The sequence below is a fragment of the Cornus florida genome, unplaced genomic scaffold, assembly GCF_030987335.1.
Source record: "Cornus florida cultivar Cherokee Brave unplaced genomic scaffold, ASM3098733v1 CherokeeBrave_3.0.0_Hap2_Chr09, whole genome shotgun sequence".
In the NCBI taxonomy this organism is placed as follows: Eukaryota; Viridiplantae; Streptophyta; class Magnoliopsida; order Cornales; family Cornaceae; genus Cornus; species Cornus florida.
The window spans coordinates 78904230-78976318 of NW_026775579.1; the positions used below are offsets into that span (position 1 = coordinate 78904230).

At 33.7% G+C, this 72089-nt stretch overlaps 5 protein-coding genes across 11 annotated transcripts; 4 read left to right on the forward strand and 1 right to left on the reverse strand.

Annotated features, from left to right (window-relative positions):
- Positions 1–7773: 7773 nt before the first annotated feature.
- On the forward strand, positions 7774–15679 carry LOC132274514 (metal transporter Nramp7.2-like). Its single transcript, XM_059775805.1, has 13 exons — positions 7774–8332; positions 8447–8525; positions 8656–8696; positions 8844–8922; positions 9090–9194; positions 9330–9439; positions 12622–12803; positions 13144–13213; positions 14156–14329; positions 14420–14524; positions 14628–14759; positions 14922–15017; positions 15128–15679. Exons 1-13 carry the CDS (start codon positions 8240–8242, stop codon positions 15467–15469), a joined length of 1608 nt encoding a protein of 535 aa, XP_059631788.1. The 5' UTR covers positions 7774–8239; the 3' UTR covers positions 15470–15679.
- Positions 15680–16003: 324 nt separating this feature from the next.
- On the reverse strand, positions 16004–28147 carry LOC132274513 (SWI/SNF complex subunit SWI3C). 6 transcript variants are annotated; one of them, XR_009470457.1, is made up of 11 exons: positions 27959–28147; positions 27292–27846; positions 26427–26962; positions 20448–20811; positions 20281–20354; positions 18976–19115; positions 18642–18688; positions 18388–18572; positions 16882–17141; positions 16393–16523; positions 16004–16301 (listed from the first exon to the last, which is right to left on the reverse strand). XR_009470457.1 is itself a non-coding variant. In XM_059775804.1 (11 exons), the coding sequence occupies exons 1-10, from the start codon at positions 27972–27974 to the stop codon at positions 16463–16465; spliced, it is 2238 nt and encodes a 745-aa protein (XP_059631787.1). In that variant the 5' UTR covers positions 27975–28147; the 3' UTR covers positions 16004–16301; positions 16426–16462. The 6 variants fall into 6 exon arrangements, 4 of the variants coding, with proteins under 4 accessions (XP_059631787.1, XP_059631786.1, XP_059631785.1 ...); XM_059775804.1 differs by having other exon boundaries at positions 16426–16523; XR_009470456.1 differs by having other exon boundaries at positions 16426–17141.
- Positions 28148–35507: 7360 nt separating this feature from the next.
- Positions 35508–41532, forward strand: LOC132274515 (N-glycosylase/DNA lyase OGG1). 2 transcript variants are annotated; one of them, XM_059775806.1, is made up of 5 exons: positions 35509–36385; positions 38805–39015; positions 40114–40363; positions 40456–40573; positions 41203–41532. In XM_059775806.1, the coding sequence occupies exons 1-3, from the start codon at positions 35628–35630 to the stop codon at positions 40351–40353; spliced, it is 1209 nt and encodes a 402-aa protein (XP_059631789.1). In that variant the 5' UTR covers positions 35509–35627; the 3' UTR covers positions 40354–40363; positions 40456–40573; positions 41203–41532. The 2 variants fall into 2 exon arrangements, with proteins under 2 accessions (XP_059631790.1, XP_059631789.1); XM_059775807.1 differs by lacking the exons at positions 40114–40363; positions 40456–40573; positions 41203–41532 and adding an exon at positions 39757–40107 and having other exon boundaries at positions 35508–36385.
- A 3013-nt stretch (positions 41533–44545) lies between these two features.
- Positions 44546–53172, forward strand: LOC132274516 (proteasome subunit beta type-3-A). The gene is made up of 7 exons (XM_059775808.1): positions 44546–44691; positions 44821–45002; positions 45113–45220; positions 47262–47351; positions 51001–51085; positions 52152–52246; positions 52859–53172. Exons 1-7 carry the CDS (start codon positions 44686–44688, stop codon positions 52905–52907), a joined length of 615 nt encoding a protein of 204 aa, XP_059631791.1. The 5' UTR covers positions 44546–44685; the 3' UTR covers positions 52908–53172.
- Positions 53173–54625: 1453 nt separating this feature from the next.
- Positions 54626–57716, forward strand: LOC132273368 (protein HAPLESS 2). The gene is made up of 4 exons (XM_059774329.1): positions 54626–54724; positions 55287–55477; positions 55816–55916; positions 56943–57716. The coding sequence occupies exons 2-4, from the start codon at positions 55380–55382 to the stop codon at positions 57446–57448; spliced, it is 705 nt and encodes a 234-aa protein (XP_059630312.1). The 5' UTR covers positions 54626–54724; positions 55287–55379; the 3' UTR covers positions 57449–57716.
- Positions 57717–72089: the final 14373 nt, after the last annotated feature.

Sequence of the window (72089 nt, forward strand, 5' to 3'; positions counted from 1 at the left end):
GTCTACACTAGGTAATTTTAGAAAGGCTAAACATAATTGGGAATCATTTCATATAGATAGACAAGGCATTGTCTTAAAAGATATGGAGATGATGGGATTTGCCCGCCAATAGTAATAATGAACTTCGCCAACCGAATAAATTATTGGCGTATTGGTTATCCGATTTTTCATGCAGTGGTTAAGGGACCCACATATTATTATTTTAATGGAAGTGCTTACCTAATAGCAAATGAATCCCAACAATAGTAATAATGAACTCCTCCATCAGGATAAGTTATTGACGTATTGATTGGATGATTTATTATGCTACGAAGTTGAGGGACCCACATTAATTAAAATGGATTGTTTACCAATAATGATAATGATCTCTTATTCTATTTGAGATTTGTTATATTATGTGGTTAACAAACTCATTTTAATTTTAAATATGCATGATAGTATTAATAATTCACCTTGCATATTGTATGAATGCATTTATATTCAGATTAATTATGTATAATTCAGTTTATCTGCTTGCTTACATATTCAATGTATATGGATCTTTTCTATAATGACTGGAAAAGGAACTTAGATATTTTATTCACAACGTAAGTACAAAATGTATTTAATACTCCTATACCTAATTCCTTTATTTTAAGATACTTAAAGAGATGTTTTAGTGAGATTAGATAGGGCATATGCCTAAGTACTGTGTCAAATTTAAATACCATCAAAATAGCCTGAGGATCTCCAGTTTGATATCGGATTTTGAAAAATGATTGTTTATTATTTAAAAATTGAACTGGAGGTCAATAGGGCTGACTTGAATGGTAAGTTTCAAATTGACATGATTATTACCTTGTTACCAAATTCGTTCGGCTCTTTCAGAGTAGACTAAATAAGGAATCAGTTTGAGTTCACACTCGCTGATATTCCTATAGAATTGGTAACAGATAAAGGGATAATCAAAAGTATAGGTGTTCTTATTAATCTAACCTAGTCTATACCATCTTCTTCTAGGCCCAAGTGGAAGGGCAAAGTAAAGAAGAAGGATGATAATAGGACTAGGCTAGCACAAAACATTGGTATTCAAAAAAGGTTAAAAGGAATAAGGCAGTGTATGTTGAGGGCGAAGGAAATTGTTTCTTTTGCTGTTAACTAAGACACTCAAGAACGAACTGTCTAAGCAATGACGTGGCATAGGAGAATATATATTTAATCATTGAGCCATGTTATGTGGTTGCATCTATTAATTCCTGATGGATAGATTCTGAAGCCACTAAACATGTTTGCAATTCGTTGCAAGGATTTCAGGAATCCAGAAGTCTCGATGATGTGGATATATATTTGTCTTTTAACCTGATGCCAAGGTTGTAGCAAAGTCAGTGGGAGTATTACATCTGAAATAAGATAGTATGATGATATTAGTATTAGAGAACTATCTTTATGCACAGAAGTTAGACGCTATCTAATTCTTGTTTCATTTGTAGTTTATAAAAACTGGATTGTTATTTTGTAAAACTGGTTTTATAAGATTGAATAGATATGCGATTGCTTCTGGTGTATTGAAAGATGGTTAATATACTATAATCACAAGCTCTTATGATTTGCAGGATGTAGAAACTAATGTTGCATCTTCTAGATTAAATGTTAAGAGAAAATTTGTTATTCCTGACTCATTGTATTTTTTTGGTGTCTATTTTTGGGTTGTAATCAATCAAAATGAGATTCAAAGATTGGTCAAAGAAGGTTTATTACCTAGTGAGGCAGAGGAGCCTAAACCAAACTTGTGAATCCTGTTTTGAATAATAGATAACTCTAAGGGCTTAATCAGCCAAATGAAATAGACATAAAGAACAATTGGAGTCGGTACACACGGACACGTGTGGTCTTATGAACATCCAATCAAGATTACTCACGTTTTGGATAAATTTACCTGTTGCGACACAAGTCTTATACTTTTGGTATATTTCGAGAGGGTCAAGACTGATGTGGAACATAGATTAGGTAAACTTATCAAGACACTTCGATCTGATCGAGGATATGAGTATTTCTTGGGATAGTGCAAAGACTATATGGTCAATGAGGGTGTTGTGTACCAGTTTTGCGCAATTAACGCTAAATTAATTTAGGTGCCAAATTGGAATAACAGAATTCCACTTAACATGGTTAGATCTATGATCAGTTATGCCACATTATCTCTTTCATTTAAGAGTTTAGCGTTAATAACATCGATGCGCATTATGAACTGCATTCCATCTTAGTCTGTCTCAAGGATACCGTTGAGCTATGTTTTTGACTAAATCTTAGTTTGAATCACATGCACATATGGGGTAGTTTTGCATATGTGCGTTTGATATGGACAAGTAAGTTGGAAGCAAATCATAGGCATGCTAGATTTGATAGCTACTCTTAAGTCACTAGGATGGATTATTTTATGATCTCAATGATAAAAGTTGATTGTTTACACTCACTGTTTATCTATAGGAGGATCATATTATGAATTACATACCTAGTAGCATAATGTTAGAGAATATGGTATGAGTCTCAGATGTACCACATTTGAACACACTTATTATAGAGATTGAGAATAATAAATGAATTCTCTATTGATGCGTCAGCATCATCTTGTACACAGATTCCTGCATCGGTACATTAATGTAGTGGGAGAATTATCATCCAATCCGACAGAATCATGTTTTTAAGTGAGACCATTATGGATATCCCTGTTAAACATGAGTTGGACCCAGTAAGCTACACGGAAGCGTGAACCGATATGGATATAGATCGTTTTGGCGAGTTACTATGAAATCAGAGTTGGAATCTATGTATTCTAATAAATTCTAGGATCTTGTAGAACTTTCTAGTAGGGTGATTCCTATGGAAGGCAAGTTAATCTACAAAAAGATACCAGAAGATTTTTTTGTGAATAAATCATGAGTGTACAAGGGAATGTCATTATTTTTCTGATTCTATATTTATACATGACATCCTACTCATTTAGAATGATGTGGAAGTTTTGTCATCGATAAAGAGGTAGTTGTTCAATTACTTTTAAATGAAGAATTTTCAAGATGTGAGCTATATTCCTAGGATCAAGCTTTTGCAAGATCAGGTTAAAAGGAAAATAGGCTTATCTTAATAATCATACATTGGAAAAGTTTTTATCAGGTTTGGTGTGCATAACTCAAAGAATGAGTTATTGCTTTATTGATATGGATTGCTCTCTCTAGTAAGTAGTTTTTCAAAACTATCAAAGGAGATTGAGCAAATGAGACTGGAACAATATGCTTCGGCATATGAGAGTCTCATATATGCCATGGTCTATACCAAACAGGACATCCGCTACATAGTAGGGATAGTCAGTAAAGATCAGTCCAATACTGGACTTGACAACTAGTCTGTTGTGAAAAATATCATTAAGTACCTAAGGAGAATCAATGATATCATACTCATTTATGGATGTGATGGTATGGTCCTAGTCAGGTATGCTAGTTCTGATTTTCAATCAGAAGTAGATACTATGAGGTTCATGACTTAGTGTATGTTCACTTAATGGAAGGGAAATCAGTTGGTAGATTGTTAAGCAAATTTCAACTGCTGACTCAAACCTGCAGGTGGAATATATTGCAGCCTTAAAGGCGGCAAAAGAAGCCTATTGGTTTGATCTCACTGATTTAGAGGTTGTGGAGCATACTAGCCTTCCTATCAAGCTATATTGCGACAATAGTGCAGAAGTAGTCCAAACCAATGACCCAAGGTTCCATAGATGAACAAAATACACTGATAGGAAGTATCATGGTCTACATGATATTGTCCAGCAAAAAAAATGTACTTGTGGCTAGAACATTGCATTGGAACACAACTTTGTTGATCCATTAACAAAGGTGTCGTCGATCAATAGTTTTGATCAACACTTGGATAACATTGGAGTTAGATGCAATTTGAATTGGCTATGAGGAAAATGTACTTGTGGCTAGAACATTGCATTGGAACACAACTTTGTTGATCCATTATCAAAGGTGTTATTGATCAATAATTTTGATCATCATCTAGATAACATTGGAGTTAGGTGCAATTTGAATTGGCTATGAGGGCAAGTGGAAGCTGTTGGGATTTATATGCCCTGGCATAGCATCTTCCTGTTTGGATTAAAGTGACATATGTTCCTGACGTTTATGAAATATTTATATTTTATACAATTGGTGAATTCAATGTATTATATTTCGATTCATTATAGAATTGATAGTGTCCATTTGATTATAAGAGATATTTATATATATGTTTGTGATAGCAATCAATGCATGATATATAAATAGTAATCATAAATGGTTCATAGTCGGTAATTATGGATGGACTCATAATTAATTAAGATTTGAACTAGATCCGTGTTAGGTTAAGATATATTGCGAGAGCCGTCGTATGCAATTGCTCCCTATCACCGTCATGACATTTGATTCTTAAGTATGAGAAAATTATAGACTCTTTTATTAATTAATAATCACTTTGATTTGTTCGGCGGATTCTTCGGGATCCTTAGACCGACACTTTAGGTAGTTATGTAATTAATAGTTAAAGAGTTATATTTTCAATATTTCAATCATTGCTACTTGTATTTATTTTGTATTGATTATGGTTGATCACAAAGTAAATTCGAAGGCCTTCGTGTATTTTTAGATAAAATGATTTATTATATATTTATTTATTTAAATTATTATTTTTGTCAAACAAATGTTTTATTGTGATCGAGTCAGAAATAATCAAAGGTATCAAAATAAATATATTAATGAAGTAGTCGGATTGATGGCTTTATTTATCCGATAACTAATTATGCATAGAGGGGTCAAAGTGCAATATTGACTTAGAGGTTATTTATTATTTAATTGGAGTTCAATTAATTTCTTTTAGTGGAGTAGAAATTAATTTATGAATTAATTGAATTGGGTTCATGGACCGGGCCAATTATTAATTCATTGTAGCCAATAAAATAATAGGCCCAATTGATTCTCACTCATAGCCCAACTTGATATTGGAATCATATTAGATTTGAGACATGTGAATTAGAGATTGAGAAGGATTAGTTGTTTCCTTTTCTTTACCTTTATGTTGCCTATAAATATACATGGTCTATGTATATTTTAGGTGTGATTTTTAGTAGAAGGAAAAAGGAATATATTTTCTCTCTCTAGAAAATTAGGGTTTATGTTCTCATCTAATGGAGGCTCCCACAAGCCTAGTTTTCCAAGATCATTCATGGAGGCATATGAGTGATTCCTAAAGGCAAAACAATTACCAAGAATATGGAGATTCAAGAAGAATGCATCTTGTTAAGGAATCTAAAATAAGTGAGAACATTCACTTTAGAGGAGAGATCTAAGATTTACTCAAACCTTGATGTAAGTATTCAATCTTTTAATTAAATGATACATTATGTTTTATTTTTGCATAAAACTTATCTCTATATAATGAATCAAGATCTACGAATTTAAATCCCTCGAAAAGTTTTTAAAACTAGCACGTTTCCTAACATACACAACTCAACAAAGTCTCTTTTTTTAAAAAAATTTCCAAAAAAAAAACTCAACAAAGTCTTTAATTTTTTTTTTTAACTAAAAAAAAGTCTTTAATTTTTCTTACACAATTCATTGAGTACTGAATTATAAAACGTTTTGTTAATATAATTATTTATTTATTTTCATTTTCTTTTCTTTTCTGACAAAGAGAAATTCTTTATGTATATATATATATATATATATATATATTACAATCTTAAATAACCTGTGGTAAGCAGGATTAGAGTGCGATGGACAAAATAGAGACAGGTTATGGATATCTTTTGAGTGACAAAAGAATACCATATAAATTTAAAAAAAAAAAAAAAAAAATTCGGTAATTAAATTAAAAGAAAATTTCTAGAGAACAATTACTAGACCCGTAATGGTGTATGGAACAAAGAGACTTGGACGTCCATTAAAAGAGCAAAATAAGATTACTAATGAGTGTATGAGGGGCACATTAGGTGAGGGAAAAAAAGAAAAGGAAAATGAAAACATTAAGTGATAAAATTAGGGAAAGTAGAATTAGGTAGTACAGTCAAATTCAATATTAAAAAAGAAGAAGAAAACATTAGGTGATAAAATTAGGGAAGTAGAGGAAGGTAGTACGGTTAAATTCAACATAAACTTAATGATGCGAGTATTAAAACAGAAAAAAATTATTTGTCTAAAATGTAAATGACAAAAAAGTTTACCAAAATATTCACGGAATGATGAAGTAATTAAAAACGATTTTAAAAAATTTAAATTTAAAAATTGACAGTGGTGTATGATAAAAAAAAAATAATAATAATAATAATAATAAAATAAAATAAAAAGTATTTTTTCTATTTCATCTAATATGGAATAAAGACAAGAATAGTGACGGCAGCGATGACGTCAACTGAGATCTAGATATTTACAATATTCAAATTTAGGCACAGGTGAACTAGAAAAAGAGGGGCAGCCACAGAATGGGCCATCTTTTTCTTTTTATTCTTTTCATCAAATCAATGAATTCCTTGTTTGGGCAGCGCCAATAATTGAATAAAACAGTCTACTCTTACAAATGAAGATAACTTTTTTATTGGGTAAATTATACTGAATTTCTCTCAAATTTAGACAAATTATTTAACCTTTATTATTTTGACATCTCCTAAGATTTGGCGGTGCTCGTTAATGAAAATTCAAAAAAAAAATCTAAATTGTCATTTCCTTATGTTAAAAGATATCAATAGCCTTATATATTGTCATCATGAAATGACATTGAAATAATGCAAAACATTAATTTTCTTATTTATTTTCTGTTAATGACATTTGATTAAGTTTCTTTTTAAGGTTTGATTAGTTTCTTTTTTTTTTCAAATATATATATATGTATGTATATATAGGTATATTGTTATTAAATTAGATAAAGGTATAAAAGATATTTAACACTTTAAGAGTGGTCAAAGTAATAAAGGTCTATCTCATTTGTATCATCATTTGTCCATAAACTCAACTCTCTTGCTATTTTCATTTCAAGGATACAACAAGAGGCAAATTTCTCATATATAATTTCCATGCTCCTACAAACTTATGAAAAAATTTCTCAAAAGAAAGTAGTACTAAATAAGGGTAACATGTCAAAAAAAAAAAAAAAAAAAAAAAAACCTATTATATAAAAAATGTACAAAAAAATATACTTTTTATTTAGTATGTACATATAAATTCCTAACATTTAAAAATATATGCAAATTGTCTCCTAATATTTGTTGACCCTCAATTTTGATCATTATTTTTGGTTAAAACCCCAAAAATACGCTTAATAACTCTCTCCCCTCTCTCTCACCCTCAAATCAATGTTTTTTTTTTTTCTTTAGGGCATTTTAGTTATTTTAATCTTTAAAATGATAAAATATTCTCATTTGCTCAATTCAAAAAATGTAAAGTGTTTTTTTTTAACATTTGAGGAATATTTGCACATTTTGTATATAATAGAGTTTTTATTTGTACTTTACCTATTAAATAATTAATTGTGTAAAAAAAGTAATAAATAAATAAATGATGCCTAGCTTGTATAAACTCTTTTTCTTGGAAGGGAAAGTAAAATGAAAGTAAAGTGTGTGGGTATTTACCCGACAAAGGAAAAAAAAAAAAAAAAAAAGGTCAAAATTCAAAACGTACTACGAAATAGTAATTTATTGTCAATCAAAAAAATCTTTATGAATTATTAAAATTGATGCAACGTTTTATGTTTTTTTTTTCTTAATTAGTATTCATACATACGTCTCTTCTGAAACTTAAATATTTTATTTTTCTTTAAAAAATTAAGTGGCCAATACCGTCAGGGCACCTGTTGGTATGCAACGCTTTATGTTACTACATGATTACACGAAAATATGTCTTGTTTGGCGGTAGACCACGACTTGTCTTACTACTAACGTAAGCCATTTTGGTATAAGGGGGTTACAATCCTGAGCTGTCTTCATTCATTTTCATGACCAAACAATAAAAAACAAGTGTCTCTTCAATTTACAGAAAAAAGCGAAAAAAAAAAAAAAACATGTGTGTCTTCAAACACATTACACCTGCACACTGTCTATAAATACAAGACACAAGTGTGCTAAACACAACTCAATTGTGTAAACACACACACACACACACACACAGACGAGCAGTACACGGTGCAGTATCAAGAGCTAGCACCTTCTAGAGGAAGTACTAACCGCATCATAGCCGTTGATATGGATCAGAGTGAAACTCTTCCATCCATTACTGCTAGTGCCAACAACAACAAAGATCAGTACCATGGTCACGAGGATCAAAAGTACCAGCAGGTGTCCCTATCTCTCTCATGTCATCCATAATTTCATATTCTAAACACACACATATGTGTGTGTGTGTGTGTATATATGTTCAACATCTGAAAATCTTCATGCATGCATGATCAGAAACCTGGATGGAGACAATTCCTATCATATGTAGGCCCTGGTTTCCTTGTTTCATTGGCTTATCTTGATCCAGGGAACTGTAAGTACTCTCTCTCTCTCTACATATATATATACATATATGTATATATCTATTCTTTTTTTCAATTTAATTTCTTGGGTAACTTCTATCTGTTCTTAATTATTAATATTTGATAACGACTACCTTACAGTGGAAACTGATTTGCAAGCAGGAGCTAACCATGGATTTGAGGTATATAATATATATATAGATATAGATTATGGTCATAAATTTTTTTTTAAAAGAAAAATGTTGTAATATTAATTTGTCAAAAAAACAAAAAAATTGCATGCAAGAGATGAGAAACTAATCAATGCCCATTTCATTTTATAAAATCAGCTACTATGGGTAATCCTTATTGGATTGATCTTTGCTCTCATTATTCAGTCACTCGCAGCAAATCTTGGTGTGAGCACTGGTAAGATACAGACAATCTCTAGCTAAATCAAACAAAAATCATAAACTTCATTTGTCTCCATATATATGTATGGATATATATATTTGTCAGCCTTTGTAGGTAGTTATATACATATTTATGATTTTTGTTAAAATTTGTTTTTTTTTTTTTTGTTACTTGATTTGCAGGGAAACACCTATCAGAGTTATGCAAGGCGGAGTACCCAAAATATGTAAAGTATTGCCTATGGTTGCTGGCAGAGCTCGCCGTCATAGCGGCCGATATACCTGAAGGCATGGCCGCCTCTAAACTATATATTCAAACTACTATTATTTTCCGTCTGATATAACTATGTGTGTGTGTGTATATATATTAGAAAACCTTCATAAGAATCATAACATTTGTAATTATGTATATATATGTTGCAGTGATTGGGACAGCTTTTGCACTGAATATACTGTTCCATGTCCCAGTTTGGGCTGGAGTTCTCTCTACTGGTTTCAGCACTCTTGTACTTCTTGGCCTGCAGAAATATGGGGTAATTTTAATATTTATATATACATATTTTATATATATATATATATATAAGCCTGCTTTTTCAATAATATTATAATGCCACCTTTCAAACTTTTTGGGAAATTTCTTACTTTATATCTTTTTAAATCCTAAAATATATACTTACATGCATACAAATTAATCTAATAGGCAAGAATGAAAAGTGAAAACAAAATAATATTTTCTCAATCCCGATTAAGAGAAAAAATATTATTTGGTTCGAAGTGCATGTATGATCAATCACAATTCTTCGTTAGGCATGTAAAAAAAAAAAGTTAATTATACTCGCACTTCCTAAAATTTATCCTATTAACAATTAGATGAAAGTTAACTCCTTTTTAATCATTAACACCCCTTTAAATTTGTTCCATTTGGCAAAAACATACACACTCATAAGCACTCTAACACATGATAAAATGACTAGAATGTCCTTTGACTTGTCAATTGACCAATTAAAATATTAAAATTACTAATTTATCCTTTTAACTAATTTTAATTAACTAAACTAACCTTTTTATCATTATCATCTCTTCCACTTATACTTGCATATATATTATAGATATATACACAGAGAATGGGGGAGAGGAGGGGGGAGACGAAGAGGGTGGTTGCTACCTCCACTGGAGGCACACCACCACAACCACCATCACCATACTGCCACCACCCAGTATTGCCACATCCACCAATGCCCCTCTCTCTACCCACTTAACTTCATACAAATTAATCTAATAGGCAAGAATGAAAAGTGAAAACAAAATAATATTTTCTCAATCCTAATTAAAAGAAATTGTTATATGGTCCAAATTGTATGTATGATCAATCACAATTAATCGTCACGTATATTAAAAATAAAAATAAAAACAAAACAAACACAATTACTTACATGACGAGTTGTGCAAAACAATCCACATGACCCCATGTACCTTAATACATTAAGCAGTGTTGGACAAGAATAATTGGTAGAGTGATGCAGGCAATGATAGTATATGAATGACACATTAATAATTAAATATGAAAGTAGGAACTATAATATTGGAATTAAAGATTAGTAGATTTCGATTTTAAAAGTGATATTTTCTACTTAGAAAGATTTGCTTTCTTTGATTCTATTCCTCGATATTTACCTTTTATTGGACTAATTTTACTTTATTTCATAAAAAAATAATAATAATGATTGATATGTTATCATCCTCAGTCCATTTTTTAACAATTTTTTTTAGAACTACATGGTGTCGTTGCTTTTGTTTTTTTTTTTTTTTTTTTTGGTTAAAAGTCGTAGCTTTTGTTGTTAATATTAAATTTACATATTTGTTGCTGTACATAGTGCTTATCATTTTTCATTACTCTCTTGTTGACAGATTTCTGATACATGGGTCAATTGGTCATTTGTCATCTTGTGCATGTCTCTTCTTAGACAACAACCTTTTTTTATCTGAACCCACCAAATTCTTTTAAAATGCACGGATAGAGGTGTGAACGGGCATGTTTGGTACAAAGCTATCATTTCTTATCTACATCTCTTTTTAGGGGCTAGTCTCGTAACATCACATCTCATGCCACGTTCACATTATAAGTGTCGTGTTATCCTAATAATTGGATCGCTTTTCGTACCTCAGGTATGACATTTTTATCTTGAAAAAAAAAAAAAAGAAAAGAAAAGAAAAAAAAAGAACTGACCCGTTCGCATTATAAGTGTCGTGTTATCCTAATAATTGGATTGCTTTTCGTATCTCAGATACGACAATTTTACCTTTAAAAAAAAAAAAAAAAAAAAAAAAGAAAAGAAGAAGAAGAAGAAAGAAAGAAAGAAAGAAAGAAGAAGAAGAAGAAGAAGAAGAAGAAGAAGAAGAAGAAGAAGAAGAAGTGAACTTTTCTAATAGTAGCAACATTTGTGACATTGACAAAATAATCAAAACTATGCAGTAATTAGAGTCTTAACATTATTTGCATGGCCTGTCTTTATTGATGGAAAGGATTGACCACTTAAGAAATCAATTTCCTTTCCTTTGTCTCCTATATTCAGTGATTAAGTGTCCCCCAAACAGTTTACTAGCTCAATCCGGCACTATTGGAGCCGGTCAATCACAATTCTCAAAGTACTCAATTATGGTGGAATAGAGGGAATATAATTAGTTAAAAATTAGGAAAGTATTTCGTAGGAATTTAAACATTTGATCTTCTATTTTGAAAAATAAAAAATATATATATAGACTACAATTATTGATGCAACTTGAGTTGGTCAAATTGAATTTAACCAAAGTTTTGGATGACATTGAACAACTATAAGTTGAACTTGTATTTAATTTTCTCAACTCGATTTCATTTCATTGTTGGTCGTGGCACAGGCACGGACCTAATAAGGGTTCAATGGGGGCAACCGCTCCCACTTAAATTTTATTTTATATTAAAAAATTATCTATAAAATTTGTAAAATATTTAGAAATATCCCTATTTTTTTTTTTTGTAAAATTTTTAAAATTACCCCCACTCAATTTTTAATTATATCCCACTATATATATTATTGTTTAAAGTCACCCTTCTCATACAATTCTCTATGTTTATCATTTGTCCTGGCTAAAGTTTTTGACAACTCAAGTCCAACTCAAATGGATCTTTATTATACTTCGTATGTAATAGCAATATTATTAAAACCTAAGCAAATTAAATATATATATATATATATATATATATAGATATATATATAAGTTTAACCCGGTTCAATTCCGAGTATAACCCTTGATCCGACCAATTTGACCCTAACTTAAGCTTAGCCCGAGCATAAAAAAATAAAAAAAAAAAAAAAAATTTGGTCAATTTGGATACTTCAAGTTTGGGTTCGTCTGAGACTTGAATTAAAATTTAGAAGTCCATGTCTCATATGGCCCTTAAAATTTGAAGTGGTCCTGTAGTTGTTACCTACACTAAATTTTTATTCTAAGGCTGCATCCATCCCATTCTTGTTTGGTCCTTGGGAAAACATGAGAAAATGAAGAAAATCTGGAATTAGTGTGAACATGCATATATATACTAACCAAAAGCTTGCTAGCTAGATAAAGACACTTTTGACCCTTTTCACTTTGATTAACAAGTTTACAAATTATTGTGCATTATTTCCACATTTTATGCTACAATTATATATATGCTGAGAATTGATTATGAAAATAGGTAAGGAAGCTAGAAATGTTGATCGCGGTGCTGGTTTTCGTCATGGCGGGATGTTTTTTTGGAGAAATGAGCTATGTGAAGCCTCCTGCAGCTGATGTGCTCAAGGGAATGTTTGTGCCTAAACTTTCCGGTCAAGGCGCAACCGGGGATGCCATTGCTCTACTTGGTGCCCTTGTCATGCCGTATGATCTCATCTTTTATCTCTTTTATACGACTTTTTATTTCATGAATACGAATTCGGATCCCCTCCTATTTAGCAGATTCTGTCACAAAATGTAGTATTCATATAACATATTATATTATGATGCAACGTTTTAACACCATTAAATTGATAATTCAACATATTTATGCAATTGTTGTATTCGATACAAAACTCGCACAAGAAAAGATCCTAGTTCCATAAACACGTGACACGCTGGTCAATATCATTTTTGATAGTTTTTATATACATTATGTGTTTAATTGTTACTAACAATTTTTTATTATTATTATTATTTTTTTTTTTTTTTTGGGATTAAACAGGCATAACCTTTTTCTCCACTCAGCTCTTGTACTCTCTAGGAAGATACCCAACTCTGTCAGGGGCATCAATGTAAGCCAAACTATAGGAAATATTTCTACATTACATATACGCCACACATTTATATACATAGGTATATATGTTTATATATATACATGCTACAATTTATTTATTTATTTATTTATTTTTAATAAATTTCATAAATGCTACTACATGCATTATTGCAAACATAAAGGTTATGGGTACAGAGAGATTCAGACACGTGCCCACACACATTCATGCAAATGTGTGTGTGTAATTTACTCATGTTAATAAATACTTGATTCAAGAGTTCTACCTGTACCTACCTCTTATCCGCTACTTTGCATCCCAAGAAGCCATTGATGAATAGCATTGACTTTATAGTGACAGACCGTAAAGGCATTCAAAGATCAAAGCTAGGGTTGATCATATATATATATATATACACACACACATATATATATAAGTACAACAAAACTGAACAATCAATCATTTGTGATATCAAAATTGAAACTGCCATACATGTAAATTAAACAAAGTTGTTGATCTCATAATTTTAAACCCTTTTTTTTTTTTTTTTTTTTTTTTTTTCGGGTAACTTTGGCTTTTTGCTAATGCCAAATGTTAAAGCAATAACTAATGTATCATGCAATTCTCTTTTGACATTAAAAAAAAAAAAAAAATTATTATTATCTTTTGATATTATCACTAATACAGAAAATTATAGAACCTCACTAAATATTTCTTTTTATATTTAAATTCAAAACTTTTTATCTAGAATGTTATAGTTAAATAGGTAAACAAAGGCATTAAAGTGTATAAAATGTTTGGGAGGAAGAGACAATTTTAAAAACTTAACAATGATTATTACAGAAATATTTAATACTAGTACTTAAAAAATATCACATCCTATAATTGTATGCTTTTATATATGTATACAATATACATGTTGGCAAAATTTACTCATGTATCTATCACTTCAATATTTTGCAGGATGCATGTCGATACTTCTTGATAGAGAGTGGATTCGCACTCTTCGTAGCATTTTTAATCAATGTCTCAGTGATTTCGGTATCCGGCTCAGTTTGCTCGGCTAAGAACATCGCAGAGGACAACTTCAACCGGTGCAACGACCTCACCCTTAACTCTGCTGCTTTCCTTCTCAAGGTATAAACCACTCTAAAACCCTAATTAAAAATCTAAGTATGTAATTAAACTCGGAATAATAATTTAACTAGATTTTTCATTCATCTGCAGAATGTGCTCGGAAAATCAAGCTCAACTGTATATTCCATAGCATTATTAGCCTCGGGCCAAAGTTCCACAATTACAGGAACTTATGCTGGACAATATATCATGCAGGTTATAATTCTATATAGATATAGATGTGTGTGTGTGTGTGTGTGTGTGTATATGCATGAAAATATTGTAATTATGTTATATTAAATTGGGGTGCAATTTTTAGGGTTTTTTGGACCTCAAGATGAGAAAATGGAAGAGGAACCTTCTGACTAGGTGCATTGCCATTACACCTAGTCTCATTGTGTCAATTATAGGTGGGCCCCAGGGTGCTGGACGGCTAATCATAATTGCTTCGGTTAGTAATTCATGGACTACATTTTTTATTAATATTTTTTTATCATTAGTAATACAGTTTGAGTGAATTATTTTTGGAATACATTTTTATTAATATATATGTCTATCTTATAATTATTAATACAAATTGAGAAAATTATTTTTGTGGTCTTTGATTTTGCAGATGATACTTTCATTTGAACTTCCATTTGCTCTCATTCCTCTCCTTAAATTCAGTAGTAGTGCCACCAAGATGGGACCACACAAGAACTCAATATACGTAAGATATATATATATATATATATATATATATATATATATATATAATTAAAAAATAAATAAAACCAATTTAACCTCATGTACTAACCAATTTCAAGCTCATGAATGCAGATCATTGTGTTCTCATGGATACTAGGGTTGGGAATCATTGGCATAAACATATATTACCTGACCACAGGCTTCATCAGCTGGCTAATTCACAACAATTTACCAAAAGTTGCAAATGTGTTCGTCGGAATCGTAGTGTTCCCTCTAATGGCCATCTATATTTCTTCGGTTATATATCTGATGTTTCGCAGAGACAAGGTTGAGACATGGGTGGAGCCGACGAAGCTTGAGAACCCTAATGTCCAGACGATCATGGAGGACGGGCATGGAAACTCCGCTGTTTTGCCGGGGTCGGACCGTGTTCCTTTTAGGGAGGATTTGGCTGACATCCCACTGCCTAAATAGGGATGCTCAAATGAAGTGCACTCTATGAAAGTTTTGGTTCATGGCATGAAGCTCTATGTCCCTAACATGTCTGTAGGATATAAATGCATCAACATGTTGGCAAAAGAGCTTCATTTTTAGAATGTCACTTTTTTATGTACTATAATCTATTTGATTGTATAAATTAGTACCGTGCTTCAATTGTTATAGAAATGTTGGGACTCCGATTCATTCTGACCTCAGGCCATGATTCTACAGACCTAATTTATCAATACATTCCATTGACCTAAGCTTCAAACTGATGGGGGGCCAATCTTAGCCATTGATTGGCCTCTTATAACACTCCATAATCCATCACCGAACATACAATAATTACTAATAACACTTCAACACGCATCATGCAGACTAAGTGGGAATAACATGATAACGATGCTTAAAGGCAAAACTGTATGACCAATTCTATGTGTAATTATCTCTATATGTGACAAGTGAATTAAATGTACAGCACTTTATGTGCATTACAATCATAACCCTACCATGAACAACTATCTATCATCTAGAAAAATAGTAACTTTGCTCATTGGAACAAGTTGAAGGACCATCAAGTGAGGTTTACATATGACTATGAATCAAATTAGCAGAGTCCAGTATGAGAGAACAAGAAGAGATATAAGTGAAAACTCACTCAACTGTGAATTAGAACTGATGCTTCTCAACACATCCTAACTCACCTGCACCCTAGGAGAAGAATGATTAGCTTCATGGAAAGAAGATTTTTCGTGGCGAACGGAATAAATATTAAAACCATCAAATGGACCTTGATTATTCTAAAGTTCCTTGCACATGACATTATCTGTACAGCAAGATAACAACAGTTTAGCATCCTGGTCAAGTTATCTTCCTCATCTTTACAGGTTAAAAGATCACAATGAAAATGATCGTACGAAAAAAATGAAGACGGTGGTGCATGAACCAACCCGTTGATGGAACCTCCCTTGCTTGAAAAAAGCTGATTCATTTCGTGATCGATCCCAGCTGCATTCTTGGCTGCATTCCATACTGTCCCCAGTGGCTCCTATCCAGATCAAAAGTTGAGAATGTGAGGGAGACAAAAATTTCACAGCTTACCCTTATGATTCTATTTTCTTCCCTTCATGCGGAGAAAGAAAATTTTAACTCAATAAACCACAAAATTCCAAGGCTGAATCACTTTCTGTAATTTTCAACCTGGACCAGGGCTAGTCCCTGGTACCGGCCTCGACATCAGATGATTGGGAACAGGCTGGGCACTTGCCGCAGCATCAAACATTACATTAGGAGGAGCCGACGAGGATGGGTGTAAAGCTGAAAGAGGCAGCCGCGGCCCAATTCCATACATGGGCCGCTGTGACATGAAGGGCATGCGAGGATGAATTGATTGATTGTTGCCATACCCAGAAACGAATGGCTGTGAGGGTGAGGGTGAGCCTGAGATGACTTGTTGCCTATTGCTGCCACTGCTATTAACCATAGCAGGACCAACACCTGGTAGGCTCGTTGATGGAGTTACTCCAGCAGGTCCATACTGAGTTGATATCATGCGGATCCGCTCAGCAGCAATTCTCTGCCTTGCTCTCTCCACCTGTTCACACTCTTTCATTAACAAGGTCTCCACTTCTGCAAACTGCCTCAGCTTTAGCTCTAACCTTTTCAACTGTATCAACCACAAAGAATAAATTTTAAAAAAAAGTAGTGGGAAATTGGTTTGTTTAAAATCGTGACCACATCAGAAAGACAAAACCATCATTCTAACAATTCTAGAGTTTACATGCCCCGCCCCCCGCCACAACCCCAGGAAAATAATAATACTAATAATAATTAATAAATAAATAAATAATTAGAGGACCCAAGGTTTACTAGACCCATAAATAAATGAGGAATGAGTTGGATGATCCTTGGTAACGTTATTTCAACCATATTAAGATAGGTTGGGGGAGATAAATATATTTACATGTGCCCCTGTAAAAATCTATATTTATTTTTATGTTATTTAATTGGAAAGGTAAAAAAACTATAACTATAAGATAATGGTTATAATGACGATTACGATAACAATATCTCTAACTTAAAGGGACATTGCTCAATTCTAGTTCCATGACAGAGGGAGGACTCAAGACATACTTAGCCTTTAGTAGACTCGAGACACACTTAAACCTTTGGTATTTCAAAAAGTGGATGCTTGAACTTGCACCAATAGCAGCCAGTGATATTCAAGGTTAAACTGCTAAACTAGGCAACTCCATATTTCATATTCCACGTTAAAGAGCATTACAATGAAAAAGGGGTAAGGGGGGACGATAGAAACAAGCCACTCTTTCCCATATCCAACCCAATAGCTTGGCTCCTAAACCACTTTATATCCCCACTTGAACCTAAAACAAATCACAAAGGTAACCATTTGCTGGTCAGATGGTCCAACCAATCCAATCAAGCTGGACTCAAAAAGGAAAATAGAAAAGAAAAGAAAAAAAATTAAGAATGTGACTTTTTGGTACAAGTCTCGGGGAAAAAAAATATATCTAATTTAAACTAAAAACATAAATTAACAAAAAAAAAATAAAAATAAAAAATAAAAAAATAAAAAACATACACACACACACATGTTGAGAACTCACTAATACTTTGTTTTGGAAAATTTAAAAGCCAATCAACTTTTTAGTAAGGAACCTTAATCCTCGAACATGGAGCAGGCAGATCAAATTGCCTCTCTCAATCAAAACAGGGAAAAAAATTGAAGAAAATTTTGCATGTTTCTCAAGTTTCTTATATGTAGATAAACCAGTGGAAACCAAAATAAATGAACTTGAAAGTTGACAACTTATCAATAAAGACCTTTAATTATTGGAAGAAGGCAAAAGTTTCAAAACATTCCAAAGAATAAGAACATCAGAAAAGTATACCTGATGATTTATAATATTAGCAGATAGCCTTTGAATTTCACGTTCTTCATGATCCGCGAACAATTTTGCCTTTGTTGCTGCAGCAGAAAGTCCAGTTTTGACCGCAGCGCTCACTTTTTCAGCAGATAATGGAGTAACATCCCCTTCATCTACATTACATGGCCCTTGAACTACTGAGCTTTCTTCTGCAATTTAATAACTATGAATATTTGAGGAAGAAAAATCTAACAAGAATATCAAAATTGACAGTCTACCTTTTTGCTGACTTGAATTGGTAAGTTCTCCACGATAATTCCCTTCCCTGGCATGCATACAGGTGGAAAAAAAATCAAGTTTGTTTTTCCAAAATTGTGAATTACAAAACTTTTAAAAATTTATAGTGAGGCATGACAATGTAATCTTCCTCCCTATTTCATAGCCATTCTTACCAGTAGAACAGAAGCCATACTTGCTTGGAACTGACAGTAAGACGACACAAACACTCTTTTTGAGGCATGCTATTAAAGACTTGGCAAAAGTCTATGAAGACTGATAGAACCAGAAAGAAAGAAAAAAAAGGAAGCTTTAAATTTTTGCCATTTCACTCACCTATTACCAAACCCAGATCCTTCCATCTGTGTAATACTTTTAGAAGCAGCTAAGCCACTGTCCTCAGACAGTGCCGCCAAGGATGCATGGGCACAAGCTGCGGCAACTCTTGGTCCCACAGCAGAGGCCAAAAAGGCAACCTAGACAAATTTTTCAATAGTTAGGTCAGCATGAGTTTAATCAAATAAAAAATGAAAATTCATCTACGAAACCATCAACAAGATAACACTAAAAAGAAAATAGAGAACATTATTCATTAACATAGGTAACTGAATAGGCATATTCAAATTACAGGCAAACGCCAGTTCCAGGCCAATTAAAACATCTTGCGGAGTATAAAGGACCCACAATGATTTTTTTATTTTAATTTGTTAAAACTTTGTGCAAATAATGCCAAAGGTTATGTCTGTATCTAGTTTACCCCTTCCAGCACCCTTGATTAACGGGAACCCACTGATAACGATCCTAATGACACTTTTCGTTAGGCACTTCATTTCCAACTATAATTTAAGGATTGTGACCTGCATACGATAAATACATTAAGATAACTAGAAAATCTAATTCGATACATTTATTTCTCCAGAATTCATAATCTGTCATCTTACTGGTCTAGGTCATAATACACTGGAGTCTGAGACCTTATGCCAAAGGAATCAGGTTGCATGAACTTTAAGGATTGTGGCCTGCATACAATAAATACATTAAGATAACTAGAAAATCTAATTCGAAATATTTATTTCTCCAGAATTCATAATCTGTCATCTTACTGTCTAGGTCATAAAACACTGGAGTCCTAGACCTTATGCCAAAGGAATCAGGTTGCATGAACTTTAAGTACATGATACGCTGGAATCTGTCAGCTTATTGGTCTCATTTTCTTTCTTTAACATTTTATGCCCCCCACCCCCCCGGCAGGCCCTTTTCTTTCCCTTAAGCGTATACATGTAAAAAGAGGTTAGGGTCCCAATCTTGATATCATGTTCTTATCGTGTACAGCCTCCATAAATGAAGACCAGTTTTCAAAATAAGAAATCATATAATTAGATAAATCAAGCCCCAGTGGCTTTAAGCACATAATGCAAATGGTCTACCTTTGTCCTAGTGGCTTTGCGTCAAGGTTTCAAGTCCAGTACAGAGAAAAGAAAGGGAAGGAGAAAAAAACATTTGTCAAAATAAGAAATCAAAAAATTTGATAAAATCAAGATTTGCAAAAACCAGACTAGATCAATTGCAATTTGTGTGCTGTAAAAGCAAGTACTTTGATTTATAAAAAATGTGAAGCAGAGTTTTAGTAAAATCACCTACCAGGGCCATAACCGGATTTCCAGACTGGGCAAACGGGAGCCTGCTTTCAGGATCAGGGTCTTGGAGGCAGGATCCTACAGGAAATGATGAGAAATGCAAAGACCTACTGTTACAAACACATCACTATTTAAGTAAAGGGAAAAAAACTATCAGAGCATATATAACACCTGCTGAATCCCCATTTGCACTTGAACGTGATCTTCCAGAATCACCCGTCCTTGACAAATTTGAGGAGATGGGTATGCTTGGAACTTCAATATTTTCCAGAGGGGTATCCTCCATGGGAAGACGGATAAAGTGAAGGATGCACTGTGCTTTTGACTTGGTACCAACATGCTCCGCAATTTCATTCCAGTTCTCATTGTAGATTTCCATTGCCTCAAGCAGTAGTAGTGTTTCCTGGTCACTCCAACTTTCCCCGTCCAGATCAGTATAGTCATTTGTGGAATCAACCCTGAAAAAGTCTATGCTTGAATGACCAATAACAAATCTTCCCTCATGGAAGCAATCCACACATAGTAGTATATCAACCTGTCAAAAAAGATGCTGCTTAGCCATTGAAGTGAAAATGAAGTAGAATGAATACATTCAGACTCCAGATTTAGCATATAAATCCATTTCAGACCTACACCCTCTCAGATAGGATGACACAGGATAAAAAAAATCTTGTATGTACATAGTATACGGTATATCCCAGGTGGAATTTTTTCTTTTTTAAGCCACGTAAAGGATGACTAGTTCGAAAAAGTCAACCTGCGTTATCCTAATCATATATCATTAACAGTAGCAACTTCATCAAGAAGTCCTTCAGCCCGTGGGACCTCAATATCAGCATATATATTATCCTATAGCAGCTATCCCAACCCAAGTCATATTATACATTGATTTTCTGATAACCAAATAAAAACTGTGCAACCCAAATAAATTCCAAGTTGTATAATTCATACAGGTTAGGTTCCAAGGATCACTAAAAAAACAGGTCAAGTCTACGTAAGACATAATTTGTGATGTCAAAAATACCCATAAGATAAAACAAGTCCTAGCCCACACATTAACAAATTAACAATAATAAATTGTTATTCTGTTGTAAAAATCACAAGTGTAAATTATGCAAGACAAATATATTTTGAGGCTTTTTCTTTAACTCCACTAATTGATTAGTTATCAAAAGTTCCCACTCACTCGTTGGTTATGAGTTGTAACATGAGACTTAAATGACTTGTACATTGGTTCAACAATGTCAAGGTTGTTAATGAACTGAGTTAACTGATATACTATTACACATTTAAATATGTAAATGAGTGTCAATTCAATAAATAATAATAATAAAATTAAAGGGCCTGCACGTATGCTGACATATAAGTATATACATAAACAAGTACTTAAAAATATTAAGATTGGGCTGTACATATCCCCATCCAAGTTAAGTGTGCAACTGAATTAAATCAAGTGACGTGTGCATGTATGTACAAAAATTTCTTGAGAAATCAAATGTATGAGTGAATTTATGCGTGTATATATGCAAAATAGAGTTCCAAGTCCATGGCTATTAGATCAAACCAGGCTTAGCCTAACACGACGAGGTCACCCAAGAGTATATGAGTCAAGCTTGAACATGTTCAGCACAGCTTGCTAGTGAATCTAACCTTACCTTTTCTCAGTTAACCATGAGAGAGAAAGGGAGAGAGAGAATTATTTGCATAGCCTTCACTTAGCAATTGCAATTAAAATACACCAAAAATACTAACACAACTGCAGGTATTTGCCCATCGATATGGCAATATGACACGTCATAATCACAAATTCCCTTTTCTAAAGTTCTTTTTGATAAAGTACGCAAGGTTTTTATGCAGCTACAACTGCAAGGAAAATACATGAACCATCATAAGAAGTTGAGCCCACCATTGCTCCAACCTATGTCACCTAGATCCTGATACAGATGCTGGGAACAGGTGTATCTATCTTCTAATATCTAACATTCTAAAATTTGGGATACACCAACAAGGATAAGAAGTGTTGAAGAATCTGTAAAATAAGAGTGGGTACTTGTTTAAAAATATAAAACAAGAGAAAGGGTAAATTATAGTGTGTGTGTGATTTGTGTCATTGTAAGAATAAATATACAAAAGTGTGGGGTAAATAGAATTTTACTTTTAAAAATACAAAAACAATTATTAGGGTCTTTCTTTTTATCTTATGGGTGAGGGATTAGGGTAGTGACTCAGTAGCGCATAAAGAGAGTTATTCTAGTCTTTTCCCACCATTTTGTGTTCTTTTAAGCCTTATGCCTAATCTCGCAGCAATTACATTGATTAGTCAGCATAAAATGACTAAAACTAAGTCTTTTAGCAAATCGGGATCACTAACCAATAATAAATATTAATCTAATAAAAATATAATAGACAAAACCAATATTATAGAAAAAATATTCTAATAAAATAGAAGGAAAATGTCTTTTATGTATAATTTCATGTTTTCCACAAGCATGCCAACAACAATAATCACTGAACAATTAACTTTTCCGGGGGTATCTGACTCCAACAAAGACAAATCACAAGAAAAGTACCTTCCAGCAAACTTTTCAACTCTGTTACAAATGCTAATAAAGGGAAGCCATGAGAATAGGTCAGTAATTTCCCTTTTTCTTTCCTTCCCTTCTTAGTTGTCCTCTTTGTCTTCTTCTTTGCTAGTTCAAAGATAGTGGTATAATACCATGACCTACCGGTCCAGCACCTATGTCCAAGTTGTGTTGTGTTGACACAAGTACCCCATGGCAAACTAATGAGTCTGGTAACATACGCTCCAACTTAAAGCCTCTGATAGCATCTAAGAAACCAAGCTCGTCCTCAGCGTGATTAAGCTAGATGATTTTTCTTGTATGAAAATTAATACCCAACGATGAAGCATGGATACTTCTAAAAGGGGCCTTCTTCAGATACTTATGGATACGTGTTTGATGCTTCCTAATTTATCCATGATTTGAAATTACATATTTCTAAGTATAATAGCACAGTGTAATTGTTATTGAAGAAAAACAAAGGTTATAAATACTTGGACTTTATTCAAAAAAGAGAACTTGATACATAATGGGAAAATTTCATGTCATAACTCTTTTAAAAGGTAGTATTGTTATTTATGACAAACAATTATCAATTTAAATTTATACATAATAACATACATATTTTAATTTTTAAACATATTACATAAAAATAGTATATCTATTGTCGTGTCCTCGTATTTGTATCAGAATTTTTAAGAATTTGTTATAGTGACATGCACGCATTGCATCGTGTTTGCATTCCATATCTGTGTCCATGCTTCATCAACACTCAAGCTTGAGATATCCACAAGAACCTTGTCATTTTCCAGTCCCAACAAAATAAAATCTCTAGTGATCTACCAACAGGCCTGTGGCCTAGCGGTACAAGGCCCCTACTTTTCAAAGGAAGGTCAAGATCTCCTGTTAACACAAAGGGTTCGAGCCCAATAACGCGGGGTGTGTATCACAATTATCTCGAAAAAAAAAAAAAACGAAGAAGAAGAAATGAAATGAACAGAAAGACAAGGCCTCCAATACGAGAAAAGATCAACCACAATAAACTGAGGTTCCAAAGAAATAGAAGTCCCGGTATGTGAAGGTCATGGAACCGAGCTTCTCAAACTTCCAATTAATAACCATTCAAGTGTACATGACAATCCTCAAAACCCTACATATCATATTCCCATTTATTAAAATAGGCCTAGGCGCCTCGATAAGAATTGATTTCCTTTAACAAAAGTCATTTCCATAACTCTTCTCAACAACAAAAGGTAGCCTACTACAAATCAAATAAAATTTCCAATACATTAAACTTTGAAGAATAATGAATTGATTTCCTTTCTTGTTACCCAATAATTAACAGAAAAATGCAAATTCTTTAATTTAAAGCATGGTGGAAAGATGCAGTCTCAAATTCTAAAAGTAATATTCATATTAAACAACGAATACAACATCTTACGAATCAAATAGATAAATGTTCAAGCTGTAAGTTCCTTATGACATTACAGGCACTTTTAGGGGACCTATAATCTAATTTGATATTAAGTTTTATCTTCATGCATTTAATTTTTTTTTTTTTTGGGGACCTATAAAACAAAGAAACAATACACAAATCAAGTGGGAAATCCCCCCTTCACCCTATACCCCAACAATACGCAAACAATAACCAGCATAAATCTATTTTAAGATAAGTAATGAAATACAACCCCAAAAAGACAAAAGAAATTAGCGTCTTGGAAAATAGAAAGACATGGTAATTTACTATAATATTTCTCAGAACTGATCCCAAAAAGGACAAAATTTTGCATCAAGGGCATCCTAATGAAATAATGAATACGGAACAAGAAAAGCAGTTCCTCATTTTTTAAGCATTAATTAAAGTAACCATTTGTAAATGCTCGCACAACAACAAAAATTGTCCATTAATCAATCAGTTTATGAACAGGATTCTGTTAGATGATAACATTTTTAAAAGCATTTGCACGACCAAACTAATTATATTAGCCCACAGTGATTTACATGTAATTGTACATCTAAGTCCATCATTGTAAAGGGATTATCACAGAATTACAGTAATCAATCAACCTATGACAAATAAATCCTGCAGCAGTGGCATTTCATGATATAATACTCAGATCGGATAGCATTAGTTGCGATTGCTTCTCCAATTTGTTTTTATTGGGCCCCATTCTTTTCACATACTTCAGTACTTGTTAGCTTCAAATCATTTGCCACATGGAAAAGGAAATATTATTTTCTAGAATGATCAACTGCGCTCCTAAGATAATGTAACTTTCCCGTATTTGATCCACTAGAACAGTCATCAGCTCATCATCCTCGCCTTGATCCAATTGAATGTGAGATCACATGAATTTTCTTCTAACCCTTTCTATTACAATCCAATTGGATGTGGTCAATGTCAATTATGTGACTTGTGTCATTAATTTTCTTCTTATCCTCTTCTATTACAAGTTATGTTTCCTATTATATATAATATCTAAATTTCTCTCCACATCACTTCCCCGGTGTTAGGTTTAGTCTACCTATTTGTCGTGTACGTTCTATTTTAACTTATTTTTCTTTTCTTATTTGTGCTCTACTGATCTACATTGTATTTGTCCATACCACACCTATATCCTATTATTTTTTATAATTAGTAGGTGTCACTTCTAGTATCTCCCAACAAGTTGATTAACATTCATAGCCCTTCACATTCTCATATCGTTGGTCTCACATTCTCATTTCAACGACATCAATGTGTTCCTTATTTTCAAATAAACAGAATTCTGCCCTAAAGAATAGCTGGACTAATCCTGCAAAACTATGACGTCCCACATCGCGTGCGGGGGAGAAGTTGTTGAAACTTATATGTGTGGACACCCCTTAACAATGTAGACACCTTTTGAGCAAAACCAAGAGCACTGAGATGAGAATGAAGCAAACAATATCTACATAGGTTGGGCGGGTCATGACAAATTGTATCAGAGCCAATCCCCAGCTGGAAATGAGGAACCTGCACAAGCCCATGCAAGTCAGACCTGGGTCCCAAGAGGGGGGTCGATTGGGACGTCTCACATCGCCTAGGGAGGAGAAGTTGTTGAGACTTGTATTTGTGGACACCACTTAACCATGTAGACATGTTTGCGGAAAATTGTGAGCACCAAGGGGAGAGTTTGCAAGGTGGACAATATATCTACATGGGTTGGGCGGGTCATGACAAAACCCATTCAATATCCTATTATTACGTAACATACCTTTTTGTTTCCTTTACCACTTTAGTATGGATTAGACTTATCATTCCAATACTATGTTCTTAACTTGCAATTTTTTCTTTATGATTTTCCTCACTGAATAGTCTTTCAAAATTATTTTTCCATCTAAATGTCTTTCATCATTGAAGAATTAATTTAGAATCATGTGATATATTTGTTAAATATAATACGTCCTAACAATTTTGGAAGTCCATTAGCCTTGGTCAGCATTTTCAAAATGTTCAATTGGACTTCTTAACAAAATTCATCTGAGGAAAAGAAGTAATAAGTACAAAAATTATGAGATAAGCATGATAGAGAAGAAATAATGGAGTAGAAAGAAGTACTTCATTCACCTCCTTTTGTGACTGATAGAACACAATGGGCACGGGCTGATTACAATAATTGCATCTGCTTTCAGATAATCGTCCTCTGATTCTGCTGTCCAGATCAGAAAGCTCATCACCTTGACATGACAATGATGGATAAAGATCCTCCGCCTTGAGCCGGCATTTTGGCCTGTCAAATTGTATCAAGCTATCGATAGACTTTAAAGCAGCCGATGGCACTTGAACCTCGCCATTTGAATCCTCCCTCAAATATGATCCATCATTCCGAGGCTCATGATTCAGAGCAGCAGCACAGTAATTAATGACTCCCCAGTGATCTAGAAAGCGAACAATTCGAGTTAAGTCATCATTATCAACACCACCTACCACCCCATGGCAATCAGCAACTGATAGCCTCTTCTCTGGATTTTCCATGTATTTAGCAACAATTCCATTCCGACATTTCATGTATTTTTCCGGTGTATGGTCTGCTGACTTGCCCGAGAAAAAATGTGGCACTACTTGTCTCTCCAATCTATGCACTGTATTGGGTGAAAACCAATCTAATTGAAAAAGAAGAGCCAACAAAAGAACAAAAAAGTTAGCTCCCAAAACACACACAGGAGAGATTGCACAACATAGCTCAAAAACATTAATGTGCACCATATAGCTCCAAACCAGACTGCGTATTGAATCACATAAAAAAATACACAAATACACAGAGAGAGCAATGTGCTAAAAGTACAAAACCAGAACAATTATAAAAATAAAATTAAAACAACCTTTGCATATTAAAAAAATCTGAACCATAATCAAACCTGAGTGAGCTAAATTAGGGTGCACAGAGAGATTTAGAGCAAAATTAATCCATAGAGAGAGAGAGAGTAATTACCTGCATGCATTGGCACAGCATGAACTCGATCACTCCCGAACCGCTTCACAACGCCCCGACCTTCCATAATTGCTGGCGGCGTAATAACAAACGCCGCCCCAGATGACCCATCAGCTCTCTCCGGCTCACCCACCGCCAACGCCGGACTATCCGCGGGCACGGCGGACAACGCCTGGACCTGCCCGTACGATATGTTCTCCAAAACGACGGCGCTCTGCTGACTCCTACTCTCTCCGCACTGAATCGCCCTCTCCAAAGCCACAATTCCCAACACGGACGAGTGGGGACGATTCACTACGTGCTTGATCGCCGGAGGGAAGTCGGAGATTCGAACCCCACCGCCCGACAATACCTCGCTTTCACGGCCGATTGGGGGTGGATCGGAGACTCGGTTCGAACCCGACTGGGGATTGGGTTGGTCATCGTCGAATTCGTGTTGTTGCTGGTGTTCGAGGTCATCTTCGTCTTCTTCCTCGTCGTCGTCTTCGTCTTGGGGCTTTTGCCTTCGGCTGACTTGGGGCTCTCTCTTTCTCTTCCTCCACCTGTTGCGAGTCTCTGTTAAAGAATACATAGCAAGATTGAGACATTTGATGCATATATATATGTGTGTATAAATAGATAGAGAGAGAGAGAGATTTAGAGAGAGAGAGATTTAGGTTTCGTTTACCTGCGGAAGCTGGCATTGTTGAAGAATTTTAGAGAGGGAGGGAGGAGAGAGAGAGGGGTTTATGCCGAGACTTGTGGGGTTTGTGATTGGTGCAGTGGACGGGGGAGAGAGAGAGACTAAGAAGCTCTTCCTTCGCTGGTGAGTTGTGGCTTCTTTTCTTCGGCTTTGTTGGGGAAAATGTTAATTCTCTCCTATGATTTACACCTGTGAAAGTTCAACAGGTGAGTGTAATTTGTACGCGCCCACTGCGCGTGAATCATTTTGCTCGTGAGATAGGCACGTGCTCAGAATGATGTCCTAGGCGTAGCCTATAATCTCTCTTTTCCCTTTCCTTTTCTTCGTTTCTGTTTTTTTTCCTCCACCCTACACTTTAAAAATCTCCCAATTGTTTCTTCAAATATTGTGCTTAAAACTAGTTTAAAAAGAAAAAAGAAAAAATCTTAGATTTTATCGCATTTTTAAAAAAAATGGTGAGTAATACAATGACATAATATTTGTTATGGCCATGTTTTAAGTTTGTGTAAAAAAATGGTGAGTAATACAATGACATAATATTTGTTATGGCTATGTTTTAAGTTTGTGTAACGTCAACTTACTTTGTCATAAATTCTAGCACTCTTACGTGTTAATATCATGCTAAAATTCTAGTTAAAATATGAGAATGCTCTTAAAAAGTATTTTTTTGTCAAAAGAAAAAAATAAGTATAATAATTATTTAACAAATTAGGGTCAAAGCCAGACTAACATGAGATGTTAGTATTTGAAATTACATGGGAGGTACCTGTTATTCATGTTATCTACAAGGAAGGTAATTGTAGTTATTCCTAATAATAAGATACACATGTCATAAATTTTGTATTTGGTTTGGTATCTATGTGATTGGTAGGGAGTTTATTCCCACAATATATATATTTTAAAAAGTAAACATATTGTTCCCACAATATTATCAAAAGAAAATTGTGATTTATAATTGAACAGAACCAGTCTTTTATCATTTATTCCATATATCAACAGTCTTGGTCCTCGGTCCTAATTTTTAATTTTTATAGGAACCATTGAAAACAGTTTGATTTTGCTTTGGCTTGGAACCGAATCAAATAGAATCGCATGCATCCATAATATAAAGAGACTTTCACTCTTATTTACTAAATTACACTAACTTTTTTTAAGGTTTCATTAATATATATAAACTTTTCCTCTTGTTTGCTAAATTACACTAATCTCTTTTAGGGTTTCATCAATATATACAGACTTTTCCTCTCATTTGTTAAACTACACTGACCTCCGTTAGACTTGTCAAGTTTATAATTACGTTTTTGTTCTTGTATACTACAATATTAGGGTAGTTGGTATAGTGCTAGTTATACCGGCTAGCAATGCTTTGTTAGATTGCTAGCCACATCAGCAATTGTGCTGATGTGGCAAGCTACAGTATATTGCTATATTTGAGCCACGGTATGAGTTAATTGATATCTATTATTTTATTATATCTTTTGTATTTTTTTTAATATATTTAATATTTTGAGTAAAAAAAATTAAAAACGTATTTTTTTTTTTTTGTTTGTTTGTATTCTTTAAAACGGCTACTTTTTCAACCACTTGATTTTTTTTTATTATTATATATTTGAATGGAATTCTTTTAATACATTTAAATTAATATATTTTCTCATAATTAAATAAATAAAAAATGCATTACATATTTTCTCATAATTACATAAATAAAATTAAAATGCATTACATATTTTCTCACAATTACATAAATAAAATAAAATAAAATAAGACATTACATATTTTTCTCACAATTACATAAATAAAATAAAAAAAGGTATTACATATTTTCTCACAATTACATAAATAAAATAAAAAGACATTACATATTTTCTCACAATTAAATAAATAAAATAAAAAGACATTACATATTTTCTCACAAATAAAAATAATTACATATAACCACCACCTTGATTTAGTTTATTTAAGATTTGATTTTATTGTTGAATGATCCATGCCTTTGATGCTTCTGTTGGAGCCTTCGATGGATCTTGACGCATTATATCTCTTTCAAACTCCATTTCAGCCCTTATTTCTCTCGTTTTTATTTCTAACTGTTTAGTTCGTTCTTTCTCTAAATTTGATTCTATCGACAGCTGCTTAGTCCATTGTCTCTCCATGGAAAGTTGAAGTCTCATTTGCTCTCCTTCCACACCTGTTTCACCAAAGATGACGCCTTGTGCTGTTACAGCTTCCAATTATTTAAGAATACTTGTTTTAAGAGATGGCGTTCTCTTTTTACAAATCATCCTTGCTTTTTGTCCCTCAGGACGTGACATATTCAAACCTTCGGTATCGACTGGTGTATCATCATCACTAAGATTTACCGACCCTGGAGTTAATACTGCAGGAGTTGATGAACCTGGTGTTGTTGGAGTCGATTCAAACCAATTTCCTGGCTCATTCATATTAAGATCAACACCTCTTTTAATTGGTCGTCTAGTTGGATTTTCGTTAACGTTGTAATGCATTTCTCATTTTTCCGAATCCCAAATAACATTCCAACAATGCTCGTATTTAAATTTTTGTTTCTATTAAAGTTTATATACTTCTATAACAGTATTCATTTATAAAAAAATAAATAATCATTGAAATTAATAAGTTGGATTAAAATTAAGAATAAAAAATATTGTACAAAGTAAAAACTTACCAAATCATTCTCGCTGTAACCACTGATTGGATTGTCGTGGACATTTTTTTAGTATGTAGAAAATTTGTTTACTTCACGTTGAAAGTTTGAAAAATGGTTCATCAGAGTACCGTGTGATCTTTCTTCGATCATCGTGTCTCCCAATTGCCTAACCCTATGAGCATGAATTCGTTCCTACAATGTACCCTTGCTTTGATTTATACCAGTCACTGGATCTTCACCAATCATGATTCATGCTTTGCACAATTCTATGTATTCTTCTTCGGACCAATTCCCACCCTTTTTTCTTTTAGGGTAGCTGTGATTAAGAAGATTGAGATGAATTTTGGAATTGAGGAGTGTATGGGGGTTGTTGAGATGGATTTTAGAATTGAGGTGTGTATGGAGGTTGTTTAGATGGATTTTGAAAATGAGATGTGTAAGGGTGATTAAATGGATTTTGAAATTAAGGTGTGTATTCTGAATAAATTTTGTTTTGGAATTGGGGTTGAGATGTATATTCATAATGGATTGGATCTTGAAAGTGCCAACCATAATTGAATTGAGATAGTATTTTGAAGTTTCCATATTGGTTAAAATGAGGGTTGTTTAATGGAGGTCGCTGATCCATTGAGTGTCGAAGGATGATGATTTAGTGAAATAAGCGTTGAAGGATAATGATTTAGTGAAATGAGTGTTGAAGGATGAGTATTTAGTGAAATGAGTGTGGTATTTATAGAGATTGTTGTATACCCAACAGCTATATTCCCAACGGCTTTATAAACCACTAATTTACTCTTTTGTAATTGCTCAAATCCATTTTCTCTTCTTTCATTCCTCAAGTCCCTTTTTATCTTATTTGATTCCTCTACCACTTTTTCTTTTATTTTAATTCTCAACTTCTTTATAAGAAAAAAAAAATGGCATCATCATCACAATCATTTCGAATCTCCGAATATGATTCTTCAAAGAATTCGTCAGATTCTGATCGGGAGATGGTTTATCAATTACATCATAAAAGGATCAAAACGATTCTGGGTATTTTTATGCCTGAGAATCTAAAAGCATTATTTTAACCAAAGAAGATACAATATATTAAACATGATTGGGAGGATGCAGCATAACAACTCTGGAAAGATTATTTCACTGAAAATCTTGTGTTTCCATCTGAATACTTTCATAGACAGTTCCGAATGCGACGATAGTTGTTTATTCACATTTTGAACGATATTACAACTCATGATAACTTCTTCAAACTGAAGCCCGATACTATAGGTCGTATGGGGTGCACCCCTATACAGAATTTGACATCAGCAATATGTATACTTGTCTATGGAATTTAAGCGGATCTTTGTGATGAGTACATAAAGGTTGGAGAGCACACTGTGATCGAAAGTTTGAAGAGATTTTGTGATACTGTAATTGCATTGTATGCGGAGCAGTACCTACGCTCGCCAAACGAAAGCGACATTACACGTTTACTTCGAAAAAGGGGAAAAAAGAGGATTTATAGATATGCTTGGCTCTATGGACTGTATGCATTGGGAATGGAAGAATTGCCCTAAAGGGTGGCATGGCGCACACAAGGGGAGAGATCATAAGCCTACCTTTATATGGAGGCGGTTGTATCAAAAAAAATTGTGGATCTGGCATGTTTTCTTTGGTATGGCTAATTCACACAATGACGTGAATGTCTTGGATCATTTCCCAGTATTCAATCATATCATTAATGATACAATGCCTCCAGTTAATTACGAGGTGAATGGATATCACCGTACGTTGGGGTATTATCTATTTGATGGTATATACCCTAAGTGGGCAACTTTGATTCAAACCATTCCGCACCTAACTACTGGAAAAGAGAAGTTGTTTGCTCAAAGACAATAAGCCGTTATGAAGGATGTTGAACTGGCATTTGGTGTGTTGCAGATAAGGTAGGCTATAACGCATGGACCAGCATATTATTGGAAGAAAGAAGACCTGAGCAAGATAATGAGAACGTGCATCATATTGCATAACATGGTCATAGAAGACGAGGGCAACACTAACATTTTAGAATGGACACCTCAAACGGATGAGTCGGTCTACCTTCCACGGTACAATCAAGACCGATCATTTTTGGCAGTACACATCTCCACTCGCCTCAGCAGGATTCGCAATGCAGAAAACAATGGGGATCTCATGGAGTATTTGTGGAATAAATTTGGCAATGAAGAAATTTAACGATAATATTGAGTAAAATGTATTTCTTCATATTATATGTTTGTGATGAATAAAATATTATTTTAATTTTTTTTTTCTTATATATTTGTTGACAAATTTTAAAGAAAAAAATTATCAAAATCATAAATATATATATATATGTATATATATATATATATATATTTACAATAAAATTAAATTACATATAAAAGGAAATAGTAAAGAAAAAAAACAATTTCTAACAATATTATTTTTTTTAAAAAAAGTTCATATATATTAATTTGTTGACAAATTTTAAAAAAAAAATTCATAAGACAAAGAAATAGAAATCATATATATTTATTTGAAAATAAAAAATAAAATAAAATAATCAAAATCATAGATCATAAATCATAAATCATAAATCATAAATATATTTTTTACAATAAAAATAAATTACATATAAAAGGAAATAGTAAAGAAAAAAACCAAAATAAAAAAAGGGAAAAGGGCCGTTGCAGCAGTTGTGGGCCCAGTCATGGCTCGCGACACCATTGTTATCTGTTGCTATGTCTTTTGCTATTTTTCGTGTGGGTTCCACAAATTGCCAGCCTTATACCAAGCCAAACACTAGCAATACATGACTTCCTAAAGGCATTACACTGGTTGCCCTTAGTATCCAATGATATAATTAAAATTTAAAAGTTATAAAATTGTTGATATTATTATTTTGGATAATTTACACAAACTTCTCGTATGATTTGCCATAATTATAGAGACATTCCTTCCTGGTTGAGAATTTATTCGGATCTTCTTTATTTTTGAAAATATCTGAACTTCCTTTCTGTTAGAGTCAACGACGAAAATTTATGACCCCAGCTACTATTTTTACTTAAAGTTTCTAAAATACCCTTGGTTATATAATTTCATATTATAAAAGATATATGTGTGTGTGTATATATATATATATATTTTCCGCCATTGATCAATTATCCCTGTCCTTTGATTATCCTGCATCCATTTGATCAATTATCCCGCATCCACTCAGCTCTTTCAACCTCAATTTCGATACCCAAATCATAATTTTGCATTTCTTCAATTACCCACATGGTAGTTTCTTCAATTTCTGAAATTGAGAGTGTTTTGATTATGTCTTGTTAAGTAATTGTTTGTTTGATGCCCAGATTGTAATTTTACATTTCTTGAATTACCCAAGTTGTATTTTTTTTTTTTAGTTTTTGTACAACAAAGTGTTGTGATCTTAAATGGGCATGTCTTGGCAATGCTTTTTTAGGATACCCAGATTGCATTTTTTTTTTTGGTTATTGATTGTGATTTTTTTGTATAATTGAGATCGAATGAGGATTGAGAAGATAGATGTTGATGGAAAGCTTGAGTATTGAGAATTGCAGAAGGAGATAGAATAAATAAAAAAAAAAAAAAAAAAAAAAAAAACTCATTCCGGCAGGAGGGCCACAATATTTCCAGTGACATAGTTAAAATGTTAAGATAAAACGCCATGCTCCAGCGATGAAGTACTATAGCCTTGATGATTTTTGATAGGCATGTGACTATATGAGACTTTAATATCTTTTCTATTGGGGACAAAAATAACTTACCTCCATACCTAATTTCTTCACCCAGGTAGGGACGTCAAGAGGCAAGCACTTGCATCGGGGCGTTTACTTCCGATCATAAGACGGCGAGTCCACTCGCAGTGAATTGAACAGTGGAGCTGCCGGCATCCCTGGTGTCGCCGGCACCGATGCCGTCGGTGTATCTGTCTCCGATTCTGGTATTCTGAACTTTTTTGTTTTTGTTTTTGTTTTTTGTTTTTTGGGTTTTGAGATTGAGGTTCTAAAGGAACCAGAGAGAAACAAACTTACTTGGTGGCCATGTTTTTATAAAGATTTAATTAAGGAAGAGAAAAAATGGATAGATCCAGTTTCAATGCAAACACAAATTAATACAAGAGAGTGACTAATAGAGGCTTAATGAAAGATGGGTTTGACTGTCTTTCATATAAATGAGCAGAAAAATAAAAATATAATTAATTTTTTTTTTTTGGTTTTTGAAATTAGGTTCCAAAGGAACCAGATAGAAACACAATTACTTAGCGGCCGGCCATGGTTTTTATAAAGGTACGTTCAATGAAGAGAAGAAGATTGATTGAGCCAGTTTCAACACACAAACCTTAATGAATTGCTTTGACTGAGAGCTCAACTATGTGCATGGGAGAAAGAGAGAGAAAAATAAAAAAAGGGATGAATGGAAGTGTGTGAGATTGAAAGCACAGGAACAGGACACACAGATACGGTGACGTTGCAACTCTGCTGTTGCGGTTGTGGCTTCGGCTTCTCCGCCAGCATTTTCTCTGCATCGTCAACTCTCAGATCCTCTCTCTCTATCCATATATATATGTATGTATGGTATTTTCAGTCATTTATCACATAAATTTGAGGGCATTTCAGTAATTTTGACAGTTTAGTTAATGTATTTGAGGGTCCGTCACACATAAGGGATTTCGTGTAAGATATTTTCACAAATAGTAAAAATTCGGGTAAATTTTCAAGCAACAGGAAAAATTACTGTAATTATGATAAATTATAAGAGTGATTTAAGTAAATTATTCTATTATTTTTTTATTTAAAAAATATATATATATATATGAAGGGAGATTCTGTAATTTACCTATAATTTAATTTATTTTTTTTCCCCAAAAACCAAATCCTAACTCCCAGTTTTGTCTCTCCACCCCCTCTCTCCCATGAGCCAGAGAGCTCAAATCCCTCCAAATCAAGCAATCAATTTATGCAATCACTAAGACCACTCTTAACCATGAAGAGACAGAGACCCAAGCCACCACTCACCCCTCCTTCGACCCCTCCAACCCCGCAAACCCTCCACAGAACTCTCCATTCCAACACCACCCCCAAATCAATCTCACACTCCATAAAAAAACCCAGAAACATCCTCACCAGTCTCAAACCCTCAAAATCACCACAACCCACAAGGCCATCCTCACCAGACCACCAAGCCCTCAAATGGGTGCCTCTCAATATCGGAAAATCGGAGCTTTTCTTGCCTCTCACTTTCCCAACTGGTCAAACCTTCAGGTGGAAACAAACAGGGCCTTTTCAGTACACAGGCGTTGTCGGGTCCCATTTGGTGTCCCTCAAGGAGGTGGATAATGGCGATGTTGCTTATTGTTTTCATCACACAGCATGTGAGGAGAGTGCTAGGTTGGCTTTGTTGGATTTTCTCAATGTGGGTATTTGTTTGGGTGATCTGTGGGAGGCGTTTTCGGCTTCCGATTCGAGGTTCGCCGACTTGGCGCAGTGTTTGGGCGGTGCTCGAGTGCTCAGGCAAGACCCACTTGAGTGCCTCATTCAGTTTCTCTGTTCATCTAACAACAATATTCGGAGAATTACTGGGATGGTCGATTTTGTTTCATCATTAGGGAAGTGTTTGGGGACGGTTGAAGGTTTGGAATTCCACGAATTCCCATCTTTGGACAGGCTATCTCAAGTTTCTGAGATGGAGCTCAGAGAGGCAGGTTTTGGTTACAGGTTGGGTTTTACTTATTTCTTGTTTAATTGCCCTGTTTTTCTGGTTTGTGTCAATCTCTTTCTTTTGCCTATAAGCTACATTGAAAGTAACAATGGTACTTGAATTAGAACTTAGAGAGATATTCAGATATTGGGCTTTTTACTCGTTAAATTTGCAGATATTCCTTATGGAATACTTGAAGTTATTCAATTAGCTTCACATAATGGGAATGCAGAATGGTGATTGCATTTACTTTCCATGTTTTGTTGTTTGAAATTACTATGTCTGTTAGAGTTTTGATTAAAAAAGTTGCTCATTTTTCCCAGTCTTTAAGGTGCTCACTTTTTTCTGAAGAGCAATTGCGGTAATATGGTATGTTGACTTAATTAGGGAAATGAGATTTTAAGTTACATTGTCAAAAAATCAATTTGTGCTGGAAAGGTAAACAGAGGAGCTGTTTACTTACTAAAGAGATTAAACTGAAAGTTATAGAGAGAAGAAGAAAGATTGTGTATAATTTATACAATTTGGAAGAAATCTATGATAGAATCTATGGTGATCTATTATAGTGGGTATTAGAAAGTAAAGGAGTTATGAGTACAATTTTAACATCGATAGAGGATGTGTATAATTGAATTGTGACTTTAGTAAGAACAGTTGTGGGGGAAACTAGTAAAATTTTGATTTATGTAGGCTTATATCGTTTATCAACATTAAGCCACATCTTTAGTCAGAGACAAACTCGCAAAAAAATATACACGCTTTAATCATCATCATCTTTGCCTTCATCTGAAACAGTATCCATGGCGTATAGTCATATACCCTTTAATGAATATGTTATCTAAATTGATGGAACTAAAGATATGATAAGTACCAAATTAGAGATCTTGAGAGAAGTATTAGCATCAGGAGGATTTAAGATAAGTAGATTTAGGACTAAATATATGGAATTTAACTTTAGTAAAGTTATAAATACAAGTAGGGATGTAGTGAAGATTGAGGATCAAAATATACCAAAAGGCAAATCATTTTGTTACTTAAGTTCAATTATTCACATAGGCTAGGAGATTGATGATGATAGTAGTCACATAATTAATTACCTCTAAAATTGAAAGGTGAATCTACTTATCAAAAATAAATAATAAAAAATTGAAAGGTGAATCTTATGAAACAGTAATTAGACCAATTATACATTTATAACTTAATGGGACAGACTTAAGGCAGTTAAGAAACTACAAGTTCATAGAATGAACATATTGAAATGCATATATCCAGATGGATGTGTGACAAGAAAAGAAATGACATAATTTGAAATGAACTCATCCTTGAGATGGTTGAAGTATTTGTTTGAGATAAAACGAGAGAAATTAATTTAGATGTTTTGGTTATGCACAGTGAGGATCGATAGCTACACCAGTGAGGAAAGGTGACAGAATACACAGTAAGGATAATGTTAAATGGAAAAGCTAAAACTAATATAGGTTGAGACTAAGAAAATGTATCATAGTTTTGCTAAGGTTATGATGCCCTTTATAAAGCGGAAAGGTGAACCAGGATTTATTTAGCCAGCCCTCATTAGTTGGATAAGAGCCTTTTGCTGATTTGAGTTCATATTAATATGGAATTAAGACAAACTTGCCATTAATCTGGGTCCAAATCAAGTTGAAAGTGAATCCCGAAATTTTACTGATATGTTGTTAGAAGTCCATAAATCTATTATCATAAAGCATTGCATCTTCAGCTTGACAGATTTCATTGTGGCTCTAAACCAATATCCAATATTAAATTATTGGATTTTATTGCCTCAATGATAAATTTAGTTCCATTGTAATTTTATTTAGCATATCTGGCACTATTCCTTAGACCTGGCTTCCTAGCTTTATTCCTTGAGTCCTTTTATTTAATATAGAATATTCCTTGTATTTAGTCTAATGATATATATATATACATATATATGGATATTCAAATCTATGTCCTGAATCACCCACCTCAGTTAAGAAATAACTCACTCTTTGCTGTCTTTCAGCTGTAATGATTCTCTTACAAGCATTTTTAGATGTACAAACCTGATTAAAGGTTGTTGCTTTACTTTAGGGGTAAGTATATACCAGATTATATATCTGACTACCCTTACTAACGGGTGCAATTTCACTTTGTATTTATAAATTATTCAACATTTATCAGAATAGAGCCTTAAACAACATGTTATTCAGGTCCAGAAAGTTAATAAGTAAATCTTCATGATAATATGATTGTGCATAGGAGGGCTGATATATGTATCTTTAACTGTTTGGAAAAACTGGAAATCCGTTGTACCATAGGTATACCTTTTCAATTTATGGTTGAGTATAGAAGTCTTTGCCACACTAAATTATATAGTAGGTTTTGCATCTAATTTTGGTGTACCATATTTTGGTTTTGTCTTGATAAAATGAGCAGGGCTAAATACATAATTGGCACTGTGGATGCTTTGCAATCAAAACCTGGTGGAGGTGTGGAGTGGCTAATGTCTCTCCGGGAATCAGATCTATCAGAGGTGATAGATGCTCTCTCTACTCTACCTGGTGTTGGTCCAAAGGTGGCAGCCTGCATTGCTCTCTTCTCACTTGATCAGCATCATGCCATTCCAGTTGATACTCATGTGTGGCAGGTGAACTTTCCAGTGTTGTATATCTACTAATCCCAGAAACATGCTTCTGCGACTACATAATGTTGTCACCAATACAGCACTATATAATGTTTCACTTCTAGTTTGAAGTTTGACCGCATGGTTTTGATAAGAATGCTGGCTTTATCCTTGATGTTTGTGACTCCAAAAGTCCAGCCATCCAAACATGATTTTCGTATTTGTTGCTGGAAAAATGATAGGAACAAAGAAGGGAATATGTTTCCAAAGTTCTTTCTTAACATTGTTTAAATTGGCATATACTTGTTCCAACGGAACTTGGTTGCCCTTTTTGAAGCTCTCCAAAATACACTTGAATGAGATGGGTTGGTTTCCCAATCAGGCTAATCAGCCCCTTGTATAAGATAGTTTAGTTCATACTCCAGCCCAAGTCCATCTGCCTTAAGTCAGGTGTCCCTTGCTTACTCGCATATATGCTCAGTTTGAGTCAGGCTGACTTCCACTTTGCTCAGTTAGTTTATATGTTGACATATATAAGCCAAAACAAGTAAAGATGTAACATATGGATCCAAAATTGTATGCTTACTTATCCGAAAGAAGTCCAAATTTAAACCTTGTACAAGGTATAAATTCTCATTTTCATGTATGGTCTTGGCTAAGTTGAAAAGCACTAATGAAATATCAAAATGTTTAGAAGGAAATAACAATGCTGATATTTTCAAAATTCAATATGTTAGAACTGAATTTCTCTTTCTGTTTCTACAGAAATTGCTTGTATGAAGATTTCAGTGACATCATCACTGCTAATTTTCTTACCAGTTAGTTTGCGTTGGTAGCATGAAATCTAACTTGCCATTCACCTAGCTGTTAATCTTGAAGTCAAAGGTCAGGATCATGAAAGCAGTTAGTCTGATGATTCCTTTTTATTGGATATTGCTCTATTAGTACAGCACAGTGCTCGACACTCTGTAAGATATGTGTATTACCATGCAATTGTAGTTGTTTACCAACCTTTCCACCAGCAATCACCATACACCTGGCATTCTTTATTATTTGTAGTGTTGTATACACGAGTTCCTAAAATGTTGACGTGCACATGTTTTGTTGCTGGGGTTGAGCAAGATTGCAACTAGATATCTCATCCCCGAGCTTGCAGGTGCCCGGCTGACACCTAAACTTTGCAGTCGCGTGGCAGATGCATTTGTGAGCAAATATGGCAAATATGCTGGTTGGGCTCAAACCCTGCTTTTCATTGCTGAATTACCTTCACAAAGGGCTCTACTACCCTCAAGTTTTCAAACGACAAAGGAAAAGAAACCTGCTAAAAGAAAAGATGCCAAAACAGTAGTAGCTGAAGCATAGCCAAAAAAGAGTAAGACCTTGTAATTGGAATTTGGATGCTTAATTATTATTTGTTTTCATTCATTAATTCTAATTATTGTGTATACCACGCTCTTGCCGAAGGCCATGATCTACAGAAGGAGATTAGAGAGGAAGAGGCTTGTAGAAGTTATAATGCCTTGCAGGAAAGGAGTATGGAAAAATGATTCTTTCTTGGTGGAATTTGCGATACTGGTTGGAGGTAATTTGCCAAACTACTTTTTTTTTCTTCTCTCTGTTGCTTTATCAATTCTATTCATCTCTGCTCAATTTTTTTGGCTTTTTTGAAAATCCCCCTCGTCTTTAATTGCCTTTGCTTTTGAGTATATTTAAAACATCAAATTTTCATAATGTTATGTTGAATATACCTATTTAAAAGTTTCTAACACAATGAATGAAAAGGCCCGAAATAGGATTGTTCCATCTGAAGGAGGGTGAAAGCAAGGAAGGAGCATAGGATTGTTCCACTCTAGTTTGGTTTTCAGTTGGACCCACGTTTGTCAGGGTGGCGTGGCTTCGAATTCTTCTAGTTGGAAGACGGATTTAAGGCCCGAAACCATCATGGTCCAATCATGTATAGCCAGTTTATCATGTAGAGTTAAAAACATCTAGCTCTGTTTAATATTTAACCATAACAATATGTTCACTGTGGTTGCTTCAAGTGCATGAAGAGAAAATAGGATATATATCGAAATTTTAGATTTTATAAAATGTTAATTGCTTTCTTGACAAGTGAAAACTTGTTTCCTACAAAATTTGTTAGATCCACTGTTATACACTTCTTCCTGAAGGTAAAGGAGCAATAACCATGTTTTTTCTGTTCAATTGCAGATTAAAGTGGATGCAACACGGAAGCAGGTGGCATTTCGTGAGCATATTTTACTTCAATCTCATCCTCCTTTCGCAGCAGATTTTCTGTATTGAGCTAATTAAAATGTGATATAACTACGAGCTAAATTTGTGCAAATTAGACCTTGAATATGGTCAAACTGTGTCATATGCAGAGATAGATATGCATTCTGAACTCTGTAATTCTTTTAATTTAATACACTCGACGAAGCACTTTTTTTCTTTTCTTGTTTTTTAAATATCCAAAACTGCATCTTCTCACTTTGTAAACTGTTAATCCTATTAGCGATATCTTCTGTCATCTTATTGACCTGTCTTGCTAGTTGAACGCCTATTTTCGTGTTATATCTATATTCATGCTCATGTAGCAAATATGATTAGTCCTTTTATTCAATATTTAGCTTCCATTTTTGTTACTTTTGGTAAGTCTAATGAAAGGGTGTTATTTGACAAAATGTGCCAGAGGTATGTTTGGGAGCGCCGAATGAATGAATGGCTTGAAATTGGAATGGGAGGAAATTTAGTTCAATAACCTAAGGGTTTTTTTTTTTGGAAAAAAATGAAGGATGCTTTTCGAATTTAATTGTCCAAGATGGGTATTTTCGTCAAAATATATATAATCATGTTGTGGCCTCTTAGTGTGTGCTTGTCCAAATGCAGTATTGGGAATTTGGGATAGTGTGGCATGTTCAGGGCTGTTCCAATTTCCAAACACAAGATTGGGATTATCTCTTATCCTCCTCCATTATATTTCCCATTCCATCCTGTCATATATCCCATCCTACATAAATAACATTTTTATCTGAACTTGCAAACACATCTTTAATAACATGGAATTATCAGGTCTGATTCTAAATTTCTTTTCAAATACTACTAGTTCTTATACTTGAAAACTGAAAGATCGAAAATAATATTTGGATTTTCTCAAATTGGGTTCAAGTTCTGAAAAATGCAAAGTCCATCAAATTTTAAAAAGAAAATTTTTTTTTTGGGTGAAAACCAGCTTGTATTTAAAGAAAAAGAAAAAGAAAAAATGAGAATTCATGTGTTGATAAGGTAGTGAATTATGGAGGAATTTTAAGTGTGGCTGTATTGTCCGAGTAGTAAAAGGTCAGACCTTTCAGTGCCCCACCCTATAATGCCAGGTTTGAAATCGGTTGATTGGTTGTCAGAATTTATTTTTTTCCCTAAACTTGAATCTGAATGGGTTGATATTTTACCAAGGACAAGACTTGCCTACCGGTGAGTAGGTGATCCCCAATGACCGCTAATGTGGTCTAATTATAAATGTATAAATAGTTTGTAATTATAATAGGGTTGATTTCACAAAACTCTCGCTACTTTCATTTTTTGATCTTATACTCCCAATCTATTTTAGAAAACTTCCAACACTATAAAATTTGATCACATTGCCCCAATTCTCTTACTGAACAATTAAGTTGTGGTTAAATTATGAAATTAACCTTCTAATATACCAATTTGTTTAAAAAAAGAAAAAATCGACATTTTGCAAATTATAGAAATAACCTTGGTGACATTTAAGTAATCAGACACAAAACGACCGTGTTTTGATGTGCAAATATGTTGGCACTAAACGCAGTCGTTTTATTCACCTTCGCCCTTTTCTTTGTGTGTGCGTGTGTGTATATTATACATAATGAAGAATCTGAAGGAGTGACCAACATGTTAGTGGCCTAGTGGTATCAGCCTCTTACTTCCCAAAGGGAGATTATGGTTCAAATCTTAGAAAAGATAAGTGTGTGTGATTATTAACTAGGAAAAAAAAAAAGAATATGAAGGAGTGGCTCACAAACACTAGTGATAAGAGGGATGGAAAGGGACTAGGTTTTGAGGGTGCATATGTGTGAGATTGTATGCTTTTCCTTATTCAATTTCTTTGTGTTTTTCATTAAAACACTGCGTGTTTCATTCGTGGGTCAATGAAAAATCTTAAGGAGTGGTTTATTCGAAGTGCTTGCCTTCAACTTTGTTAGACAGCATCTCGAAAGGTATGACTTTGTTAGTATCCTCAAAACCTATGAAGTACGGACACGGATACGGGTACGACACGGACACGGATACGGGTATGACACGACACGGCAAATTTCAAGAAAATAGGACACGGACACGGCAGGGATACGCCTATAAAATTATATATATATATATATATATATATATTCAAAATATAATTACTAAAATCTTGTACAGATAAATAAAATAATAACAAAGAACAGAATCAATTTCAATAATTTCATCTCTGTTATAAGAAAAATATAGACAAGACAAAATAGAAAATAAATGAAAAATAAAGTTGATCCAAATTCCAAACGAAGATGTGCAGAAGAGACATAGCTATAATGAACGAAATATGTATATGAATAACTTTCAGTCTTTCACAAAATTTTGTTCATATAACTTATATATATATATATCTTGTTCATGAAGAGAGATAATTGAAGAAGAGGAGAGACCGAGAGAGGAGTGAGAGAAAATAAATTTTGTCTCACAGAAGTGTCGGACCGTGTGTCCGAGCCTCGGACACGTGTGTTCAATAAAAAATAATATTTGGACACTTTACAGAAGTTTCGAATACGTGTCTAAGTCTTGAACATAGGTGTCGATGTCTGAAAAGTGTCTGACACTGATACAAAATTCTTGTAAGGAGTGTCCGTGCTTCAAAGCTCAAAACCTTTCACCCATGAACTGAGAAACGTAAAATATGGAAGAGGCTCACAGATGCTTTTTTAACATGGTTAGGTGTAATTGTGGAATATAAAAAATTACCTAACAACAAATGCTTGCCACAAGTTGTATCAGGGGTACTTTAGTCATTAAATAGGTTTTGATGGCACAAGTGAGCATCACACGCTTCTTTAACGGCATTCAATAATTAATAGTATTGGACAATGTAATCAAATTTTATAGTGGTGGGATTTTTTTAAAGTAGGTTGAGGGTGTATGATAAAAAAATTAAAGTAGTGAGGATTTAATGGACTTAGTCTTAAAAAATAATAATAACAACACCAAGGTTCGATACATAGACCAAATAAAATTTTAAGTAAGATAATATTAGAAGTTTTAATCCAAATTTTAATTATACTAATAAAAAGATTTGTCCTGTTTAGGATTGAAATTACTCAAAGTAAGCCACATTATTAGAAACTACAGTACTATAAACTACTCCGTACTGAACTAAGAAAGAAAAGAAAAGAAAAAAGAAAAAAAACAAAAAACAAAAAAAAGGCAGAAAGACCAACCGGTTTGGAAAAGACTAGACTAAACCGGTCTTAAGGGGTTTAAAAATAAACCGGACCGGTTAACCAAACGCTTCTTCTCGCCCAAGCCAACACTCGCTCCAAAAGCAATCACACAGCAAAAAGAAACTCTATTCTTCTTTTGTTGTTGTCTCTGAATCACTTCCTTTCCCCAAATCTCACTCTAAATATCCATTAATCTCGCTCTACAATGTCGGTACGTTCTTCTACCCTCTCTCTAAATATATATAGATATATATCTGTCTGTATCGATTGTTCAAAACCCTAATTTGGTTTGTTTGGATCAAACTACACATGCTTATATATATATTTGTTTGATTTGCAGATCTTCGAATACAATGGAAGTGCCCTGGTGGCGATGGTTGGGAAGAACTGCTTCGCCATCGCCAGCGATCGCCGTTTCGGCGTTCAGCTTCAGACGATCGCCACTGATTTTCAGAAAATTTACAAGCTTCATGACAAGCTGTTCATCGGTCTCGCTGGACTCGCCACCGACGCTCAAACCCTGTAACTAATTGTTTGATTTTTGTATTCATAAAAACGATATATAGATATATATAGGTATATTTAATTTTCATGTTTGTCTCTCAATTTGGTGTTGTTTAATTTTTATGAAGGTATCAACGGCTCGTGTTTAGGCATAAGCTGTATGAACTTCGAGAAGAGAGGGATATGAAGCCTGAAACTTTTGCCAGCCTTGTTTCTGCTATTCTTTATGAAAAGAGGTTTGTAGATACAGTTGTTGTGTGTGTTTGAGTTACTAACTTCTTCATGTTTGCCTTAAATTAAACGGTTTTATTGTTATTGTAAATCTGTATGGCTCAGTCTGTGAAACCTAGCTTGTGAGTTTGAACTATTTTTTCTCCAATTTCAATTCCAAGGAACTAACTCCATGCTACCAAACATAGTGGTAGGAACTTGTTTGTCATGGGTTGCTAAGTTCTAACTCATTTGTTTTTTGGTTTTGGAAGATGGGTTCGGTTGACAAAGTCATGATTTTTGAGATATTTTGTGCTTGGGTAATACCATGTTAGGTCATATTAGTGCTCATGAAACAAACTTGGGAAATTTTACTTTTGCTAAAACCCGTTTCTATGATTGCGCACTAATTTATACTTTATTCAAATGAAGATTGTGGACTACAATTCTCTAGTAGCTCGGGCAAGTACCTTTCTTCAGTTAGTCCATATACACAAATTTATTAAACACATATAGGTGCCATATTTGATTTGCGTTAATGAATCTCAGTTTGGTTTAAAACGAAATTGCCCTGATAGCCTCTCATTCTCTCTCTCAGTGTGTGTGTGTATTATTGGATATTCAAGATTTACACTCACACGAGTATACAATATGTAACATAGCACATAAGCTAATTTAAGATGCCTCATAAAATGATTTTGTTTGAACATGAGGATCCAAGCATGTCCAGAAAAGAGCTAGATATGGATATCTGGGCATGGTTATGTCAACACAATCTTGGTATCAATTAGCATCAACATTCTGTATGGGCCGAGGGCCTTAAAACACAACAATAAGAAGCACTAAAATTTCAAATAAAGAGATTACCGAGCAACATCAAACACCTAATAGGAAAATTGGATACAAGTAACACATATTTCATTAGATATAATGGATTACTGATTGTAACATTGTATCTGACGTGTGTTATCATGACAACTAACTCATTACATAAAACTCAAGTTTTAAGAACTAATATGAAAATGAACTCCATCATTAGTATTTTCACTGTTAACATCATTTTGACCTTTAGCATTGTTGTAGGCAATTAGAGTTAAGTCCACTCTTTGCGTCATCATTTTTGTTCTCAGTCATTCCATTCTTTAGTGCACGGTCGTTGTGTTTACCATCCTTGTTTTCCTCAGCAATATCATTAAATTTTTTTAGCACGTTTTTGCCCAACTTTATAAACCCATGTTCTAGAGGGCAAAAATTGTATTAATATTATTATTATTTTTGTACGTCTGAGAAGTTCAAGAATAATGTGAATTGAGGGAATATAAAATGTTTAATTTCAACAGTTGACATCAAGATCCAGGACTTGACACGTTAGCGAGTTGTTAATTATGGTCCTTGGTGCATTTTGAGGCCAAAGCAGTTATTTGCTTTACTGTAAACTCATGACTGCATGAATATCGTGAGATGACTTGGAGGAGCATGTCACAATACATGGCTGATGTAGTGTAGAGGACTTGTGAGTCTCATATATTCTATGCTGCTTTTGTTTCCCATGGTATTGGATTGCAATCCTTCAATCTAGATCCGGCAGCAACAAAATTCCCATTCGTTGAACATCACTACTAAAGAAACAATTTTGAAAATATTTTGTGTCAAAAAGGGAATTATCTAGAAAATAAGCTTACCTTTGTCATATGGTCAATACTATTGTTAGCATTTACTGAGGTGAGCATAAAGTTCATGCAACCCCATTGTATCAGGCAACTCATAAAGTTTTGTTGATTTCATTTTCATTCAATATTTGTTTTTTTATTTCTTGACTTGCTTTCTATTTCGAGATTGTAATTTCAAAACCGACAAGTTCTATTATTGTGTAACATTAAGGTGCTTCTTTTGTGTTATTTTTACTTTTCTGTTTTTCTTAATGATCTTTAACTAGGGAGAAAATAATCTTTTTTCATCATCACCCTGCTTCGTTTGACTTGTTTAAAAAACTTTTGGTTCAATAAAATTACATTATATTAGACCGAGTGCGTATATATCAACGTATAAATCTTTTTTTATGTGTAGGTTTGGTCCGTATTTTGTCCAGCCTGTGATTGCTGGATTGGGAGATGAAGACAAGCCCTTCATTTGCACAATGGACTCAATCGGAGCCAAGTAAGTTTATTTTATTCTGCCTTCTTTTTCCCTTTATTTTAGAATTATCAAGACACCTAGGATTCCTGGCAGCGTCAAGTTTTATTTTTGGTGTGACAATTACCTGAAATGGAAAGTAATTTGGTTGCAATTACGCATTGTACGTCTAATTGAGCTTCGTTGTTTTGATATGTAAGCGGAGAATGCATAATGCATGCGTCAAATCAATAATTCTTGATTCTGAACACAATACAATGGCATGAGGCATGAACTTACCAGTTGACATATAAAATTTCCAGTTTTCTACCTTTTATTTCTTGTTTATAAGTTTCTTTTGTATTACTGTTGTAACATAATTCCTCTGGATCTTTGATTTTGTACTTGTGTATTGTTGAGCATCTCTTAGTTGTTTTGTCAGTTCTGTTTTCTAGGAATTGATTTCTAGAATTGTTTGTGGACTTTAAGTAGATATAGTACTGAATTTGATGATCTTTGCTGGATATAGAAAGGGTTATTTCACTATGAAGATTTTCTATTGAAGGAGGTTATATAAAACTCTGGTTAGATATTCTACATTGAGAACTTTTTTCCCAGATTGAAAAATTAGAACTTTCAAGCTATGAATGTCTTACGTGTGCTCATGGGCTATAAGTTGTCTATATTGGTGTTTGATTATATTTTAAGCAACTTCTTATATTTGTCCCTATCACTTCAGTCGCATAAAGTTATTCTAGTATAAGAAGCACGGACACTTCTTCGAAGGTGCCGTGTCCGACACAGTGTTGGACACCTACACTTCATGGACACTATTGGAGACGTGAACGACACTAAATGGCCGTGTCTATAATTTTAAAATAATTTTAATTATTTTGGACACTTGGCCGACACCTCTCTGACACATGGTCAACACCTTCCGGACATTCGAACAATTTCATCTTATATAAAACAAACACGTGACGGTTGTGAAAACAAATATATATATATTTTTTATAAGGGATAACCCTCATATTTTTGCTAATTTTTTGGACGGTGTTCCACTCATGCCTAGATACTGGCTAGATTCTAGTGGCTTGTCCCCCTTTCTATACGTTGTGCTAGTTGTTGTGGCGGTCTTCTCTGCTATTTGACAGTAAACACATGTCATAATATGTAATGAACAAAAACATAACTATAATGACAAGAAAGGAGAGTAATATTATATATAATATATTTTTATATTTGAATATCTTAATATTCTAACTTATGTAACTTAAGTATAGAAATTATAAATTAATTAAAGTTCTATAATTGCCTTATTCAATAGATATATAAATGAAAACTTATATTTTTATTTGTCGTTCCACGCCTTATCCGTGTCCTACTTTTTTAGAATTTGACGTGTTGGTGTATTTGTGGCGTATCATGTCCTTGCTTCTTAGTTCCTACAGTAGTATTTAATGCTACAGCCCTCCACTGAACTCTTATTCTTTTGGTATTTAATTATTTTTTATTTCTTTTCTTTCTGTATCTGTGTGTGGTCACTTTCCTTTTAAAATAATTTGCTAATTGCCTCGCGTAATATCATCGGATCATCTTCGTGGTACTAATGGCCATTAAATAGTCTAATCATGTTCTGACAGTTACCTGTCTATGTCAACCGCCATACTTCTTGAATGTGTGTGGAATAAGGTTGCTCTCTAGTGATTGTGCTCATTTGACTCTTTCAACTTCCAGTAAAATTCAAATATACATCACTTGGAAATATGTATCAAGGTCTGAAATTATGAATAATTTTTTCGTAGAACTTAATTCATTGAGATTTATTGTAGTCTAAAGAAGTTATGAAACAAAACATTGCTATTATACCAGATTTGAATATCAAATGCATATCACATCAATTACTTCTTATATTGATGTCATGAAAGTTTAAAAAATTTATTTTTTTTTATCTTCTTTCTTAACTTCTTCAATATTATGAATTGATGAACTAAGTAATGGCATGAAAGAGAATTGTTGTTCCTGTCTTTTATGATACAATACTATTTCGACAGACTCGATAATGGTTTTTCTGATGCTTGACACACTTAAACCCTTTGCGATCTGTCCATTTGAAATAACTTGTTTTTTTTTTCCTAGCTGAATCTTACACACCCATTTTATCCCCATGAGGATTTGAACCTTCAACCTTCTACTTTGAAGGTGAGGAAGTACCACTAGACTACAACCCTTGGTAGTAATTAACTTGTCCTTTCTTTTAGATGAATAGCTTTATTCCCTAATTGAATACAATATCATGCTTCTGATAAAATATTGTGCTAAGAAGCACGTAAATGGATACGGGACATCGATACGACACGACACATGGATACGACACAGACACGGACATGGCAACACAGAAAATCGTAAAAAATTAGGACACGGACACGGCGGCGACATGACGAATAATAAATATACAAGTGTGTATGTATATATATATATATATATATATATATATATATATATATGATATTGTACTTTAAGAAATTAAGAGTAATATAATATTTTATCAACCTAATAATGAAAAAAAATTTGTGCTTTGCCGGGAAAAAGAGAAATGATAGAAAGAGAAGAAAACAAAGAAACAAAGAGGATTAGGGTTTTTTCAGAAAAAGAATTAGGGCTTAGTAAGAGTCCATAGAAGAGAAAAAATTCATGGAGACGGGGAAAAAGGAAAAAGAGAGACAAAAATAATTTTGTTGTGAAAAAATAAAAATAAAAAGTATCTAGGGCTTGTGAATAAGAAGAATAAGAAGAGAAGAAAGAAAAGAGGAGGACAAAGAAGGGAGAAAAGAGGAGAAAGAGGAGGGAGAGAGACCATCCACCAGTAGCAAAGCTTGGTTGGTGGGAGAACAAGAGAGTAAAAAATGATCGTGTAAGAGTTTAAACCTTTGGACTAAAATTTAAACATAATATCTGATTGTTTAATATAAAGTTGTTTTATGAAACACCAACTTTTAAGTAATTATGTAACGACGATCATATTACTGAAAGCTATTAAACAACTCCTCATATTTACACTTTAACCTAGCTTTCTTTCTAAAACTTTCTTAAAATCCCCAAGTGCCTTACTTTAAAAAAAAAAAAATACCCAAGAACGGGACACGCGTGTTGGACACATATCCATGGCGTGTCCGTGTCGGACACGAATTCTTTTCCCTTTCCATGCTTTCTAGATATTGTGATTCTATGGCTTGTTATAAATGAATAGAGGGAAATACATGTTAATGCCTCTACCTAAAAAAAGGAGGAGGAAAAGACTCAACAACCAATTTCAATCTCTCCTCTCTCTATGGCATGTCCAAAAAAGTTCATGTGGTCTGAAACATCTTCAACAGCAGTTATAACACACACACACACACACACACACACATATATATATATTTATTGGTGAATTCTTATATTACGTGTCTTCTTGCTCTTCCTGAAATCAGAAATTGTCTTTTGACATTATCTCTTCACATGTTCAAGCACACTCATTTTCAAGGTTTGATCTCATGTTAAGCAATCTGGAGCCTTGCTTAGGATCAATGTGCAATCTGGAGTCTTCATCAATTTTATTTTGTAGTATTGGCTGATAAAACAGCAAATTTATTGCAGTACTTATTATTGTTATTTAACTTATTTATTACTTCTTTCATCTTTCTAAATGCAGAGAGCTTGCTAAAGATTTTGTTGTTGCTGGCACTGCGTCAGAGTCTCTTTATGGTGCATGTGAGGCAATGTTCAAGCCGGACATGGTTTGTCATGATATTCCTTCTTGAATTATTTTCAGATTAAAGTTTGTGAAAAAATTTGCTCAGATACTTGAGGATCTGTTGATGTATGACGGTTTAGATAGACTGTTGCTGCAAAACTGAATATGGAAAAGATAGTAAAATCCAAAACTTATAAGAAGCATAAGGGGCCAATATGAACTTGTATTAATAGCTCCTAAAGACATGCAGATACATTTAAGGATTAAATATTGTGGAAGGCCACTATTCTCATAAACCTTGGTTCCATCTATAACTTTTCAAGAGCACGTATTGACTAATTTTATCCTTTCTTTATAGTGACCAGACATCTCAATTTCCTTTTCTCAGCTATCCCCATTAGAAAGTATTTTTTCCACTGGTGGTCTGTGTCAATTTTTCCTTGGTTAATGCTATTCTAAATTTCATGAACACATATATTGCAATTTTATCCTGTCATGTTCCATGACATGTCTATTTCTCCATCTTTATCTCAGCCATGTTTTCTTTATTGGGCATGTGGTTTTTTGACAGCTTATCATTCATTGCCTTGTAAATGTCGGTCATTCCTTTTCTCATTATATAAGTTATACAAATAAGTAGTCAAGTTGCATCTTTTAATACATGATATAATAAAAGGGGAGGTAAATTGAAGGACAATAAGATGCACAATCTAAAATCTTGGATGATTCGTAGGCATTGAAGTCATTTCCCACTTTTTGGGACTTTAAGCTTTTATCATCATGGAAGCTTTTATTCCATCTTGGTGCACAAGTAACAAGATGAGGAAAGCAAGTCCCAAACAGTTGCATTATTAGATTGTAGTATAGGGGTATGTTAGTAATTTACACGCCAGGTTGCATGTTCTGTTATGGTTTTTTCTATTTCGAGAATTAAGTTATTCTAGGGTTTTTTATTTATTTTTATTTTTATTTTTTTAAACGCCTAAAAGCTAAGAGTTTAAATTTTTTTTGTTACCTAATATATTGTTCCACTTTCTATACTTGATTTATTTGAAATCTTTGTGCTGTTCGTTGCTCTACTATAATTCTGTTGTCTTAACTATGAACAGGAACCTGAAGAATTGTTTGAGACCATATCTCAAGCCCTGTTATCATCAGTAGATCGTGACTGTTTGAGTGGTTGGGGAGGACATGTCTACGTTGTGTAAGCCTTTTAGTACTCCTTTCTTTCTTTCTTTATTTTTTATTATTATTTTTATTTGGGGTAAATAAATATGATAATCTATCTTGTGAGACTTGAATTCACAACCTCTTCTTTGGTACTCTTTTCTTCACATAGAATAATTTAGTTTCTGGATACATTATTTTTCTTTATTAACTGTGTAACTAATAGAAGAATGCAAGTGCAAGAGCGTAAGAGAATAGCTCTCTTTGGTCTTTTTGATTTTTTTATTAGTCTCTGGAGATGTTGTGTTATGCTTATGTTGGTTGATGGGAAGATGTAAAAAAACAGAGGAAAAATCTAATTAGCAAGAGATGAATGCTGCACGAACAGCCAGCAAATTTCCCAAGGAAATCAGCTACATTTTTCTTCTTAACCACCTGCCACCCATTTCTTCTTCTTGGTCTGTCATTTTCTTTTTCTCCATTTTGTTGTTGAGTTCAAACTCTACAATTGTTTACGTTGATGACAACTTTTGAATCTCATGTTTGGTCAAACATTTATAGAAGCGTTCATGGGGTTTGGTATCCATGTTTTTCGTATGCCATTGACAATGTGCCAATGTGTAAGTCTGTTTCTTTGCTTGAATTGCAGTACACCAACCGAAGTAACAGAGAGGATATTGAAGGGAAGAATGGACTAACCACTTTCTAGAAGAGCTGGAAGCCCATCGTTTTATATTCCCATTTTGGATATTTCCTCTCTTTCTCGTAGACAGCGGGTGAAGGCGGGACTTGTTAGCGTTGAACGGGTGACAAGGGCCCGTATTTCTGGTCCTTTACATTGATGTAATGCAATGAATATTTAAGAACGGGTTTATGTAGTTTTATTTCATGGTCATTAAGTTGAATTTGTGGAAATTTGGATCCGATGTTAAATTAATGCATTTGCAGACTCATCTTGATGTTTCTCAAGCCTCAACAAAGCAAACTGTGTGTGATTGGATTCGACTACTGTGTGTGGTTTGTTATTTTGCAGTTGCTCGCTTAACGCATTGGCCTATCCCTCCCTAAAACACAAAAGAGCATTAAGTTGGCTTGAATTGATCTGGATAAAGGGTTTGTTTGCTTCAATTTCTTGAGAACAGTTTTCAATAACTCTGAGAATAAATTACAGTTTTCACATTATAGTTTTCCTAATTTTTGAATTATCACTATTCTCTCATAACCTGAAATTATTGGCTTTATACTGAAACAAACAAGTCTATGATTGTGGGTTGGGAAGCTAACGACGTGGATTTTCATTGGTTGGTCATACTAAATCCAAAAAGGGTGATATATATATGATTTATTTAAACAATAAGAAGTTCTAGTAAATAAGGGCTACATTAGGGATTTATTTCTAAGAGTTCAGAAATCCAAATTTGGTATGAAAAGGGTGATATATATATGATTTATTTAAACAATAAGAAGCTCAGAATGAATTCTTTCGATTATATATTCTGAAAATTTAAATAATAATTAAAAAAAAAGACAAAAGAATTGGAGATTTTTATAATGGATTGTGGATTACGGATGCACACGGTCCGGTTTGGATTAGATTAGGAGTTTTTTTGGACCAAACCATTTATAACGATTCCACTATTTTTGAAAATAGACCGAACCATAATGCCGATGGAATCAAACCAAACCAGACTGCGACCGATTTGGTTTGTTGGTTTAAGTTGATTTCATTTTTATTTTATTTTTTAAAAACAAAATCTTTAGGGAACTGATAGTGACTAGATGACAATCACATATGCATTATCAATAATACATTAGGGAACCGATAGTGACGAGATGACAATCACATATGCATTATCAATAATATTAGGCCACGGTGGAAGAAACAAACAGACAGTGACTAGATGACCACAAGAAAAATAATACAGCATTCCCTGTTTACCATTTACGTGGTACTGGGAAAAGAAAAAAAAATAAACTCAAAATTTCAAAGAACAAGAGGAATCAAGTACGGAATAACTAATGTTTGAAGTTCTTAGCTATCATAACAGGACCCAAAACCGGGACCGAGCAGAAAAATTACGATTTTATAATTTTGAATTCAAGACCGGACCAAACCACTATACAACTAGCCCAAACTGCCTAGTTTAGTCCGGTCTGGTCTGATTTTTCGATTTATCGGATTTTTTTAACACCCCTAATGAATGTCATCACAGGTTTCTCCTGGTACGAGTGGCTTGGGCCTGCAAGTGACAAAGGTCCAACGTGGGCTTGGAAACGAGCCCATATTTTCGACTTCACTCTTTGACCCAATGTTTTACATTCTGGACCTTTTTGAAGCGGACAATCACACAAATGTTATACACACACAATAGGTAGTATATGTATGTGTATATTCACTGTGTGTATGTATATGGGTGTGAGTGTCGGTTAATTTTCAAACGCTGGAATGAGACGCCCTTCTCTCTGTAATCCGCAGTGAAATAGTTCTGGCCTTTCATCCCATTCCTTCAAACGAGTACATCTCTCCTTCTGTGTGTGTGTGTGTGTGTGACTGTGTGCCGGTGCATTTTTTGTGTGCTTGCTTTTTATTGATATATATACACATATTGTATATGAGTTTTTATCTTAAAACTTATGCTGATTTTTTTACCCATTGAACTAGAATATGCATTGAATTTAAGATATACTTGTGATTGGTGGTCAAATTATGGTCGATTCACATGTACCCTGATGAAAAAAAGCCAAATGTGTTGGAAAATATTTCATACATTGCAAATGTAAAATAACATGTAAATATATATATATATATATATATATATCACAAGAAACCCTTTGTTGATTGCCACATTGGTTTTGAGTTTAAGAAGCAAATTGCAATGCGGAAGAAAACTACTAATTTTCAATTTATACAAAGTTTATTAGTTTCAGATTTCATTGTTGTATGTGTGTATGTAAACATTTATTTATTTTCATAGAAAAATAAGTTATTGGAATACTAGTTCAGTGCTATGTTATTTTCCAATTATATAGCATGCACATGGGCAGAGGATGATAGTTTATTTTTATTTTCATTGTAGGTGTGAGAATTAAAGAGAACAAAAATCACCCTCTTTGGGAAATCTTCAAGCAGTTGTTTGGCACTGCTTAAATCAGTCACCCAATTTGACTTGATGGGAAACATAATCGCCTCATTCTTTTCGGGACTTGCTCATGTCATTGGGAACTTATTTGGTTCTCCACTCGATTTTCTTGCTGGAAAGTCTTGCAGGTAAGCGTAATTTTTCGATCATTATCATAGGGTTTCACCCAAATATGTGTGAATACTGAGTTCATTTTATATAAATTTAGTTCATGGTTTTGTTCTTGTGAAATTTGTACAACTTAATGTGGTTTAATCAAGCACAACTTTGATATGAATATGTGCCCCAATTTCAGGGTGTATGGGATGACCATTCCTAACATTGTAATCTTGAGGGCATTTTATTGAAATTTAGTCCTTGGTTTTTTATAACCATTGCATTCAGTGTGTGAAATCTGTGTATACACACACATACAAACATTCACACTGTGTGTTCTGAAACCTTTTCGATTTACATGGTTGTTCAGTTCAGTATGTGGATCGACATGGGATTTCATATGCTATATCGACAATTTCTGCATTGCCAATCTGCTCAAGTTGGCCGCGGTATCAGCTCTATTCTACTTTGGTGAGTTCCATTTTTATTTCACAGGTTGCACTTTTGTAGTGGTTCACTTTCCTACTCCAAAAGCCCTAATTTTACTCCCAACATAACATGGATTTATTAGGACCGTATTCTGTTCTCTCCACAAAATATTCATTACTACTAAATCATAAATTCATAACCTATATTTTCCATAGAAAGAGTCAAGAATTGTGATTTTGATTTCACTAACACCATCAGACTTTGGCATCAAATTTATACATAATGAAAAATGCTTTACAAGTAGAAGTTATTAGTAATGGTATGTTTGAATTGGAATAAGACTCGATAGAGTCTCGATCCTCTGTTGTAGCGTTTTTCAACACAGTTTCAACAGTTCAAATGTAAAATAAATGTGTTGAAAACAGATTTAAGTACGTTGAAAAACGCTGCAGCACCAATGCTCTACATGAAGGACAAAAAATCATAATGAAAAGTGCTTTACAAGTAAAAGTTGTTAGTAATGGTATGCTTGAATTGGAATAGCAATTATATCCATTTTCAACACATTTATTTTACATTTGAACCGTTGAAACTGTGTTGAAAATGGATTTAACTATGTTGAAAAACGCTACAGCAGAGGATCCAGACTCCCTGCTGTAGCGTGTTTCAACATACTTAAATCCATTTTCAACACTATTTTAACATAATTTCAACAATTCAAATGTAAAATAAATGTGTTAAAAATAGATTTAAGTGCATTGAAAAACGTTGCAGCCCCAATGCTTAATAGTAGAGGATCTGAACTCGACTTGATAATCCTTTCTTTCATAGAATTGTGAGCAAAATAGTCTGTACCATTCCCTGTATGCTTAACTCATTTAGGAATAAATGTGTTGAAAATGGATTTAAGTGCATTAAAAAACACTGCAGCACCAATGCTCGATGGTTGAGAATCCGAACTCGACCCAACAATCCTTTCTTTTAGTGCATTAAGAGCAAAATAGTCAGTACCATTCTCGGCATGCTCTATCTACTGATTTAGGACTTGCTTGCTTTGACATTGTGCAGTTCTCTTATTCTTCTATCTTTTATACAAATTGGGCATTTGCCAATGCGTTGGCCGGACACTCTGCAAATCAACATGGGCATTTTTCGCTATCTACTTCTCCGTGTGTGACTACTGCTGCACTTTCCTTTGTTACAAGCTTCGAATGCTTAAGCAAATACACCGGAAACACAGAAGGCGTGCCAGAGAGTTTGACACAGGCACTAGTGAACAAGGAAGCTTTTCTTCACATCACCGTTTATCTAGACACGTGAAGGACAGAAGAAGATCACTAAGGGACTACAGAGGAGACCATTTGAGGAGGTCTTTGAGGCCTAGGAGTCACCGGATTCGGGTAGGGATCAGTGGGGACTCAGTTTATGTGAACAAGAGAAATCCCATTAGGCATGGCCATCACGGCAGCACAGTTCATGACATTAGAGTGACTAAGACATCCAAATTCGCGCACAAAAGTGCTAATCACAGTGGCGCCACTCACAGGGGGAGAAAGCGGCTAAGGGTGCCATGAGGATCCATTGTAGAAATTCTTTCATCTGTGTGATATTTGAGTGGAACGTTGTGTGAAAGTACAAGTTCTGGTAATTGATTCACAATCTTCAGCTCTTTCTTTGGTCCATTTAAGTAGCATAATTTTTGTTTGGGACCAATTCAAAAGTCATCTTGTTGCTTCCATTGTGTTCCTAATTAAAATATTTAATGAATAAATTGCACAGCTAACAGTTTTGAAACAAAATTGTGTAAATAATATGTTACATAATCAAGGATATGGTTATGTTCACTTCAAGTGATTGACTTTTATTTAGTGTAGTGTGGCTATGAATTAAACTGGTCTCTTGAAAATTATTAGTCTTATGTGAACTTACGAAAACCACCATATTTGTGTTATTGGCAATTTGGTACAGATGGGAAGTTCACGTGATAAGATCATGAAGCACGAGTTTTTGGTATGTCAAAACACTATTTTATATATATATATATATATCGATTTTTGATAGCAGGTAAATATTATAGGAGCATATGCTATGCTTCATTTTTGCACCCTGATTCATTTATGCAAACGTGTATTTCACGTTTAATATACAACTCACGGTGTTGGTGCAAAATGAATGGCCTCAATTAATCTGATTTTCGAGAAGAGAGTTGATATTAGTGCTCCATGAAGATTCTCCGACAAAATACCAAGAGTGATTGAATTAAGCATGTTCCAATAATCCAAAACTGTTTACTTCAATTGATGCTAACAGTATTTCCCTGACAAAATACCAAGAGTGATATATATATATGCATTCTCACCGAAGTGACATATACTATTATGGTTGTTCACTCGGAATCATTGATTTGACAAAATACCAAGAGTGATATATATATATGCATTCTCACCGAAGTGACATATACTATTATGGTTGTTCACTCGGAATCATACTGTTAGCATCAATTGAAGTAAACAGGTTTGGATTATTGGAACATGCTTAATTCAATCACTCTTGGTATTTTGTCAGAGAAATAGTGTTAGCATCAATTGAAGTAAACAGCTTTGGATTATTGGAACATGCTTATATATATATATATACACACACACACACACACACACTCCTAAAAATAGCAAAGAGAGGGGAGGAGTAACCACAAAATAAATCAACAAACTAGAGAGGGAGATTGTAAAGAAAGTTCTAATTTTTTTTTTTTATTAAGTTGATTGTTTTGAGTAACTTATGAAATTCTATTTAGATTTGCAATGTATACAAGAAGGAAGATTTCGTAAATCCATCAACCATGACAATTACGGGTTTTTTCCTTTTAAATCGTACAGTATTTGGCGAAAGTTTAGGTTGAGAGTGAGTCCATAGAACATGGCGTGTAAAATAATTTGTCAAAAATTGACGAGTAAATTATTTTTGTTAAATTTTAATAGTTTTTTCTTCAAATATTTTACAACAACTAAATACCAGAAAAAATATATATATATTTTTTGAAAAATATTTTACATCTAAACAAATGAAGCCTAAACGTTAATCAATCTTCATAAAATAAGTGTCATTCTACTTCAATAAAATTACTAATAGCATCATCAAGTAGTTAAATGTTCATCAATCTCCATAAAAAAAAGTGTCCTTCTTTCATAGAATTACTAATAGCACCATCAATTTAGAAGACATGTATCGAGAAATAATGCTTTAAAATTGATAGTAGGAAATGTTTGTATAATTAAAAGTTGATTGTACATATGACCATAAAATCCATATTTTTAAATATTATAATAATTCAAAAAAAAAATTAATAAATATAAAATAAAAATAGTACAATAATATTATCATTTTATGCTCATTAATGACCTAATGTGTTATCAACAAAGAGATGTTTTTTGTATTACATAGTTAAATCTTGTAAATAAAAATGTTTAATAATAAAAAATTATATTAATATATACTTATTATATTAAAAAAGGAGTAAAAAAATCCCATGACAATTAAAATAAGAAAGTAATATACTATAACATATTTAAAACGATTTTCAATAATATTTATTTATTTTTCACAATAGAGTTAAAATATTAATAAAGTCGCACATAGAGAGATTATGTATTATTATTTTCAATTTATTAATTCAGAATTTGATAAAATACGTATTTTTTATTTATTTATTAAATGAATACACGATATCTTCTTTAAATTGAGAGTCATTTGTACAGACTGTATAGTAAGTAACTGTGGCTAACATTTTTCACAGATAATTTTTTATTTATTTATTTTTATCTTGATAAATTAAGGGGAGAGAAATTTAAATACAAATACATCCAATTAAAAAAATTGAACATTTTATCAATTAGGTGACCAATAATGTCCGATGTCAAAAATTGTGTCTTATAATTAAGGAACTAATAAGCCGAACTCCGCTATCAATGGTAGCTAGGACAAATTAACCTAGGACAAATTTGAAAAAAATTAAGTTTGAAATTGGGTGCGCAGCCTCTCGGATTTATTTCCTGTCACTTTGAGTAGGTCCCCATTTTGTCTTCGTGACCAAGAAAAAAAACAAATTTAAACGTGTGATTTTTTTGACTATAAAATTAAAATGTAAAAGATTCAAGCTAATAGACAAATAAATGCGTGCATGAATAAGAATTTTGGTCACACTCAAAGCATTGAGAAAGCCAATGGAGGACTCATTAACGATTAAAAAATTAAATCTGCATGACTTGTTGCACTGTGCTGCCGTATTTGACATTATGCTAATATATATATATATATATATATATATATAATGGCTTCGGTCACAAGAAAAAAGCTAATTATATTTTAAATGATTCTCAATTTTAGTGCTCATGCATTAGCAACAATTAGGTCAATGGTATTTAGCAATGGCTTAAATATATATTAAGTCAATTTGTTTATTTTTTTTATTAGGTAAGTATTAAAAATGATCTCTTTCTTTCCTTTCCCAATATAATATTTAATAATCATGATTTAAGTCACACAATTCTTTTCGTTGGGCACCGCTCTCACCTGAGTGCGTTCTCACACTTATTCTCACTGTATGTGACTTATATATTGTCGCTCTTTCGTTTTCACTCTGTATGACTTAAGTCGTGATGTAACATTCAAAAGTTGAATGAATTCGACCATTTTTACATAAATAGGGAATGACAATGTCGTTGACTTTCAAACTATTTATTATTTTTTTATATAAAAGGGATACTAATCACAGTCGCCCCCGCGATTGTAAAATCTCAGTCGCTAGTTTAGGAGTCGACGCATATATTTTCTTTCTTAATAATTAATTACTATCTTTCTGCTAACTTCCTTTTGGGTCTCTCATTATATATAATTACTATACTAGCTTCCTAACTAAAAACTTCGGAAACCTCTACGTTCCATCTCACTTTAAAATCTTATTTTTTTACAAAATTCCAATAATTAATTACTATTTTTATGCTAACTTCCTTTTGGGTCTCTCATTATATATAATTACTATACTAGCCTCCTAACTGAGAAACCAGTGAAAAAAGTAATATAATCTGGTTCTCTCTCTAAAATGATCTGTTTTTTTCAGATCCCTATTCTCTGTTTCTAAGTATTTGGTTGTTTTTCAAATAAAAAAAATAAAATCAGATGAAAAAAAAAGTATAATCTGAAAAAAAATTTATAGTACTTTTTTCTTTTTATTTTATGATAATTTTTATTTTTATTTTTTTAATCCGAAAAATCTAAGCAATACTTTGAATACAAAGAACACGAATCTGAAAAAATTCAGATTTGAACTTTAAACATTAAGATATGGACTTTTGTATAAACATTAAGATATGGTTTCTCAGTTAGGAGGCTAGTATAGTAATTATATATAATGAGAGACCCAAAAGGAAGTTAGCATAAAAATAGTAATTAATTTTTGGAATTTTGTAAAAAATAAATTTTAAAATGAGATGGAACCGTGGAGGTTTTTGAAGTTTCTCTCAGTTAGGAGGCTAGTATAATAATTATATATAATAAGAGATCCAAAAGGAAGTTAGAGAAAAATAGTAATTAATTATTGGAAAAAAAAATACAGCCTCAATCCCTAAACTAGCGACTGAGATTCCACAGTCGCGGGGGCGACTGTGATTAGCATCGCTCTATATATTATATATACATTATAATTGGGATGGTACCAAGATGAAAAGACTGGGCGAAGAAGGACTTAGAATCAACCATATCATGACCTTGTCTTTAAATATTGAGAAGGAGAAAAAATAAAAAACTAATGGTTCATTTAACATAGACATCTTCGTCAGTAAACTTAATTATAAGTCATGCCAACCTCCTCTAAACTTTTGCACATTAATTCTTTTGCTTTCACACCCAATAATCTTAAGTCATACGTTTGATTATTCTTATATAATCTTAGTATAATTAATTATATTATCCGATTGTTTAGCTTTTGACATACTTCATCTGTTCCAAAATAATAGTCCACTTTTGACACACTTCAATCCAATTTACACTATTTAAGAAATTGAATAATTGAAATGCATCTAACCATCTGCATTAACCTTATATACATACTTGACGTCATTATACATCAGAGTTCTTACTTAACAGTTTATAATTAAAAACAACTATAAGCCCAATATATGAGTTCTAACAAAACTAAACTGTTACTTACAAGTTATACTACCAAATTTTACTACCATAATTACATTTTATATAAAAGACTTTATGTTGTTCCTTTCCCCCATTTACACCCAAGACTCTAGATCGACTTGGCAGTGGCAACTAAACTTTGAACATAAAAAATATAGATATGGAAAGAGTGAGTTTAAAACCCGGTGAATGCAACACCACTATATCAGAGTAATATAAATAAATATTATCTGATAACCTCAATTAAACTTCATTTACATATAACTTTTAGCTTTACAGGTATTAAAATATAGTACTCTCCTTCTAGGCCAGCGTATGAACCTTATATGATATAGTACGCTCCTTCTAGACTAGAGTATGTACATTATGTACATTATATACATTATTATATAATGTCCATACTCTAGCCTAGAAAGAGAGTACTATAGATATATATTACTCTCATTTCAGGCCAAAGTATGGACCTTATATATATATATATATATATATATATATTACTCTCATTTCAGGCCAGAGTATGGACCTTATATATAGATATATTACTCTTCTTCCAAGCCAGAGTATGGACCTTATACATACATACATATATATATATATATATATATATATATATATATAAATTACAACTCTAGCCTAGAAGAAGAGTACTATATATATATATATATATATATATATAGTACTCTCCTTTCAGGCCAGAGTATGGACCTTATATAATATATTCACATTATATCAGCACTCTCATTTTATATAAACATCCTCAATACTTCAATTAACACTTTCAAGTGTAAAATTTCCAGTGAGTACACTCACCTTGTCTACTTTTGAAATTGTTTATTTATCCTTCCATACTGTCGTACCTTCCGTCTCATTCTCCTTGTCTATTACAACCATGTTATATTAATTACTAACTATAATTAAATAATAATTATCACCACTATATTAAATCCCACACTTTACATATAATTGTAACTAAACTTCTAACCACAAATCTTTAATCGCCAACTTCACAATTACAATAAAATAATCATGGTATCAATTCATACAAAACAACCTTTTAATCAAGTAAAAATATACAATAGATGATATATATACTGGAACAGTTAATTGGATTAATTACTACTAAAAAAAATTAAATAATAAACTTTCAACATAAAATTTATAATATAAAACCCCTCACCTGTATTTGAATTCAATAAAAGTTTAGAGAGAAAATTGCTTATCTTTTTTATTCCCCTTCCTCGTATTTTTATTTTCTCTTCTAACTGTCACTATATAGCTCACTGCTTTTGATATAGGGATTTTTACCAATACATGGGCTTAAGGCCCAAATACTACAATATAATGAGGTCAAAGTCTTGAAACAACAATAAAATGGGAGGACCACACAAACTATTATACAAACATGGAAGGACCACACAACTTATTTCTATAAAATGAACTTATTTTCTATTTTGGACCACACAACAAACTATATTACTATAATGACCCAAAACAATATACTCTTATAACATAAAAGCCTTAAAACATGAAATAAATATATAAAAAGATTCTTGAACAAACTATTTAATATTTTTTGAAATTTTTAAGTTTTTCACAATTAATTAAAATTTTACAGTAGATTAATATAGACTTATAGACTTCTTTAGACAAAAGATCTTATATATAAATTAAATTTAACGAAACAGTATAGCTCTGACACTAAAATTAAATTGAACGCATCCAAGATAGAAACATGCAATAACATAGAGATAACTTTAACAATTAAATCACAGAAATGACTGCCGAACCTGATAACGCTCTGATAACGCCCTATAAAAACGCCTGAACACCTGCAAGAACGGGCCAACAAGCAAACAGTTCGAGTCAATTCATAGAAGAAATTGCTAAATTAAAACTAAGGTTGCTTGTATTGGTTGGATTCAAGAAAATTCTAGGATCTGTACTGTTTGGCTAAATAAAATCTATATATTTGATCTTTTTGTCGACTGAAATTTTTTGCCCGGAAGTACTGAAAATACTAAATAAGGAAAATGAATTTTTGAATAAGAGCAAACTGGATGATTTATTTCATGGGAAATATATACATGGATACACACTATTTATACATGGATATACTCTCACACAATATTTTACAAAAGAAAACACACTGAAGGAAATCACAAAAGAAAACACACTAGGAAGCTGAAGGCTGGAATACTAAGACTTGATGGCTCTAACTTGATTGCTCTAAACTCGATATTACTAAAACTCGACGATCTTCTTTTGAGCTGAAGGCCTACTTTTATAGAGTGATTTGAGAGATGGATTAACGTTTGAGATTGCAGATGCTAAATGTGATGACCTTTTGGGCGGGTGTGCTATGGGCAGGTGCGAGAGACACTGTCAGGTTACCACACTGGCGAGCTACGGGTGCATAAGTCCCACATCGCCTGGGAGAGAGAAAGGTGAAATGCTTATATGTAAGTGTGTCACTTCAATTGGTATGAGGCCTTTTAGAGTAAAGTCCAAGATCAAAACCGTGTGGGCTAAGGCCCAAAGCGGACAATATCATACCATGTGGTGGAGTGAGTCGTTACAAATGGTATTAGAGCCTGACCCAGCCGGAAGTGTGCAGACGAGGACTTCGGGCTTCCAAGGGGGGTGGATTATGATGACTTTGTAGGCGGGTGTACCGTGGACAGGTGCGAGAGACAAGGACAGGCTACCACACTAGCGAGTTACGGGTGCACAGTCCCACATCGCCTGGGTAAAGGAAAGGTAAAGTGCTTCTATGTAAGTGTGTTATCTCTAATTGGTATGAGGCCTTTTGGGGTGAAGCTCAAGATCAAAATCGTGCAGGCTCAGGCCTAAAGCGGACAATATCATACCATGTGGCGGAGTAGGTCGTTACAAATGGTATCAAAGCCTAACCTAGTTGGAAGTGTGCTGACGAGGACGTCGGGCCTCCAAGGGGGTGGATTGTGATGACCTTGTAGGCGGGTGTGCCGTGGGCGGGTGCGAGAGACACTGACAGGCTACCATACTGGCGAGTTACGGGTGCACAGTCCCATATCGCCTGGGTAAAAGAAAGGTGAAGTGCTTATATGTAAGTGTGTCATCTCCAATTGGTTTAAGGCTTTTTGGGGTGAAACCCAAGATCAAAACCGTGCGGGCTCAGGCCCAAAGGGGACAATATCATACCATGTGGTGGAACGGGTCATTACAAATGGTATCAGAGCCTGACCCAACCAGAAGTGTGCCGACGGGGACGTCGGGCCTCCAAGAGGGGTAGATTGTGATGACTTTGTGTGCGGGTATGCCATGGGCAGGTGCGAAAAACACTGACAGGCTATCACACTGGCGAGTTACGGGTGTACAAGTCCCACATTATCTAGGAAAGGGAAAGGTGAAGTGCTTATATGTAAGTGTGATCTCCAATTGGTATGAGGCCTTTTGGAGTGAGTTCAAGAGCAAAACCGTGCGGGATCAGGCCCAAAGCGGACAATATCATACCATGTGGTGGAGTGGGTCGTTACAAATGGTATCAGAGCCTAACCCAGCCGGAAGTGTGCCGATGGGGACGTCGGGCCTCCAAGCGGGGTGGATTGTGATGACCTTGTGGGCGGGTGTGCCGTAGGCGGGTGCGAGAAACATTGTCAGGCTACCACACTGGCGAGTTACGGGTGCACAGTCCAGCATCGCATGGGTAGAGGAAAGGTGAAGTGCTTATATGTAAGTATGTCATCTCCAATTGGTATGAGGCCTTTTGGGGTAAAGCCCAAGGGCAACACCGTGTGGGTTCAGGCCCAAAGCTGACAATATCATATCATGTGATGGAGTGGGTCGTTATACCCGCCCACGGCACACCCGCCCACAAGGTCATCACAATCCACCCCCCTTGGAGGCCTGACGTCCCCGTCGGTACACTTCCGGCTGGGTCAGGCTCTGATACCATTTGTAACGACCCACTCCACCACATGGTATGATATTGTCCGCTTTAGGCCTGAGCCCGTATGGTTTTGCTCTTGGGCTTCACCCCAAAAGGCCTCATACCAATTAGAAATCACACTTACATATAAGCACTTCACCTTTTCCTTTCCTAGATGATGTGGGACTTGTGCACCCGTAGTTCACCAGTGTGGTAGCTTGTCAGTGTCTCTCGCACCTGCCCACAGTACACCCGTACACAAGGTCATCACAATCCACCCCCCTTGGAGGCCCAACGTCCCTGTCGGCATACTTCCGGCTGGGTCAGGCTATGATACCATTTGTAACGACCCGCTCCACCACATGGTATGATATTGTCCACTTTGGGCCTGAGCTCGCACGGTTTTGATCTTGGGCTTCACCACAAAAGGCCTCATACCAATTGGAGATGGCACACTTACATATAAACACTTCACCTTTCCTTTAATCAGGCGATGTGGGACTGTGCACCCGTAGCTCGCCAGTGTGGTAGCCTGTCAGTGTCTCTCGCACCCGCCCACGGCAGACCCGCCTACAAGGTCATCACAATCCACCCCCTTTGGAGGCCCGACGTCCTCGTCAGGCACATTTCTGGCTGGGTTAGGCTCTGATACCATTTGTAACGACCCACTCCACCACATGGTATGATATTGTTTGCTTTGGGCCTGAGGCCGCACGGTTTTGCTCTTGGCCTTTACCCCAAAAGGCCTCATACCAATTGAAGATGACACACTTACATATAAACACTTCACCTTTCCTCTATGTGATGACCTTGTGGGCGGGTGTGAGAGACACTGTTAGGCTAGCACACTGGCGAGCTATGGGTGCACAAGTCCTACATTGTCTAGGTAGAGGAAAGGTGAAGTGCTTATATATAAGTGTGTTATCTTAAATTGGTATGAGGCCTTTTGGGGTGAAACCCAATAGCAAAACCGTGTGGGTTCAGGCCCAAAGCGGACAATATCAGACCATGTGGTGGAGTGGGTCGTTATAAATGGTATCAGATCCTAACCCAGCCGGAAGTATGTCGACGGGGATGTCGGGCCTCCAAGGGGGCTGGATTGTGATGACCTTGTGTGCGAGTGTGCCGTGGGTAGGTGCGAGAGACACTGACAGGCTACCACACTGGCGAGCTATGGGTGTACATCGCCTGGGTAAAGGAAATGTGAAGTGCTTATATGTAAGTGTGTCATCTCCTATTGGTATGAGGCCTTTTAGAAGGAAGTCCAAGATCAAAACCGTGCGGGCTCAGGCCAAAAGCGGAAAATATCATACTATGTGGTGGAGTGGGTCGTTACACTAAATAGATGGCTGAGATATAAGATGCTTTGGAGATAAGGTTCATTGAATTATTGCGGGACACCCTTATCTTTAAACTGTTGTCTTTTAGAAATTTGTGGCTTCAAAATATGCTTTCGGTGGATTCTTATCTACAACTGGTCCTTGAAAGTAAAACCTATTATGGACCTTTTAACTCTGGAGTGCTTTCTGGATTCTTCTGGTGAAATCATTATACTTCTAGCATATTAAATAGATTCATTTCTTCAATGCTATCTGGTGAGCTGTTGTTTCCATCTGACAAATTATCTAACTGAGTATGTAGTCTTCTGACGCATTCTGCTTCCATATCAATTATAGCAGTAACTTCTGGTAAGATTTCAATTTTTGGGGGATATTTGATGACATATGGGATTCTGGTTTTGATAAAATTCTCCATATTAATATTATGATCTAGAAATCTGAAACCATAATTATAACTTGGGTTAAGCTATCGGTAAGCTTTATAGTACATTAAATGGTCAAATGTTGCTAGTTCTATATGGTTATGAAAATCATTAACACAAGATCGGTGTGTTGTAACTGGTTTTGAACTTTAACTGGTTCTGAATTAATATAGATCCTATGTTGTCCAAGAATTACAGCTCCATCTTTTACCCATTATGGGGGAGTGCTATGGATTTGATGGAGAATTGGACTTTTTGGCATGTAGTTTTAGTGCCAATGAGATTGTTGAAAAAAAAATGGCTTGGTTTAAGCGATCGGAAAATTAAAACTTTCTAAAACTTCTAAAGGCATATCTTTGGGTATGGTAATGCTATTGACTATTCCTAATTCTAGGGGTTTACTTGCGGAGCAACATATGGTTTTTGTTGAGAAGCATGTCTTTCTGGTGATATCAATGGAACAATAAAAAACAAGGTCTATATCTAACAAAACTATGGAAGGAATGTCATAATTTTGTACAAGGCGTAGGGAAGGATAATGGTAATGAGATCCTTTGGGTAGACTGTTGTTTCTGAGGTAGTTTTGGACATCAACCTATTCTTTGAATCCATCAGACTTTGCTTCTTCAAGGATTAGTTCTTTTATGTCTTCAGGAAAAGCTTGACTTGTTGTCTAAGGATTTCTCTGTAAGTTGGAGAGAAGATAGGTAATAGATTGGCATACTTGGTTTGTACTTGCAGAATTTGAACTTTCTGAAGACTTTCATCTTCATTAGTATCTGTTCAGAAAATGTTAGTTCAGCTGTGGGGTTTGCTGTTGCATTTTGATAAGCAAAATTTAACTTTTTAAAATGAGAGATGAGAATCTGGTGTTCTTGCTGGAGATTATGATATGCTTGATTAGATATTACAAAATATTCACTTAAGATATTTAAATTTCTAACGATGGATCTATCGGGCTCATTTCTTTTAAACCAAAGATTATCTAAAATAAGTTTTTGATCTGGAAAAAGATTATGTCTATCTTGGAACTGCAGAGCTGGGTTTTGGACAATCAAAATCGGGTTAGAAGTGCCTGGTATAAGGCTATAGATGCTGTTGTTACTCTTTTCCATACTTGTAAAATTTAACAATCAATTAGTAAGCGAGATAGAATATCTGCTAAATAATTATCTTTTCCTTTGACATGTTCAAATATGGGTTTAAAACCTCTTCATGTAATACAGTCAATAAATAAAATCCATCTTTTTGTAGACATCCGCTGTTGTTTTGTTTTGTTTGCAAATTTAACTATATTATCACAATCTATTCTTATAAGAAATTCTTTATTGAGCAATATCTGAAATTTTTCAATAGAGTTAATTACTCCTAATTTTTTTAGATCTTTTAATGGTAGAATAGATTGTGCTTTATTAAAGGTTCCACATGCATGGCGACAAATTTGTTTTTCTTCTCGAGAAGATTCTTTTGTAGGTCCCTGAAAAAGTAAATCTACCCATCCTTGTGCTGATGCGTCTGTTTGAATTATTTTGTAACTATTTTCAAATGGGAGTTATAAAGATTCTAACTGAGTAACTAAAGATTTAATTTTCTTAACTAGTTCTATGTCTTGAGTATTAAAATATTTTTGACCATTTTTTCCTAATTTAGAGTATAATGGTCATACTAATTGTCCTAATTTTGGAATAAAATTACGACCGTAATTTAATAATCCCAAGAATGCTTGTAATAACTTAGTTTCTTCTAATTTATCAGGAAAATTTAAAATCTTTTGAACAATATGTGATTGTAATTCTACTTTTCCTCCTTTTATGAATAAGTGTGAGAATTTGATTTCTTGTTTTTCTAATATCATTTTTTTACTACTTATAATGAGTCCTTGCGTTCTAAATTCGTTTAGTATAGTTTCAAGATGTTTTCTATGTTCCTTTTTAGTTTGACTGAAGATTAGAATATCATCTATGTAAACACAACATAATTTTGAATGTTTATAAAATGTGGTATCCATTTTTCGTTGGAATTCTTGTGGTACGTTTTTTAATCCAAAAGACATAACAAACCATTCATAATGTCCTTCAGGACATGTGAATGCAGTCTATTTAATGGATTTGTCAGCCATAAGGATTTGCCAAAATCCTGATTTACAGTCAAATTTAGAAAATCAATTTCTATCTTGTATTCTATTTATTAAAACATCTTTATCAGGGATTTTATAGCTGTCATCATAAGTGTTATCATTTAATCTTTTATAGTTGATGACCATACGAGCTTTTCTCCTCTTTATCTCTGCATGATTTTTTACCATAAAAGCTGAACTCCTATTTCTATTATTACTTTTTCTTATCACCTTTAATAATAAAAGTTCTTTAATCTGTCTTTGGAACTCTTCTTGATCATCAAGGGTATGAGGATTATCTTGAGTTTTTATAGTTATGAAAGGATTTATTATATTCAATTTTGCTTCGATTTTATTTTTATACCAGTATTTCTGGTGATCTTCTTCTAAAATCTCAATGGTTTCAGCTAGTCTTAAAAGATTATCTATATTTAATTTAGGATTTTTTAGTATAGTTTTATTATTAAGGAAAATCTTTGGTTCATCTAAATGACTGAGAAACATTAATACTTCAGAAACATTTTCTAAAAATTTAGTTACATAAATAAGTTTTCTGTAGTTTCTTCTGTCATGGGTAAAGTATTGACATACGTAATAGCTCCTTTTTCTTTTTGAGGAATATAAAGAGAGTTGGATGGAATAAATGTTTATTTTTTAAAAAACTGTAAACCCGTAGGGGTATACATGAATCTTCTAGTGAGTGAATTTATAAAATTTAATCCTAAAATAAAATCATAAGTACTAGGAATATTATTAACTACATAGGTTTGTGATAAAATAAATTTTTCATTGTTAATTAATATAGGAATATTTTGAATGCAATGAGTTATTGAAAGTTTTTTTATTATTATACTGACTTATATTAACATTATAGTTTAATTTTATTAATGATTCATATGGTACTAAATGCTTTTGAATTATGCTTTTAGATACTCCAATATCTAACATAGCAGATGTTTTGAACTAATTTTTTCTTAAATTATAAGGTTACTGGAAATTGGATTAGACTAGATGGTTTATATATTGAATTTATGGATTTAAGTAGTTTATTTTCTTGCTAATTCTCGTATTTTGAATAACAGTCATGACATAATAAAGTTTTACAATGGTTTCTACAGTAATAACCTTCTTTAATGGATTCACTACATTGTTTACAATTAAAAGATGAAAAATAAAAATTAACAAAAGTATAATGACATGATGAATTGCTTATTGTGTAAACGAAATCTTCCATTGAATGAACTCCTTACTCAAAGTCGTCATCATTATAGAATTCTTCATCTATGCTTTCGATACTATATATACTTTCATTATCATTATCGAAATTATAAACACTTTCTACTTCATATGATTCTTCTATTTGTTCTTCAATATCTTCAAGTATATTGATTTTTTCCTATATTCTTTTGATAGGATTTTGTTTGCATCTATCAGGGCAATTTGGTCTTATATGACCGGATCTCCACAAATAAAATATTTACAATTCCTTTCTTTTGTGTGTAGTGTGTTAACTTTATTATCCTTGTTATCTTTATTATCCTTTTTATTATTATCTTTATTTATCTATACTTTCGATACTATATATACTTTCATTATTATTATCAGAATCATAAATACTTTCTAGTTCATATAATTCTTCTATTTGTTATTCAATATCTTCAGGTATATTGATTTTTTCTTATATTCTTTTGATAGGATTTTGTTTGCATCTATAAGGGCAATTTGGTCTTATATGACCGGATCTCCACAAATAAAATATTTACAATTCCTTTCTTTTGTGGGTAGTGTGTTAACTTTATTATCCTTGTTATCTTTATTATCCTTTTTATTATATCTTTATTTATATTTTGCCGTTTATACCAAGGGCGTTTTCTGAATTGTCTGGGGTTACTTTTGAAATAAGGTTTTTTATTAATTCTTGTAGGTTTTGCTTTTGCGTAGATTATATTTTTTAGGTTTATTACGCTTATAACTATAATTTTTCTGAGGCATACAGCCATACTATGGTAGAAAGTCTATTTGCCTACACGTATAATAAAATTATTTTTTAATTTGTTTAGATTCTTTACGTTATCTACATTCTGCTTTTAACATATTATAAATATGATTTACTCTATCTCCTATAGTTAACCTATCTCGTCTTGAATTTTCTAACCATTTTTTCTATATCTTAATTCCCACACTTATTGGTCATTTTTTAAGATACCTATCGATTAATGCTTTATCTCCTATTTTACCTGTGGTTGC

Coding starts and splice junctions, on each gene's coding strand:
- LOC132274516 (XM_059775808.1), top strand. Junction 47,352..51,000: donor ATGGACTCAATCGGAGCCAA/GTAAGTTTATTT, acceptor TTCTAAATGCAG/AGAGCTTGCTAAAGATTTTG. Junction 51,086..52,151: donor CAATGTTCAAGCCGGACATG/GTTTGTCATGAT, acceptor AACTATGAACAG/GAACCTGAAGAATTGTTTGA.
- LOC132274514 (XM_059775805.1), top strand. CDS start 8,240: ATGGATCAGAGTGAAACTCTTCCATCCATTACTGCTAGTGCCAACAAC. Junction 8,526..8,655: donor TTATCTTGATCCAGGGAACT/GTAAGTACTCTC, acceptor ACTACCTTACAG/TGGAAACTGATTTGCAAGCA. Junction 8,923..9,089: donor AAATCTTGGTGTGAGCACTG/GTAAGATACAGA, acceptor CTTGATTTGCAG/GGAAACACCTATCAGAGTTA.
- LOC132274513 (XM_059775800.1), bottom strand. Junction 20,812..26,426: donor TCTATCAGTCACAAAAGGAG/GTGAATGAAGTA, acceptor CTTTTTTGACAG/GTTGATATACTACTATGTGT. Junction 17,142..18,387: donor CTAATATTATAAATCATCAG/GTATACTTTTCT, acceptor TGGTTGATACAG/TTGAAAAGGTTAGAGCTAAA.
- LOC132273368 (XM_059774329.1), top strand. CDS start 55,380: ATGGGAAACATAATCGCCTCATTCTTTTCGGGACTTGCTCATGTCATT. Junction 55,478..55,815: donor CTTGCTGGAAAGTCTTGCAG/GTAAGCGTAATT, acceptor ATGGTTGTTCAG/TTCAGTATGTGGATCGACAT. Junction 55,917..56,942: donor ATCAGCTCTATTCTACTTTG/GTGAGTTCCATT, acceptor GACATTGTGCAG/TTCTCTTATTCTTCTATCTT.
- LOC132274515 (XM_059775806.1), top strand. CDS start 35,628: ATGCAATCACTAAGACCACTCTTAACCATGAAGAGACAGAGACCCAAG. Junction 36,386..38,804: donor GAGGCAGGTTTTGGTTACAG/GTTGGGTTTTAC, acceptor TAAAATGAGCAG/GGCTAAATACATAATTGGCA. Junction 39,016..40,113: donor TTGATACTCATGTGTGGCAG/GTGAACTTTCCA, acceptor GGGTTGAGCAAG/ATTGCAACTAGATATCTCAT.